The sequence below is a fragment of the Pinus tabuliformis genome, chromosome 3_1, assembly GCF_031772625.1.
Source record: "Pinus tabuliformis cultivar Carrire ecotype Pingquan chromosome 3_1, CPIR1, whole genome shotgun sequence".
Taxonomy (NCBI): Eukaryota; Viridiplantae; Streptophyta; class Pinopsida; order Pinales; family Pinaceae; genus Pinus; species Pinus tabuliformis.
The window spans coordinates 993,369,999-993,442,087 of NC_142301.1; the positions used below are offsets into that span (position 1 = coordinate 993,369,999).

General features: G+C 35.8%; 1 protein-coding gene and 1 long non-coding RNA gene across 3 annotated transcripts; one reads left to right on the plus strand and one right to left on the minus strand.

Moving 5' to 3' along the window:
• Positions 1 to 41,670: 41,670 nt before the first annotated feature.
• Positions 41,671 to 45,000, plus strand: LOC149191209 (uncharacterized). Of its 2 annotated transcripts, none has more exons than XM_089412355.1 (3): positions 41,671 to 43,729; positions 43,873 to 43,964; positions 44,254 to 45,000. In XM_089412355.1, the coding sequence occupies exons 2-3, from the start codon at positions 43,961 to 43,963 to the stop codon at positions 44,859 to 44,861; spliced, it is 612 nt and encodes a 203-aa protein (XP_089268481.1). In that variant the 5' UTR covers positions 41,671 to 43,729; positions 43,873 to 43,960; the 3' UTR covers positions 44,862 to 45,000. The 2 variants fall into 2 exon arrangements, with proteins under 2 accessions (XP_089268481.1, XP_089268480.1); XM_089412354.1 differs by having other exon boundaries at positions 44,234 to 44,999.
• A 1,692-nt stretch (positions 45,001 to 46,692) lies between these two features.
• On the minus strand, positions 46,693 to 47,283 carry LOC149191210 (uncharacterized). Its single transcript, XR_016256589.1, has 2 exons — positions 47,141 to 47,283; positions 46,693 to 47,059 (listed from the first exon to the last, which is right to left on the minus strand). It is a non-coding gene; the product is annotated as an uncharacterized LOC149191210 (long non-coding RNA).
• Positions 47,284 to 72,089: the final 24,806 nt, after the last annotated feature.

Consider the following 72,089-nt stretch of genomic DNA (forward strand, 5'->3'; position numbering starts at 1 on the left):
GAGAATAATTGAGATGGAAGGAGAGTTGGAGAAAGCACTACAAGGCAAGCAGGGAGAGTCGATTTCCCAGCCACCTCAAACAGTTCCAACTGTTGTTACTGTTCCTCCTATGCAAGCAGCAGTGACCCCTCCAATTATTCCAGCTACTACAACAGCTACAGAAGCTACAGTGGCAACAAAAACAGCTCTTGACTCTAGCATGAGCATGGATGAATTGACAAAAGCTGTCAAGGAGCCAGAGCTTCAAGCAATAGAGATAAAGGAGGCCAAAGGAAAGTTTGCCAATCTAGATGGAAGATATGATAAGTCCAAAATGACAGTGGCTGAGCAGACAAGGGAAATCAAAGCCCTGAAGGACAAAATAAAGGCCTTGGAGAAAGAGCTGTCTTTGGACAAAACCCTGGCTGAAATAAAAAAGATTTTGTGGGCCATGATTAATCAGTCAATCACAAGGCAATGGAGGTCAATTCAGGCCACGTATGAACAGGTAGAACTAATTGGCCTAGCTCAGTTTGAAACTCAGAAAGCCAAAGTAGCATTGGGAAACATGCCTGAGTAGGCTAACAAAATGATCAACTTTTCAGACTAAGGAAGAGCTGGCAGCACTGCATATCATGAACAGAACAGACGCCATATTGACAGCAAAGAGGGTGCTTGTATTAAGAGGCTTTGTGCAAACCCTAGAAGCAAGATGTCGGGAAATACAAAGGGATGTAGACAATTTTGAAATAAAGCTTGCAGCACTACAGACTAAAGGATTGCCCAGCCTATTGACCAGTGCTGGAAGGTTATTGACACGTGACCAATATGCAACCAGGCTCAATAATTATGTCACAAATTAGCTTACTGCTTCATCAAGTTCTCTAGCACAAGCAGGACCTCCTTCAGGACAGACTCTCTATGACAAGCTGGAAAACTTATTTTACATAGAGCATGAAGTTAACCATCTGTTTGAAATGCCACCCAACTATTACAAGTACACAGAGGCTGATGAGACACTCGTCAAGATAAAAAAGCATCAATTACCTCCCGAGGATTGGTGGCAGGCAATGCTAGCCATTTTGCCCAGGTAATTTCAGTTTTTGCCCCTTTTTGTTTATTTCAAATCTTGGTCAGCTATGATTCAGTGAAAGGAAGCACGAATGCACCGGACAGAGTGGTTAAGCAACGCGCAGAGCAGGTTGGAGCAGTGACAAAGTAAAGAGCTGGGACGGCAAGCCTAAAAGCGCGGATTTTTGAAAGCATAGCCCAGCCGACTCAATTGGACTCAAAAGTCAATTTTCTCTGACAGAATGAACAACTGTTACATTCATATTTACTGCGACATTTACTCTTTCAGCTACTACTCCTTAAGAGTTGGCAAAGAAGTTATGAGCTATTAATTCATCATCTAGATATTCTTGTATCTTGTTTTTTGTATATATACCACCCTCTGCATTGTTTAGAGGGTTGGTTGGTTGTATAGCTCCAAGAGAGACTCGCACTATATATATGATATGTTTTACTTAATCAAAGACTGCTGAAAGCTTGGAGAATGGACTGTGTGCTATGTATTAATGTTTTGAAGGATTAAATGTGGAATTCTTGTGCCTCAACATGACTCAAGAAGTGCCTCTTACCTCTGTTTTCATTGACTTATGCTCATATCATACATGTATCACCATCTAAATAGCAGAAAGAAAGATTAGCTTAGAACTTGTTTAACCGCACTCTATGCTCAATTTCTGCTGTTTCTTTATGTTTTCTTCTGAACTGAATTGGTAATGAATATGATTTCCCTTTGGCTCATATTTACCCTAATTCACCCATGTCTGACAGTTATCTAGGGATTCTTCACTGCTCCTAGATAGAGCTCATTCACCTTCCCTCTATTAAGTTGAACGAGAGATTCTTAACTACCTCTCATTCCTTAGCCCTCATTCCATCCTTTTAAGCTTGAATCATTGTTTCATGTGCAGCTAGCTTGCTCCATATATCTCTCTTGTGACCAAGAAAACGCACCAGCAGTTCTACTCCTTGACTCCACGCCCAATGGTTCTAAAACTTTCATGCTATCCCTTCCTCTTTACTTGAAAGCATCATCCTTTCCACCAAAACTCAAACAAAACCCCTTGTACTCAATAACTAGCCTAAAATCATCATCAACAAAGCTAAATCCTAAAGAGAGAGCCCTCTCTGACTGCTGGTAGGCTAGGACCTACAGTCCAAAGATTGGTTTGTGGTTACCTCGGTCGTATCCCTTTAAGGAGCTTTAGGGACAACCTGAGTGATAACATAATGGCGACTCCACTGGGAACATCCTCAGTTAGTTTCACAAATCAAGTTGGAAAGCTCCACTAAGAAACTTCTTAGAAAATTCCAAGAAACAACTTGGAAGGTTGCTTCAAAGAGTAAATATTGTTATCTGATCTATGATGGTGGATAGGGATCAGACACACCAAAAGATAAGTCATCCACTTGGCGACTCCACTTCATTTTTAATCAAGACTCCACTGGAGGATCGAACCTGAAAGAGAGATATGATCCAGAGCTTCAAGTTTTTTAACCAAGTCTACAACTAAATAGTTCATATGCCAAAAAATTAATAGTCAAGACACGATGACCAGGTGTGTGCAAGATCTTGCAATAGATCAAGCTTTAGATGAATTCAGGAAGCTGTTATCTGAATATGAGCTTGATGAATTTTTTTTGAGATTGGTGTTGTTAAAGGTCAAAACAATACAACAGCCTCAAATCAAGATGTATTTCCTTGATTTAGTTGTGGAAGAACATGAAAATGAAATTCAACTTCTGCATTCTCAAATTCAGTCATTTGATTTTCGTGATCCTAAAGAATTCCTCCAAAATCTTCCTTCTCCGAGTCATGAGGAAATTGTACTACCTTGTGACTTACAGATTGAGGATAATCTTGCTTTCAAAATAAAGGCTGAAGTATTGGTTGCAAGGTTTGTTACTGAGGATGTAGCTACTCCATCAGACCAAGAAGGTCCAAAAGAAACTATCCCACATAATGCTTTTGTGGATCCTGTAGCAGATTACATGGAGGATCTTCTCAACTCAAAATCTTTAACATGTCTTCTCTATAAGGGCCAAGTATATCAGCAGTGGCCTTTATGTATCACAATTTTGATTATGGGGGCACATGACCGAATAATGTTTCTAATTTCACCAACTGTCAGCCAAACAGTTTGTTTCTTTCTACAATTGCTTAAGTGGTTGCACTGGTTGTTTCATTTTACCTAACCAGCAAACAGAAGGCTGATTAGTGTAAATAGGTAGGATTTTGATTTTTAGTTTAGATAGCAACTTGCTGCAGTTGAAGCCCAAAGTGAAGGCCTTAAGCTCTTCAAGTCTGCTGTCATATGCATAGATAAAGCAGCCAGCAAAGGAAGGTTTTCAGAGTACAGAAACAGTTGAAGACTAAGGCATTCTGACCTGCTGTTCTTGACTTTTCACAAGGAAAAGTCATCCCCAAGTGGAGCCACTGTTAGCCTCCTGTTGCAACAGGTTTCATATTTCATGATTGACAGTGGAAGTGCCAAAAATGTTCATCTTTTCAATACTGCAAAAGTTCCATTTTTGAAAAATTCCTCGATTAAAGGAAGGCCAACAGCTTAATCTTGGCAGATCAGTAGCTAGGTAGAGAAGTGAAGGAGCCCAACTGCTTAATCTGGACCCTTGGAAGAGATAAGGGTACATTTAGATAGGAGGGCAGTTAAAAAGAAAAAAGCAATCAGGGTTTGCAAGTCTAAGTGCACCCTTCCCGAACTAACAAAAAATGCTAGGTGTATTAAGCTGGGTAGGTAGCCTGGGGTTGCAGAAGCAAGATTATCTTCAGTTTTGGCCTTGGAAAACAAAGCTCATCTCATCAGTGGAAAAGGTACCAAAGCAGTGTTTTGATGACAGAATTCTGGAAGCATGTATAACTTCCCTTCACTCCCCCTAAAACGTCTCTTGCTAATATCCCCCTAAAGGACCTTGGGATCTGCCCAACAAGTCCTAATTTCATTTTGTTTTTGTGAAACATTAAGTCAAAGTTTTGGCTTTCTTCATGAAAATAAGCCACATTTCTTGTGCAAAAGCCTTTTTTCCACTTTCTATGAAATTCCTATGTATATTATCACTTCATAGACTTATTATTCTTCCTTTTACATTTACACTCCACCAAGCCATATTAACTTTTAATTGTACTATGTAGCTGCCTAACTATTTCCCCATCCCCATTTACTACTAAAATTATATGAAATCCCCAAAAATATTAAATAACCCCCCCTTGGCACTATAGCATATGTTTTTTTTTAGTCCGAGAAATAGTAGTCCATTTGGGACTCCTATTAACCCTTCTGTCCTAACCTGGAGTTAGTCCGACATTTGGTCACACTAATAACCTTTTCCCTTTAAACCCTAACCCTATAAAACTCATTTTCCACCCTTGTAAATATTTCACCCCGCTTGTATATAACCCAAAACCCACTTTCCTAAAGTTTTCCCCCCACCAGAATAAAACAATTAATAAAAAGCGCCGCGGGCCCCATCCCTAACCATCCGCCATGTTAACTGTGTCGCCGACCGTCCGATCTGGCATGCCCAAGATCTACGGTGGGCGGGTCTTTTTGTGCCCCGACATGCCGAGGGTTAGCATCCAGGAGATGGGCGGTTTTCCGTCATACTCCCGCCACGCATCGCCCTCTCGTTTGTGGCGGAGCCCCTCCCTTCGAAACCACCTGCGCACAAAAGCGGTGCGCCTAAAACCAGATACCGCCCTCCCCTGTGTGACGTCGGTGCCACGTCTCCCCCATGATGTCACCTCCACGCCTCCGCTGCTCTGTCGCGCTTACCACGTCATCCCTTTTGTGCCCGTGCCCTACCACCGTGTCATTGCCATGTCACCGCCCCATCAGTTGCCACGTTACTTATCCATACCTAGGACCCGCCGATGACGTCACGCTAACGTCATCCCGAAAAAGCGTCAAAATTGCCAAAATGTCATTTTTTATATAAAAAGCGTGCAAACGACCGTTTTATTTCACTTCTATTGGTCCATTTGCAAAACTTTGGTTCACTGTTTTTACTGTTTTTTCATTTCCAAAGCTTGAAATCGACCAACCAAGCTGTTGCGGCCTGCAATACGACTCCATAGCTTGCCATTGCACCACCTTGTCCTCCCCCAGCACTGGTTTAGCTAGGTATTTGCCAATTTCTCCCCTTTTTGCTCTTGTTCTTCCATGTTTCTCCATTGTACATGCTGCAAGCCTATAAAATTACTCAATTGGCAACTCTATTATGCCTGAGACTTCACTAAAACCCACTGGTAAGCCCTTATTTCAAAAGCAACCTTGTAAAATCGTGCTCCTTTACAATTTCAATGTCAAAAACTCCATTTAAAGCTTGGCCTCCAGACAAAACCTTGTAAGAGCTCAACATTGCCCAATTTCACCTCATTCCACTGTATAAATCAGTCCATTGAAGTCATAGTAACTCCTTCCCCTTCTGCATTTCTCCTCGCAGTCTTTAACACCAGAGAGTTCACTAAGAGACGAGAAGTTGGCCCGTAAACTTTGCAAAGTTTGTCTCTCTCATAGCATAAGTGCCAAGCAGTCAAGCTATTATTACATTTGATTTCAATCCTAGGTTCCTCTGCTACTCCTTACAAACAAGTCTGTTAGCCAGCTATTGCATTGACCTTCCTTCCAAGCTCAAATAGTGAAAAGTTCCATAATGGCCACTCCATCAGATCTGAGCATCACTCCCATGAATCCAGCAAGCAAAGAGCTTGAGTCAATGGCCTTGGCTGACACAGATTATCTTATTCAAGACCCAGTTGGGAACAGGAATCATTTGCATACCTACTGCTAGCTAAGAAATAGCTTTATAAACAACTCTGACATGTATGGCATATGGGAGTCCAATTTGCCACATTATTTCCTCCCCTCTGTCAATATTTTTCCTGAGATTATTCACCTGTGTGCTGCAAACTATGAGCCAAGTCAGAGGGCTGTTAAGTCTCCATCTGGGAGCATACTTTTTTACATCACTCCTGACTCCATCAACCAGATGTTAAATTTCAAACAGACTGAGCTATTGTTGCCCTTCTCCATGAAGCACTTGCTGGATGAGGCCTCCTGGTTCCCTGGCCCCAAGATTGAAAGAATTGCTAAGACATTTATGAGGGCAGATTTCCAACCTAAGGAACCACCTCCATTCCTTTATGTCCATTTCAATGAGGTGGGCAAGCTACTTGTAGACATGATATCCTATGTGTTAGGATTCAAAACAAGTGAAGATGTGGATGAGGCAGTGCTGGTTCTGTTGTCTTCATTCAGCCAAGGACAACCTCCTGCTATCAAGTATAATTATGCCAAGTTCATAGCAAACAAAATTCATGACCAGCTCATTAAGCTAGATAGGCAGGGAGTTTTCAAATATTCCTCATACATCTATCATTTGTTCATGTATTATCAGTCTAAAAGCTTCCAGTGCCCCATCAAGAAATTGGATTCAAAGGGAGAAAGAAGATCTGTTATCTTCTGGTCATCAGTATTCCATCAAATCCAGCATTCTCCTTACTCTTACTGTGAGTTCATTGACCAGTTTGTTTATCCAGTCTCCTGCCTCTTAATGAAGGCTCCTCCTCCTAGAATAACTTATGAGATGCAGAAGATACTGCAGCTATCTAAGAGCTACAAAGTAGGTGATTGGTACCTATACCAGGATCACACTGTCATCAAAATCTATGGCTGTGACCTTTGTCCTTACAGGCTCCCAAGGTATGTACCAATGAGGCTGTTTGCCTTGGAATACTATAGGTAGCTTATCAATTCAGATCTGACTCATTTTCACAGCACCAAGAAGAAGGCTCGACTGAAATTTAAAGACCACCTAGGCCCCTTTATCATGAACAAGAAGGAAGGTTGGCAAGATGCTGACCTGATACTCAAGGATCAACTTAAGTTGAAAAGAAGTTTCTGGTGGGTCCCTTATGACCCACTTGGCTTTATTAATGCTAGAAGACTCAAATATAGATTGACACCCTATGATCACTGCAAAACCCCACACATTGAAAAATATGCTAATCAAGATGCATGGGCACAAGGCACTTTAGTTGAAGAATTCACTCAAGAGGAAATTTTGGAGCAAACTGATGAAGATCTTGAAAAAACTCTTGACTTGGATTCTTCTGACCAGGTGATTTTCAAACTGCCATACCAAGTTGAAGAGGGCACATCTACTGTTGTAGCTTCACAGGCTGCCCAAGGAGCATCCACATCAGCAACAGGTATAGCTAAAGGAAAAGAGCCAATGGAGATAGAGAAAGGAATGGTCACAGATCAGCCTGCCACTTCAATGGAACAAGCTCAAGGGCAGGCCCCTCCTCAACAAACAGAGGCGCTGCAAGTGCCACCTTTGCAAACTCATGTCAATGAGGAAAGAAGTAATAAGCGAGATAGCGAAGAATTTACACCAACTAGTGGCTCTACACAGCAGCCTGAAGCTAAAAGGCAAAGAGTTGATCCTCCATTTGAGGAGGAAGTCAGTGAAGAAGTCATAGAAAGCCTGAGAAGGGAAGCAAGCCAGCATACGCCTACAAGCTCTTTTTAGCAAGAGCATGACAAACAGCATGCCATGGAGGTGTCTTCCTCCACACAACAAAGCAAGAGACCAACTAGCATCAAAGCCAGCTTTAAAGAAATTAAGGCTCAAAATGAGCTACTAAGAGTGCAATTGTATGACCAATTCCTAAAGGCAACTCCTGCCAAGCAGGAAAGGTTGATGGCGGCATATGACATTAAAGAAGAAAGGATGATTCTCACCCACTTCAAGCCCAAGGTTCAGTAGCCACAGTCAGTTGCAAACTATGTCAGGAGAAGATTAGAGGTACTAGCCAAAGACATCCACCCCATGTATCAAATAGAATTACACAAGCAGACAGGGGAAATGGTCTATGCCACGCTGGTGGAGAAGGCCACGCTAGCTCATGAATTGAAAGAATCTCTAAAGAATACAAATACTCAGCTTGATTTGGAAAGAATGTCCTCCACAGCCAAAGACAACAGAATTAAAACATTGGAGGACATTATTGTGGACTTAGGACATGATCCTAAGGATCCTAAAGGTGTGAGGGCACTTATGAAAAAGAAGGATGATGATATTGCTGCATTAAAAAAGTGATTGAGGTTGCTTCCCACTGAGCACCCTCAAACAGGAGAACTGGTGAAAGAGAAAGAAGCTGAGGATACATTGGACCTGCTAATGCAAATGAACCAGAGAATAATTGAGATGGAAGGAGAGTTGGAGAAAGCACTACAAGGCAAGCAGGGAGAGTTGATTTCCCAGCCACCTCAAACAGTTCCAACTGCTGTTACTATTCCTCCTATGCAAGCAGCAGCGACCCCTCCAATTATTCCAGCTACTACAATAGCTACAGAAGCTACAGTGGCAACAACAACAACTCTTGACTCTAGCATGAGCATGGATGAATTGACAAAAGCTGTCAAGAAGCTAGAGCTTCAAGAAATAGAGATAAAGGAGGCCAAAGAAAAATTGGCCAATCTAGAAGGAAGATATGATAAGTCCAAAATGACAGTGGCTGAGCAGACAAGGGAAATCAAAGCCCTGAAGGACAAAATAAAGGCCTTGGAGAAAGAGCTGTCTTTGGACAAAACCCTGGCTGAAATAAAAAAGATTTTGTGGGCCAAGATTAATCAGTTAATCACAAGCCAATGGAGGTCAATTCAGGCCATGTATGAACAGATAGAACTAATTGGCCTAGCTCAGTTTGAAACTTAGAAAGCCAAAGCAGCATTGGGAAACATGCCTGAGCAGGCTAGCAAAATGATCAACTTTTTAAATCATCGGACTAAGGAAGAGCTGCCAGCACTGCATATCATGAACAGAATAGACGCCATATTGATAGCAAAGAGGGTGCTCGTATTAAGAGGCTTTGTGCAAACCCTAGAAGCAAGATGTCGGGAAATACAAAGGGATGTTGACAATTTTGAAATAAAGCTTGCAGCACTACAGACTAAAGGATTGCCCAGCCTACTGACCAGCGCTAGAAGGTTATTGACACATGACCAATATGCAACCAGGCTCAATAATTATGTCACAAATCAGCTTACTGCTTCATCAAGTTCTCCAGCACAAGCAGGACCTCCTTCAGGACAGACTCTCTATGACAAGCTGGAAAACTTATTTTACATAGAGCATGAAGTTAACCATCTGTTTGAAATGCCACCCAACTATTACAAGTACACAGAGGCTGATGAGACACTCGTCAAGATACAAAAGCATCAGTTACCTCCCGAGGATTGGTGGTAGGCAATGCTGGCCATTTTGCCCAGGTAATTTCAGTTTTTGCCCCTTTTTGTTTATTTCAAATCTCGGTCAGCTATGAGTCAGCGAAAGGAAGCACGAAAGCACCGGACAGAGCGGTTAAGGAACGCGCAGAGTAGGTTGGAGCAGTGACAAAGCAAAGAGCTGGGACAACAAGCCTAAAAGTGTGGATTTTTTAAAGCGCAGCCCAACCGACTCAATTGGACTCAAAAGTCAATTTTCTCTGATAGAATGAACAACTGTTACATTCATATTTACTGCGACATTTACTCTTTCAGCTACTACTCCTTAAGAGTTGGAAAAGAAGTTATGAGCTATTAATTCATCATTTAGATATTCTTGTATCTTGTTTTTTGTATATATACCACCCTCTGCATTGTTTAGGGGGTTGGTTGGTTGTATAGCTCCAAGAGAGACTCGCACTGTATATCTGATATGTTTTACTTAATCAAAGACTGCTGAAAGCTTGGAGAATGGACTGTGTGCTATGTATTAATGTTTTGAAGGATTAAATGTGGAATTCTTGTGCCTCAACATGACTCAATAAGTGCCTCTTACCTCTGTTTTCATTGACTTATGCTCATATCATACATGTATCACCATCTAAATAGCAGAAAGAAAGATTAGCTTAGAACTTGTTTAACCGCACTCTATGCTCAATTTCTGTTGTTTCTTTATGTTTTCTTCTGAACTGAATTGGTAATGAATATGATTTCCCTTTGGCTCATATTTACCCTAATTCACCCTTGTCTGACAGTTATCTAGGGATTCTTCACTGCTCCTAGATAGAGCTCATTCGCCTTCCCTCTATTAAGCTGAACGAGAGATTCTTAACTGCCTCTCATTCCTTAGCCCTCATTCCATCCTTTTAAGCTTGAATCATTGTTTCATGTGCAGCTATCTTGCTCCATATTTCTCTCTTGTGACCAAGAAAACACACCAGCAGTTCTACTCCTTGACTCCACACCCAATGATTCTAAAACTTTCATTCTATCTCTGCCTCTTTTCTTGAAAGCATCATCCTTCCCACCAAAACTCAAACAAAACCCCTTGTACTCAATAACTAGCCTAAAATCATCATCAATAAAGCTAAATCCTAAAGAGAGAGCCCTCTTTGACTGCTGGTAGGCTAGGACCTGCAGTCCAAAGATTGGTTTGTGGTTACCTCGGCCGTATCCCTTTAAGGAGCTTTAGGGACAACCTGAGTGATAACACCTCCATATGATCGACAATTTTCCTCTTGCCCTTGTCACGTACTAGTATGCTTGCCTCTGCTGCTACTGGTGCTGGTGCTGGTGCTGTCTAGGATATTGCTTAACATTGCTTCACTAACCACTCCAAAATGAAGCTGACCTATTCATCGGGTCTAGAGACACTGTAGCAATATCTCCATGGGTCCTCCTTGGCCCAATGAAATGCGCTATGGATCCAGTTGGACTGTACTCTCGTGCAATGATATTTCACAATACAATGTGGGTCATACGGATTGTAGCTTCGGAGGTCGAATGGATACTTCTTCATAAGTTCTTCTTCGACATATGCTTGCTTGATACTCTGGACCTCATATAACCCAATCTGCAATGGAAGAGCAGGCTAAGGTGCCTTCTTCTTCCGGTGCAGTCTAGTTGTTAATCATGTTGAGATGTGATATGCCACTTCCTTCATGATGAGTATGTCCAAGGAAAACTTCGGTAGAACATGCAAAGGCTTCTCCACACTGAACATTCGTACAAGTTGTCAGATGGCGAGGCATACCAATCAGTAATGTCTACCAGTTCCTCCATTGCTTCCTTCAATATACAAGGTGGCTCCTATTCGAATATCATCTTGTAGAATGGGGTGACAAAATGATCGGACAGTCATGTGATTACTCCTCTGAAGCTGCATTCAGACAACAACTTACAATATGTGTTCACAACAGTCTCTATCAATGACCATGCCCACTCCAAGCCTGTAAACTTGTGTTAGGCACAGATTGCATCTAAGATGTAGGCAGACATGTAGATCTCTACTTACATACCTCCGAGTGATTGTCAAGCCTTCATTACCTGTTCCTTCAGCTGATGAGCCAACATGCCAGACCAGTTACATGGTTTACCCTCTCTGGCCATTTGGTCCAACGCGATCACCCAACTTTGTGGGAAGGTTTCCGTGCTTTCTTGGTGACATAGTCGACATGAAAATATGACCAAGTTTTGATGTGCCTTCCATAGTATCTTCATCTTATAGATCTGGTTGGGTGTCATCCTAAATCTATTTCTTCATAATGTCTCTGGAGTTGGCACTGCTGTTGGGTAAGGTGAAAGGAGTCTCCATGATAGTCACGGCTTTGACATCTGATACTTCTCATCATAATCCTATGCCCTGAAGGTGGAAAGCTTCATCCTGCTAACACTGCTTAGAGTCATCGTCTCGAGATCACTGTGCGAGACGATCCAGTGTATCATGTCCGCACATGGGAATGTAGGGTATATGCATGTAATTCGGTACAAGTGAGACTTCTAAATGTTCACATACCCCTAAAAGTCTTCAAGGTCTTCCACAAAAGTTCCTGCAAATGCTTTACTAACCTCTTGCCATTTCAGCTTGATGCCCTTGTCTAGAAACATCTTGGTATCTTCATATATCAGTAGACATGCAAACACCTGCTCAATTGTTGCTCCAGTTTCACTTCCGTAACTGTCCTTTGATCCTACTCTCTTGGAGGTGATTGATCTTGTAGTTCTAATAGGTAGATGAACACCTTAAAGATCCAAAGACAAATAAATATACATGGCAATAAATATGTCAGCGAAAACCAAAGCAAATTTGTGGAATGACTTAACACATACCTTGGGAGTGATAGGCAAAGATTACACAATTTCTACTGTGAGGCTAGGTGACTGGTTGCCAAAACTGAGCAAAAGGAAATTTATGCTGTATGGGAGGCAAGACTGGCTAATGAATTTGTACAGTGCATAATCCAAGCTGACTGCTAACTATTGGGATTGCACAATGTGCAATTCCAACTAGAAATGACTGCAGGCTCAGGGACTGCATTGTGCAATTTTCTGGGCGAGCTGTCACTATCCCTCAGAAATGTGCAAAACAGTCCTAGAGGATAGTGTCTAGGAAGAAATATGTATTTCTGGGGAGGAAGAGGGAGCCTTCCTTCTCCAGATTGTGCAATGCTATTTGGGTGAGGCAGATGTAGGTTTTAACCCCATACAGAAATTACCTACATACGAATTCTAAAACACATAAAATAAAACAATGCGAGTGCATAACACATAAAACACATATACACAGAGATTTTCCCCTTGAACCCCAAAACTGGGACTACCAGCTTGATTTTTCATTATGTTCCTTTCAATGTTACAATACATATTTATACATGCTGAAGCATCCAATACCATGGACCGAAAACCATCGCGTCCAAAACCATGGACTGAAAAACCATAAGTAGGTTCGCCCAACCTAATATAGGGTCAAAATAAATAAATAAATCTCGGGCGCTGCCCCGGACCCCATAGAGGGGAGCTACCCACCCCTGCTGTGCAATCAGCACAACAAAGGGGGGGCTCCACCCCCCCTCTAACCCCCTGGTTCACTACGTAGGTTAGTCATGGAAAGAATATAACACAACCCAACATTCTCCCACTTGTTGTTTTCTTTCCATAAGGGGCCACAGGAGAGCTTAGTCATTTTTCTAGCCCTGAAACTCCCATTGTTTCTCTGCACCAGGAGAACTTCTCAGAGCTCACAGATTTTGTCAATGCATCTGTAGTATTCTTCAAAGTGTCCACCTTTACCAAAAACACCTTTTTGTCTTCTATCATATCCCTCAAAAAGTGATACTGAACATCAATGTGCTTTGTCTTTGAATGATAAGCAGGGTTCTTTGCCAAGAAAATTACACTTTGGCTGTCATAGTCTATCCTTATAGCTTCTTGTACTAACCCCATACTTGAACAGAATCTCTAGAACCAAACTGCTTCCTTGCTTGCATGAGTGGCTGCCATGTATTCTACCTCTGTAGTTGATAATTCCACTACAGATTGTTTCTTACTCATCCAACTAACTGCACCTCCAAATAGGTTAAACACATACCCACTTGTAGATCTTCTATGATCCAAATCTCCAGCCCAATCTGCATCAACAAAGCCACAGATATCCAAAACTCTATCCAATCCTAGTATTCCTTGGTAGCACAAACCATAATCACTAGTGCCACACAAATACCTGAAAACCTGCTTCACTGTTGTCCAATGCTCCTTCCTTGGTTTTGACATAAACCTCCTCAATACTCCCATTGCATGTGCAATGTCTAGTCTAGTATGGACCATTGCATACATCAGGCTACCGACTGCACTTGCATATGGAACACAGGACATATCCTCTTCCTCTTCTTTTGTCTTGGGATAGTATTCAGCAGATAACTTTACACCTATAGGAATAGGAACCTTCACCGGTTTACCATCCTGCATATTAAACCTCTGTAGTATTGTCTCGACATACTTCCTCTAGTTTAACCAAAGCTTCTTATTTGCTTGATCTCTTTTAATTTCCATGCCCAAAAGGTAGTTTGTAGCACCAAGATCTTTCATGTCGAATTTGGAGGACAATTGGGTCTTCAAATCCTAGATAATTTGTTTGTCATTTCCAACCAGCAACATATCATCCACATAGAAGACCAGATAAATAACACGGTCACCAATTAATTTAAAATAAATGTATCGATCTACTTTGCTTCTGGTGAAGCCAAGTCCTCGTATAAATGTATCAAATTTCTGATACCACATCCTTGGTGACTGTTTTAACCCGTATAGAGACTTCTGTAACTTGCATACCAGTTCTTTCCTACCCTTCACCGCGAAGTCTTCAAGTTGCTTCATGTAGATCTCCTCTTCTAGATCCACATGAAGAAATGTTGTCTTCACATCCATCTATTCTACCTCAAAATCAAAAGTAGCATCAATAGATAAAAGTAATCTAATAGAAGTTACCTTGGCAACAGGAGAAAAAATATCACCAAAATCAATTCCGAACACCTGGGAATAACCTTTTGCTACCAGCCGAGCTTTATATTTCTCCACCTTTCCTTCTACATTTGTCTTCTTCTTGAACACCCATTTGCTGCCAATGGGCTTCCTTCCAGCTGGCAACTCCACCAGATCCCAAGCCTCATTTTTGTGCAAAGATGCCATTTCATCAACCATGGCCACTTCCCAGAGTTTTCCATCCTTTGAATCTACTGCTTCCTTCATAGTTCTGGGATCAATAGATAAAGCAAAATTTGAATAGAAAGTAGATGGACTATACCTTTCTGGTTGCATTCTTTCTCGAACTGATCTTCTCACACCCGGAGTTTGTGGCTCTTCATCTTTTGATTCCTCCTCTGCTGTAGAGTTTGATTCCTCCTCCTTTAGCTCAAACTCTATCTTCTTAGGTTCCTTTGATTGGACTTCATGTTTAATAACATCTTTCACCTTTCTGAACACCACATCTCGGCTGTACACAACCTTCCTTGTTACTGGGTTCCAAATCTTATAACCCTTTAAACCATCCTTATACCCAATAAAGATGCACTTTTCAGATTTACTATCCAACTTGGTTCGTTTCTCCTTTGGAACATGTACATATGCATCACATCCAAATACCCTCAGATGTGAAAGAGAGGGTTTCTTACCTGTCCGTACCACTTGTGGAGTCTTATCCTCCAACGTTGATGAAGGTGATCTTTTGACTAGGTAACATGTTGTCTCCACTGCCTCTTCCCATAATTCCTATCCTAACCTAGCACCACTGAGCATGCTTCTTGCCCTTTCCATCAATGTCATGTTCATTCTTTCTGCAACTCCATTTTGCGGAGGTGTATATGGAGTAGTCTTCTGTCGTGCTATACCACACTTCTTATAGAATTCTTCAAATTCCTTACTGCAAAACTCTCCACCGTTATCTTTCCTTAGCGCCTTTATCTTCTTCTCTGTCCGGTTTTCCACTAGAGCCTTAAATTCTTTAAACCTATCAAAGACTTTAGATTTCTTCTTAAGGAAATATATCCATGTATTCCTTGAGAAATCATCTATAAATGATACATAGTACACAGACTTACCCAGTGATGGAACCTTCACAGGTCCAAACACATCACTGTGCACAAGCTCTAACATTTGTTTCGCCCTCTTACCACCAGAGGGGAAACTCACGTGATTCTGCTTCCCATATACACAATTTTCACAAAAATCAAAATCAAGAGAGCTACTACTCATACCTTCTACCATACCTTTACCATGAAGTATTCGAAGGCCCTTCTCTCCAATATGTCCAAGCCTTTGATGCCACAACATGGTCTTCTCTCCAGAGACCACTAGATTTTCTGGTCCACTTTCAAGAAACACAAAACTATTGCACCCATCAACAATAGTGCTACCTTGCAGCTTGTACAAAGTTCCAGTCCGAACTCCCCACATCAATACTAGTGCTCTTCGAACCATCTTGCAAGTATCCTTCTCGAACATTGTTCTTACACCTACATCATCCAACTCGCTTATAGAAATCAAATTTCCGGCTAATGGAATATGCAGAACACCCGGAAGCATTCTAGCCCTTCCACCTTGCAACTACAACTTTAATTTTCCACAACCAATGATTCTAGCCTTCCTATCATCCCCTAAGAAGACATCACCATGATCGTATTTATCATACTCGCAGAACCACTCTCTATGGGGAGTGAAGTGAAAGGATGCACCTGAGTCAATCAACCATGCCTCATGATCTACATGTGTACTTGAAGAAGCCAAGTACACATCCCCACCTTCATCTGAGGTGGTTTTCACCTCTACAGAAGGATCATCATCAGATCCCTTTCCTTTATCAGGAGCTTTAGATTTACAGTCCCTTTTGTAGTGCCATTCCTTTCCACATTTCCAACACACCACCTTTACAGGTTTTCCTGGAGATTTAGATCTCCCTCTAGATTTAGATCTCCCACTCGATGACTTATTTTTGTTTTTGTTGTGGGACTGTCCTCGTACATACAAGGCATCACCATTCTGGCTCTCCATATTTTTCCGTCTCATCTCCTTCGTCAGCAAGGATGAGACTATTTCATCAAAATGCAACGCAGTTGCATTGCTACCTATTGCAATAATCAGACTATCCCACAAATCTGGTAGAGAAAACAACAAACTGATGCACTTATCTTCATCTAAAATTTTAATATTAATAGATGTTAACTGACTTACCACAGTATTAAATTCGTTCATTTTCTCTGTGACTGAGTCTCCATCTTTCATCCTCAGGTTATACAACTTTTTCTATATGAACAGTTTATTCACCAAAGACTTAGATTGGTACAAAGTACCTAACTTGTCCCACAAAGCCTTCGCCGTAGCTCCCCCTGATACATTCAGCAATGCTGAATCTGATACAGACAATCATATTGTGCTCTTTGCCTTCCGATCCAACTTCTTCCATTCTTCATCGGACACTCTCATTGGTTTAGTACCCGAATCTACTGCAATCCACTGATCTTTATCCACCAACAGATCCTCCATCTTGAGTTTCCACAACTCAAAACTCTGACCATTAAATTTCTCGATCTCTATCTTTCCACTGCTCTCCATCTTCTTTCACCACCAGAATTGATCTCGCAGATCTCCCATAGAACAAGGTGTACCACAGGCCCGACCAAAACCCCTCAGCAACAAAAGCATCCCCTTGAAGCCAAAAAAACTTTGATACCAAATGTAGGTCTTAACCCTGTACAGAAATTACCTGCATACGAATTCTAAAACACATAAAATAAAACAATGCAAGAGCATAAGACATAAAACACATATACGTAGAGATTTTCCCTTTGAATCCGAAAACTGGGACTACTAGCTTGATTTTTCATTATGTTCCTTTCAATGTTACAATACATATTTATACATGCCAAAGCATCCAATACCATGGACCAAAAAACATCGCGTCCAAAAACATGGACCGAAAAAACCATAGGTAGGTGCACCCAACCTAATATAGGGTCCAAAAAAAAAATTTCCCGTGGCACTGCCCCGAACCCCGTACAGGGGGGCTACCCGTCCCCCTCAAACACCCCTGTGACCCCCCTACTGCGCAATCAGTGCAATGAAGGGGGGGCTCCGCCCCCCCACTAACCCCCCCATTCACTACGTAGGTTAGTCGTGGAAAGAATATAACACAACCCAACAGCAGAGTCTGGGCCAAGGCTGCCTAGACCCGCCGACAGAAAACTAAAAGAAAATATGAAAGTGAATGCATGGTGACACTAAGTGAAAGAAGAAGTGATTGATTGTGCATGAAAACATCGGATGAAAGGTTCAGTGAACACATCAACATACATGTGGGTGATGCAAGTTGCTGAATCGGTGACTGCTCATGCAAAACAGTTTCATGCATGCGATAGCAGTGAGATAGAAAATAAAATTAAGATGGTGCTAGTAAAAGATATTATGCATGTAAATGACCACAAGCGTTCAAAGAAATCATGCAAACAACACTCACACAAGATAAAACACAAAAAGCGATAGAAATGATGAAAAAGACGAGTTGAGACCACTTACCCATGAATAGCTGAGCCGAATGTGTCGAAGAGTCCTAGATGTGTTGTGGGATGTCAGAGCTCCAAGATCAATGTGAAGGAATGAGCTCTGATGTGTTGAATAAATAAGTTTGAGCTCATGATGCGCATGCCACAAATCTAAGAAAAAGTGACACTTGGAGGAAGGTTTCTAAATCGAAATTTGCATGTAACCTCTGGCTGCTAAAAAGAGCTCCCTAAAGCATGGGATTATTTTTTCATGTTTCCTTTTTCTATTCTAGGAAAAAGAAATCCATGCATGGAAGTCAAGTTTCCTTAGTCCTGGGTTGAACTGGTCAACCCAACTGCTCATGCATGAGGCTGCTCAACTGCTAGGAGGAAATGCGCATGTCTAGTTGGGACCTGGGCTAGCTGTCGAGGGGAGTTTTCACAATTTTTGGGTAGAGCGGCTGACCGCTACCCATGATTGTGTAATTCCTAAGCTAAGAAAGCCTATTAGGAAGAATTGTGCAGTTTTCTAGGTGAAGATTTTCTTGCAGAATTGTGCAATTCTGGAGCCTAGTAGGCTAGCAGCCAGAATTACGCAATTTTTGGAGGGAAGGCTGGTTACCCTCTAGAATTGTGTAATTTCTTGGGGGATTTGTTCATCCTACAGCTATACCAAGTCTGGGTGATCGGCTTGTGAGGGGAATTCATCAAGATTTGATCGACAAGCTGAATTTGTGCAAGAAAAATAGTGAAGCTTGTGTATTTGACGAAGCAAGACAAGATGCTATGAAAAGTTGGTAGGAAGGCTCCGAAATGAAGCTAAGGCAAAATTTTAGAGGGTGGTTGTAGCCGCAACAAAATAACTATTTTACTTGATGTTAGACAAGACTTTCTCATGTGTGTGAGTGTCCATTATGATAGCACTATTAATTCTCTCTTAGAGGATCACTTTATTTCCCCTCCTCAGTGAAAGAAACTTGATACATATGCAATCAAACATTCACAAGGCACACTCTCTTTCTCATTCAAAAGAACGTGTGTGTTTCTCTCTCGTTCTAATTGCTAAATCCAAGCCATATCTTTAAGCAAACAGTAGTCAAGTCATATTCTGGGTGGGAATCCTACGCCAAACAGTGTGAGGTCTAATTAAGACCTCATATTAGGGAGATCCCTATATGTTGGCAGTATCCAGCACTATCAACACATAGGTACACTTTCATGGAATTTATCACCATCCATAATACCTTGTGGTCTCTCATATTGTATTCTCTTTCTCTATCTCCCATAGGAAAACTAACAGGAGGATTTCGTTATTTATTTTAGCCTCACTAGGCACAACAAACTCCAACTATTTTTTCTAACTGTTATGTGTTAATCTCTTGTGTTAATATTTAACTTTTTCCTAATAAGATAAATATACTAGCATAAGTTCTCATTCATTACCGTTTTCTTTTTCATATTTTTTCTAAAAATAAAGAATTTTTTCGTCACGTGTCATTTACCTTATTCTTTTTCTACATTTAAAAGAAAGGTAAAAAAAGGTCATAGTACAGTTACCAAAGGTATTACAATAGAAGTTCCCAAAGACATTCAAAAGAGATGTGTTTTAACAAATTAAAATGTAGACCTCGTGGAAAAGTAGGAGGCATAGCCCCATGTCATTGATTTACTCATTTCAGTGCCATAAAAAAAGTTTACATGATGTAGACTAAAACATTTCACATCCAAATATGAGTTACTATCAACCATTAAGAATACAATGGAGTACCTTTTTTATTGTGACACATTCACGAAACATAAGATCTCAGTTTTCCAAATTATTTTGTATAGAAAGGCCCAAAACATAGTAGCTAATACAAAGAACAGGAAATAAAAAATCCACATTGACATACCGTCTCAGAGGCATATTCCTTAAGAATATTTTTGCTACAAAGTATGTTTACAAATTAAGAAGATGGAATGAATGAGCAAGAAATGAAATTAACTTATGTAATACATATAAATCAAATGAGGGGGGGTTTGGTGTTGAAGTATTTTTCATATTTTTATAAAAATAAAGATTTGAATAAGAAGTTTATGCAATGAATTTTTTTGTTGTTGAATTGAAATATTCCTAACGTAATTTTTTTTTGCAAAAAGTAAAAGAAATGAATCAATAAGGGAAGAAAACAATGCATAATTTGAAACCTCCCCGATAACAGTGCAAAAATGTGATGAGCCTCAATATTCCAACAAGAATGTTGGAACTCCCAGGGCTACCAACTTAAATTATCAACCTAGAGTTCATAAAAACTTAAAAGGTGTCAACATTATATGTGAAGCATGCAATTTGTCCTTCCTTCTTTGATCTAATGTAATGGAGTGAATGTCATGAGATCAAAGCCTAAACTAATTGCAGAAATGGAAATGTTACTCTATTTGCAAGAAATGGAAATGTTTCTTGTTCAAATGTAAATGTTAATCCTAATTTTATAAATGTAAAGGCTATAATATTGTCATAAATGTAAACATAAAGCTACTTGCAAAATGTAAATGTTGCAGTGAAAGGAAACCTAGTCTATGGAATGGAAATAAGAAGGCTTGAAATAGAAACCCTAACTTAAGAATAAAGAAAAAAAACTAATCCAAATTTCATGAGGGAAACAACATATAACCAATCACTGCATTCCAAAGAGATTATATCAATTGAAAGAGTTCATTAGATACTTCATGTGGAAATCATTATTGTGTTATACAATTCATAAAATTGTCCACTAACCTAAATTGTTGAGATGTATTGCAAGGGTAAAAATGCAAGTCCTAGGCAGTATTTAGTCTTCCTCAATTATTTTTCAGAGCCTAAGGGCCATTATCCAAATCTAAGAGGAAAAAATCAAGATTTTAAGGAAAATATGGCTGAATTTAGATAGTGTTACAAGACCGCTACAGGACTACTACTCCTCAAGATAACTTGCGAATGGAAAAGAAAATCAAATGAAAATAAGATGGGAATTTTTTTTTATGATGAAGGACTTCCTAGGACTACATTCCAAGTGGAATCACTCAAAATACCCCTCTTAACATGTGCTAAAGAATAGTACAAAATTACTATCTAAAAACTGGAAATTCAAGAATTAGTGAGTAGTTAACCTACCAAATGCCTAGCCTCATCAAGTGAAAATGCTATGGGGTAAATGTTATTAATAACTTGAATTTTTTTAGGAATTAATCCATGTGGAATCAACTCAAAATAGGCCTACTAACATGTGCTAAAAAATAGCATAAAATTACTATTATTTTTCTACTAGTGGCTTCCAGAAATTCTAGATTTTTGAACTGGTAAACCAATCCAATTAGATCAATCATGAATATGAATTATAAGAGTTGTTATAAGGATGCATCATACTTGTGGATCTGTAAATAAGATACAAAACAACTCTTTTCAATCATTTAACCAATATAAACTATTACAAGAGAATCATGAATAACAAATGCACAAATAAAAGATGCAGTGAAAAAGACATTCAGAAAAAACATAAGCATTATATAAGAGGGTTTTGAGGCTCCTGGGATGGCCAAGCCCAAGGATAATTAGATTTATATGAATTAAAACAAGCTTTAGAACGTAAAAGTGGCACCAAACTTCATTATTTGAATCAATCCATGTACATCTTTGCTAGAAATCAAAGTGGAGTTGCTAAATGACAAGTTTTCTCCACAAGAAGATTAAGAGATACATGCGCCTAGAGGAAAATTTGAATTTCACTTATAGTAATTGATGGGGAAGCATCATATTTGAAAGAAGACAACTTTCCCCTCCAAAATCCCTAAAAAATTGGATTTGGTTCCCAACAAGAGGAATCTTCATTTAATGACAAGAAACACATTTCTAGATTTTCTCAATCAGTGGAGCTCTAGATTTTTTTAATAATTTCATGATATATTTTTCATTTATTATCCAATATTGGTCCATCTTGTAGCAGGGAAAAAGTCCCTATATTATCTCGTTCAGAATTTACTCTATATTCTCTCAATATTTTGCAAAAGTAAATAATATTAGGCACATAATATGAAATCATCTCTAAACCCTCCTAAGAACATATTAAAGCTAAAGAACATGATTAAGTGCAGAAGCTAAGATTTAATATAGCATTTATAAACCTAAGTAAGGTTAGATGGGCCTTGATTTGTGTCTAATTTAGAGGCCCATCAATATTGATATATCCTACACTTCTTTACAAACATTTGCACATCAACTCTCAATTTTGGCTAGAAATAACTTCATTTGAGCCACTCATAAGTTTTAGCATGGAAAAAGTGTCCTCCAAGGCCACCACTAAGTTTATCCTTGATCAAATTTCCCCTCATGGAGTAGTTAGGAGTGTATAGTTGGTTTTTTCAGTAATAGTCCATCCTAAATCATATAGTCTACCAAAGGGATCCGATTTTGGGTAGAAGTATTTTTTCAAGAATCATAAGCATCCTTGAAATCACAATCAGTTTCATACAATTCCTTCATAAAATCAAATCCAAGCACCTGGATCTAACTTTGTTGCAATAATATTTGTCTCATGCTCAATGCATCATCAATTTTCTTAGACTGCCCAATAATATTCTTCAATACAAATGTAAGACTTTTCAAATACTCAATCAAATTAATATGATTTTTTCTCATTTTAGGCTATTGCATAATTTATTGAAAAGCATGATTATTGGTGTAAAGAATGAACTCCCTAGACGAAAAATAATGCCTCCATTTTTTTAGTTCTTGAACCACTACATAAAATTCCTTGTCATATCTTGTATATTTCTTCTTGAATTCATTTAAGTTTTCACTAAAATATGTGATGGCCATGTCTTCTTCATGTCACACTTTACCTAAAATGGTTTTTTGAAATATGGTAGTGCAATAACTCACTATTTGTGATCTTCTTATTCAATAGTTAAAACTTGTTTTCAACTTCATTAGTCCATTGAAATGGTTGTTGATTTTTCTTGATCTTTTTAATCATATGATCACTTATCTTGTTGAAATTTATGATAAACTTATTGTAGAAACTGGTTATCCCATGAATGTTGGGAACTTCAAATACAGTTTTAGGTGAATTCCATTCAAGAATTGCTTTTACTTTTCCTCGATCCATCTTCAAATCCTCTTTATAAATTAAAAATCCTAAATATACAAGCTCTCATTTAAAAAAGGGAACACTTATTCATATTTATAAGTAATTTCTCTTGATACAATGTTTCTAGCATATACCTCAAATGCCGGAAATGTTCCTCTTTTGACTAGATATAAATTAGGATGTCATCAAGGTACATTATCACATATTTCCCTATTAACACTTTCAACACATAATTCATTAACCTCATAAAAGAACTAGGTGCATTAGATAATCTAAATGACATAAACAACCATTCATACAGTCCATCATTAGTTTTAGAATAATTTTTCCACTCATCTCGCTCTCTAATCTTAATTTGATGAAACCAACTTTTCAAATCAATTTTGAAAAACCAACTACCACTACAAAAATAACCTAATAGATCATAAACACGAGGTGAGGAAAATTTGTACCTGATAGTGATTTTATTGAGGGCCCCAAAATTTGTGCACATGCACCATCCACCATCTTTATTTAGACTCATTACTATAGGCATCATGTATGGACTTATCCTTTCATGGATCAACCCTTATCCAACAACTCTTGCACTTGTTTTCTAATCTCCTCATTGTCCTTAGGAGTCGCTCTATAGGAAACTTTGTTAGTAATACTTGCACCTGGTATTAGATCAATATGATGGTTGCTACTTCTGATGAGAGGTAATCCATTTGGTAAATCATCTACTACTATATCATTATACTCATTCAAAAGATCTTTAATTTATAAAGGCAAGTTAGTAATAGTGTTAGATTTGAGGACTGCATTAGGATTACAAACAATAGCATAACTTACCTCTTCATCCTTCAATTGTTGCAAAAATTCCTTATCACTCATCAAAAAGGATTTATAATCACTACTCTTGAATGTTCCTTTTTCCTTCAACGGAAGTAATCTATGGTTGATGTCATCTTTCTGACTCTTTTATTTATCCTTCTTCCCATCATGCACTGCTCCTCTATGAAACTTCCATAGCCTACCAAGAAAAATATGACACACATCCATGGGCATTACATCACACAAAATATTTTCCTTGTAGTTGTCGATTTGTAGATCTATTTCACACTGTTCATTCACCAATAGATGGTGGCCTTTTTGAAGCCATGACACCTTGTATGGTGTTGGATGCTTTATATTTTTCAACTTCAACTTTTCTACCACTTCAATGGACACCAAATTATTTGTGTTTCCACTATCTACCACCACCTTACAGTACCTTCCTTGGACTTTCCAAATATTCTTGAATAAATCCTTCCTTTTAGTAGGCTCAACTACTTCATTTTCATGCTTCAGTAATATATTTTTCATCATTAGATCCGCTCCTATCTCTAGCACATTTTTTGCTTCATGGACTTCAGGTTCACCTTCATCTGTTTGGATACAACAACATTTCTTGTGCTTACTTCTCAATTTTCTAGACACGCATATGCCATGTGACCCACTTTTCCACATCTATAGGAATGGATATCTCCTCCTCTTCATCTTCCTCTTCCTCTAGAACAAGAAGTTCAACCTCTGGAATATCCTTCTTGCAACCATGAAGTGCGTGTGCCACTTGATTCTCCTTTCTTTGTTGAACTTTTTCCCTCTTTTACATGGCTTTCCTCTACCTCTAGCCGAACCATGTCCTCTACCTACTTTCTTTCCTGCCAACTTTTATTCAAATTTCAAGGCCAATTGATAGGCCTATTTTATTTCCTTGGGTGAGAGTACGTTGACCTCATCTTGTGTATCTAATCTAACTCCATTGATGTACCTGGTTTCTTTATTTATGGTCTCATCAATGTAACCATCTCTATTATTAATTTTATAAAATTGTTTCATGTACTCCCCTATAATCATGGTTCTTTCTCTTAAATTTTTCATCTATCTAAATAAACTGAGAAGATAGTCCTTTGGAAGGAACTGTATTTCGCCACCATTTTGTCCCAACTTTTGATTTTGGGCGTGTTTTGTCTTCTTCTCTCAATTTTCACTCCATCGCACCAAAGAGTTGCATGTCCTCTCAGCTTTGTGACTGTGAACATAACTTTCTTCTCCTCGTCCATTTCTTCATACTCAAAAAATTTGTCCATTTCTGTAATCCAATCAATAATTTCTTCTAGATTCATAGTTGTTGTAAAGTTTGAAATTTCTAGTTTGGGCTTTGTGATCAATCCTAGAATCGATTTCAACATCCTTTCCTCTGTTGCTTCAACTGGTACCAATACCACTTCTTCTTCTTTTATCGCATCTCCTACTTGAGGGTCTCTTCTGGCACTAACTTCCATGGATGTGATCCATGCTTCCATCCTTTATATAATCATCATCAATTATGCATTTTCTTGTCTCAATTTAGATTTTTTCATAGGTCCTTGGGATTTTCCATGGCTAACAGGAGTCATCCTCCTTTGGAGCAATTAAAACGTATGCTCTAATACCACTCGATGCAGAGTAGACCTCTCAATCCTTCTTAGAAATTTGAAAATTCTTCTGAGTGTGTTGGATCTGACTACTCTATGCAATGGATCCCACTTTCTAATCCTTTATACTAAATTCCAACCTCCATATTCTTGTTATGCTACAAATTGAATTATTCACAGTCTTTAGTGCATGGCTAACGCTAGTCCCTACACTAGATCTGTAACCACCCCTGCCTCATTTACCCAAATCCATAAGCGCACCAGGGTAAACATGAGATGAGGTTTACTGTGCAAGACTCGATTTCCAAGATGCACTTATGGAAAATGGGTCCAAAATTGATTGCAAATACCTAGTGACACTGATCACGCTATTATCAGACTAATTTGACCCAACACTATTTCATTTCAGTTTTGTTTCCTTAAATTTAATACAACTTTCTATTTTTGGCCGTTTTTGGGTTCTAAACTTCTGAGGTTGTTTTGAGGGCCTAAACAACATTTTCAAGGAAAATAGGGAGACTGAAAGAATATGAGAGAAATTTACTTACATATTTTCAGCATCCTTATGGACACCTTCAAAACGAGGTATTATGATTTTCAGGCAAAGATCGTATGCCAAAGTTACAACCTCGTGAAGTTAGATGTCCCAGTTACTCATTTATACAAACACTTCGTGTGCATAGTACCTGTAGATTATAAATACATATTTGTTTACTAATTCAATAATCTCACTAGGGAATCATCAAGAAGTCTTTATGCCCTCTCCACATAGCTGCAACAACACTTATTAGTCCACATATTCATCAACCAATTAATAACTAAATAATCCACGAAGGTAGTGACAGAGAAGGTAGGAAAAATGGATGGAGATGATGACAATGAGGAAGATCCTCTTAGATTCCCCATTCAAGATACTAATAACAATGTTCACATGAAGAAAATCCCTCCATCTTTTCTTCCCAACTTCCACGGTAGGAGGTCAGAGGATCCGTAAACCTTTCTCTTTGAATTTGAAATACTTTGTAGATATTATGGTTAGTTATTAAACACTAAAAAATTGAGATTGTTTCCAACAACATTAAACGATCGAGCTCTTAAATGGTTCATGAGTTTAAGGACTAATTCAATAATATCATCGAATGAAATGAAAATATATTTCTAGAAAAATATAAGGATCATTATCTTAAAGAAGAAATCTTTAGAATGACTCAAAACAGAGGATGAGAGCCTTGAGAATATAATAGAGGGATTTATGTATAATGTTAAGAGGGAAAAATTACATCATTTAGGATTTGACACACTAAAAACCATCTTACTTAGGACAATTAGGGATCAGTGAATTGATCACCTTGATCTCATGAGTAGAGGTTACGTATACAAATTATCATTTCAAGAAATTTGTGAAACATGAAATCACATATCAAGAGGAAGAGAAAGAATAAGTAAATCAACATCGAGGCCGGTAACTCAAACTGAACATGGAAATTTGTTGGATAACTTTAAATCATAAGTTCTTAGCAATCCAAGTGAACAAGTAGAAATGTTAAGAATGCAAAATGAGAAAAAAGAGGATGTTTATATTTGTGTTATCCATGCAGAATCACATGCTACTAAATATTTCCCATCATTACCAAGGTTGAATGAATTTTAGAAAGAAGACAATGAAGCAAGTCAATCACCAAAGAAGCTTTGTTATGTAGCTCCAAGAAGACCATGGCAGCCTAGTCAACCTGGTGTGATCCAAGAACCTAATTCACAATTTGAAGGTGATGCACATCCATCAAAAAATAATTGGAACACAAGATTTCCTTGGCAAGCTTGGCCATCTCAGCCCCAAAACCAATCTTCAAACAAGTTTGTCAAGTACCTTATGGGAGAAATCCACAATATCCTCCTCAATATCCTCCATACCCAACTCCATGTCATCCCTACCATAACCACAACCTCGACCACATCCATCTCAAATATCCACTCCCACTAAACTAGATGCACAACCATTTCCAAACCCAAACAATACAGTAACTCAACCAACTTACAATGTTGAGGTACAATACTTCCAAACAACTCTCTTGATCTGAATGGTATTCACCTTATATCGGGAAGTGTATTACAGAAATGAGATTCTCTTGATGCCATTGAAGAAAAACATCCAGAAGAAAAAGATCCAGAGGAGGCCAAGGATCGTTTACCACATTTAATGGAGAGCACCCATTGGGGCCTAAGAATGAAGAATTTATGTTATGCTTATCATTAGATTCTTTATGTCTTTAAAATACTAATCAACAAAAAGAATATGATTTGAATGTCATGGTAGAAGAGGACACATAAAGTGATCCAAATGTGAAATTGAACCAAGGGAATCACAACTATATTGAAATCTCGTTCCTGACAATCATTAAGTTGTAGCAACACAATATTATTTAACAATTCTCGATCTTATCTCAGTCAAAGAAATTGGTCTCTGATATTTAGGTACATGTCAAAGCATATATTTCGAGCTTACACACAATTGTATCTGTCATCTTGATATGCATAGGGCTCCATTGGAAGTATTCTTATACTTTAAAGAGATTTTTTTTTTCATGTAGGGTAAGATAGAGGAATAAGAAAAAAAGGTAAATGAGGGAAAAAAAATATCTTAGGTGAAAACCTCCTTTGAGGCATCTGAGATTGCCTCATTCATTGAAAACCTCCACGAGGTAGTCAATGAGTTGGATAAAAGAGAAGAATATTAAGATCTTAGGTGAAAACCTCTTTTGAGGCGCTAGGCTGACTTACTAGTTGAAAAACGCATTGAGGAAGCTAGTAGGCATAAGAAAAAAAAATGAAAAATGAAAAGAAAAAATTTATTTTCTCTAGGTATCTCCCTTTGATGAATGTAGGTGTTCTCCAACCTTTGCAAGCAAAAAGAACAAGTGAGCACCCCAAAAAAAATTAGTTGATCGAAAACCTAGTCAAAAAAAGTCAAACTTGGGCTTTCTCCTACTTTGCTTAGATGCTCCAATAGGACCAAGACCATGTCAATCAATCACCCTCATCCATTTCCAACATCCACCCATCATTCCATAGTCATTCCCGCTCATTTTCCTCGTTGTCTTGAATTGCTACAGAAAAGTTTTGTTTTGCTACAGGACTATCAAAATACACAAGGCAAAAATTGTTTTGACCATATCTCAAAAGCCATGCATCCTTTTGCTAAGGTGTTTCAAGGGGAGATTTATAAGGATGATGGTAACATGCTCAAGAAATTCCAGAAAGCTTCAATTCATACTTTTCGAGAAATTGTCCTTCATCACCTACAACCATGTTTCTTTTTTATCATTATTTGTGCATTTTTTGCACAATTTTTTTTATCGGGAGTTTCATAAGGATGATGGAAACATGCTAAAAACATTTCAAGTCAATCCAATCTACCATTTGAGAGATATGGATAAAACAAGTATGCTATAAGATTATCCTGAAATGCTGCAGGATTGACCAAAATTGCTACAAGAATGTGATCGACATAGAAAAAGGGTTCAGATCTTATGTTTTTCTACACCCTCATCATCCACACCATTTGGCCTCTATTCCATCCAAATAACCACCTTTGTCCATCAAAAATACCCATTTTCACCCCTTCTTCCACCCATTCCACCAAAAAAAGGGCCTTTGATCCTTGCCAATAGATTACTCATGAACTATAATTATTTTTAGAAGTATCACCTAAAGGAAATAATTCTCCCATGAGGGTTTATGTGACTTCTGTAGGAAGAAACGTTGTACTATAGCAGTTTTCACATCCCCTGTCAGACCACAACAAGAGCATCATATTTAGAATCAGTTACAATGAGCACTTGAGGATCGCAATTTTGATCCTTTAGTAGCCACAGGAAATCATATTAACTGTTACATGAATATTGATCACCCAATAATCAACAATACCTGATTCCAAAAGAATCTCCACAAAAGACAAAGGACCTACATCATCGAGTTTCAACCAGTAGAGAACATAAAACATTTATATTCTTCTCAATAAATTAAAGAATACAAAGGATAAAAAGAAATGAATTCATAGAAGACATTCAAAAACAACCTCACCCATGTCCAGATCGTCCATGCAACCATCAAAGGATCATCACTAGAAACTTTAAAACAACCAAAGGTGGCTTCAACAGTGATATCAGCAGCCTCAATATCACCTACAAAAAGAAATCAAGGTTAAGGATCAGATAGAAATCCTCTAAACCTTTCCTAAAAACTTATTTTAGCTTGAGAAACATTGCAAGTATATAAATGAAAAGTTTTTTTATATCCAAAATTAGTAGCGCAACAACCTTGGCCTTGTCTAGCAGTTAACTTCACTTTTCCACCAAGACACCAACATGTGTGGGAGAAGCACATGAAAAAAGTGAAAAAGACTTGATAAATTGGGTTGTTATCATTTAGTCATGATAGAGGACATAAGTGCGAAGGGAAAGGTGGGGCCAACTTAGTTAAACTCAAAGCACTCTGAGTCTATTTTGCATGTAATGAAAAAACTTAATAAATAAATAAATAAGAATAAAAGAAAAAAGGTGGACCCACCACCTCCTGCAATGAAAAGAATAACTACTACAGGATTCAGGTTAGTTGCTACAGGAGTACCATTAGTGCTACAAGAGTATCAACAATGCTACAAGAGTACCAACAGTGATACAAGATTGCAAAGGAGGTGCTACAAGATCAGGCCGAGAGGTAGAGAAGGGTCCAGACCCTTTAGAAATTTCCTCCAAACCCCTACAAGCATAAGAAATTCATCCCTAGAGGGGTAAATGGAATCTTGTCCTTCCAATTTTCATACAGTTGTTTAGTAAATTCCGCTTGTTACAGGAATCCTATACTGAACCCCTTAGGATTGAATTTCTTTAAAAAAGAGTTATTTTCTTTCACAAGGAAGGCAAAGTGGGAGAAGAGATAATTTTCTACAGGTTTGAAATATAATTCTCTCTTTGACAGAAAGGAAGCATCAATGTCATACGTCCATAACCTAGGATACTCAAGATAAATCCTTTCGAAAAATCTTCTCTATGAAATACACATGAAATAAACAAAGTGCTATAGGAAGGCAAACTTCTCTTAGAACAACCATTAGAGTCTTGGGAAGTAGGGAAATATTCAAAGGAAATGTAAGTAAAAATTGATTCTCTCCAACATTTGGCATAAGGATTCTAAAAATGCCTCGATTATCAAGAAAAAGTAGTCTTCAAATTTACAGTTTGGATTCTAGTAAGATAAAAAGGTTGGATTGCCTAAGCATTTTCTTAAGAATATGGTGTGTTGAATATGGAAAGGGTGCATGTTGTAATTTTTCTTTCCTTAAACTTGAAACAAGACTATCAAAAACTTCTTCTTCTACAATAACCTCCACTACATGGGAACCTATAGGGTTTGCAAAAAGTGTTACTGGAGAGTCATCGGTTGCTACAAAAAGCTTGGTAGTGGAATGAATTACCCTAAAACCCTGAGAAGGAGTAAATAATCATGAGGGAAAGGGTAACTAAAATTTTTTGCCACTAAACTTGCCATCAAAACCCTTAAAACTCTCTTAATTCTCAAAAGCATACTCTGTAGCTGCCACATATTTAAATCTTAATAAGATCAGTGATTTTTTATCATTAAGAATAAATTTTCTTGGGTTTCACATTGAATTATCCCTTCTCCTCAACATCATAAAGATGACATTTATTCTACCATTGTTTCCATAAACACTCTCACTCTTGTAGTAGAAAAGAGAAACTCCTTGTTCCTCATTGATAAAAATTTATTCAATTCATGAGAGAAGGAGAATTAACATATACTTCTGGAATAATAAAACCAAGAGGGAGAATCAAAGGAATGATTGGAAATTGAGAAAAACACAAATGTTATCCAGTAGGGGAAGATACATCCACATCAGTATGGGATGCCATAAAAGTCATCTGAGGCATAAAAGAAGAACAATAGGGCAAGAAGATGGATAGGTTGCTCAACAGATGAGCAATAGTATCAATAGGGGGAATGATGGGCCTTTGAATTAGACACAAATTAAGCCCCATCTAACCTTTCTTAGGTTATATCAAATCTCTTCTTCTGCACTTAATAATGCTTCTAGCTTTAATATGTTCTTAGGAAGGTTTTTAGCTTTAATATGTTCTAAGCAAGCAACATTTCCATTTTTTGCAGATAGAGAAACATTTCCATTTCTGCAATTAGTTTAGACTTCAATATCATGGCATTCACTCCATTACAATAGATCAATGAAGGGAGGACACATTGCATGATACACTTATAGTGCCAACATTTCTTAAGTTTGTACAATCCTCGGGTTGATAATTTATGTTTGTAGCGTTGGGAGTTGCAACAATCCTATTGTAATATGAAGGATCATCAAATATGCCAAAGGGAGAAGTCAAAACGCCAAACTTTACACTGTTATCAATCCTAGAGAGACCTTGGAATTTAGTGAGTATGAATTTTCTCAAGGGAGTGCTAAGAACACAAAAGGTAATGATTCTATTTTTATGGTTTTTCATAGATTCTAAAAAATGGCTCATTTTATTCCTTGTGCAAAAATTAGTGATGCCACACATGTTGCTAATTTATTCTTTAGAGAAGTGGTAAGGTTACATGGAGTTCCCAAAAGCATTGTCTTTGATAGAGACAATAGATTTTTGGGACATTTATGGATGACATTATGGAGGAAACTTGGCACCAAATTGAACTTTAGTTCATCATATCACCCATATATGGATGGTCAAACTAAAGTAGTGAATAGAAGTTTGGGAAATATCTTGCACACTTTAGCTGGTGATCATCCTAAGCAGGGGGGTCATATTTTAGCTGAAGTTGAGTTCACCTAAAATGAAACTACAAACAAAAGCACAGGGAAAATTTATTTCTATATTTTTTATGGTATGAAACAAAGAGGAGTGCATGAACTCAGAAATTTAGGCAGAATAGAGTAGGGAAGTGGAGTAGGAGAATATTTTGCTACAGCCATACAATAAATCCATGAACAGGTGAAGTAAAAACTTTATGACAAGTCTTGAATACAAGAGCAGGGAATATCTACAGAGGAAAGAATTGAATTTTGACATGGGATATTTTTTGTTATCATGTCTGCGTAAAGAGTGGTTTTAAAGAGGCAAATATAACAAGTTGTAATTCCAAAATATTGGACCTTGCTAAATTGCAAAGAAATTTTCAGCAAATTCATATGAGCTTGAACTTCCTACTGGAATTGGAATTTCCCCGATCTTCAATGAGGAAGATTTGTATAAATATGAACCTGAAACAAAGCAACCAAAATTCAATGATCACTAACTAGTTCAGTGGGACAAACAATTTCCAGCAAGTAAATATTTGCAACCTGAAAGAATCCTAGACAAAAGATTGATAAACAGGAGAAGAGGTAAAGAGTAATTATAATATTTGGTGAAATGATAAAATCATTTTATTACATATGAAATCTGGATGAATAGCACACTTTTACAAAAAGACTGGCATATCTATTGATGAATTCATGGCCAGACATCCATTAACTCTTTACTCTATGGGAACCTGATGTAGGAGCGTGTAAATTATTCTTAAAAATGAGTGCGACGTTAAACTTATTTATGAGGAGTTGGTTCCTCATTTTATGCAATTTGTTAAGATTCGGTTTTAAACAAAATTGATATGTAATTTTCTGGTATGTAGGATTTGTTATCCAATTAATGTATTCATGAGTTTGTTGATGATCCTGTTTTGGAGGTTCAAATTAGATCTCTTTGTAATATTTTTATAGAGTAATAAAATCTTGGATCCATGGAGAGAGGATCCACGATTCCTGTGTGTTTGTGGATATGAACATTTTCATTCTCTTTGTTTTCCAATCCTTTGTAATTATTCTGTAATAAATTTGTGTATTAAGGTGACTGCAGTAGTATAGAACCAGATTATTCAGGGTTGTTAAAAGGTATTTTGTCACCATATCTGTCTTACATTACATAGGAGAAGGATTGGGCTCGAATTCATAATGGGAAGAAAAAATCTTGTGTGGATCAAACATTTCATTGAGAAGCAATCATGGTTAGTCTCAACAAAATATATTAAGATATGATGGTATTCCCATATATGAATTTGTAAATTTCATTAGGTTTCTTGATATTAGAGAATGGAATCATACCAAAAGTCGGAATGGTCAGCACAATCTCTAGCAAAAAGTTTGTGATTATTAGTTATATAAACTTCATGAATTAAGCATTGAATCAGCGCAGACAATGTCAAATTTGAGGAAATCGTGCAAAGGTAAACCCAAAAGAATTTTTCTTCCACCACTATAAGAGCCATATCTTAAATCAAAACGAAAATTATTGCATCTAGTGCAGAGACTAGTGGTAACCCTGCACTAAAGACTATGAATAATTTGGTTTCCAACATAACAAGAATATGGAGGTTGAAATTTAGTACAAAATATTAGAAAGTGGGATCCAATGCATAGAGTAGTTAGATCTAGTGTGCCCCGAAGAGTTTTCAAAATTCTAAGAAGGATCTAGAGGTCTGCTCTGCATCACTAATCATTTGTTGTGCCACCCCTCACCAGACCTAGTCACCATGCATAGTCATACTTCCATGTGGCTTTCCCCATGCCTTGTTGATGCTAGCATGGCATCATCCCAAATTTCCCGCCAAACTAGTCCTCACAAATGTCACACCTTGACTAGTATAAAAGGGGTAATGGTGTCCATTTTTTTACTTTTTTTGTTGTTGCCTTCTAGCTTGACCCCTATGCACATTAGGAATAATTTTCCAAATTCAGTAAAGTTTGACTTTGAATTGTGCAATTGAAGCTAGCGAAGTATTTCTTGCCAAAAATTATGCTTCCTAAAGCCTCATTCTCCAAGAATTTATATGAATTTGACTCAATTTTAGACCCTAGTCATACCATATAAAGAATTAATCCTCCATTTGGACATGAAAAGTACTTTAAACGATAAAATTAACTCTGTTAATACATTCTTAGGCTTAAATAACCCTTGTTTCTATGAAATCATCTTATTTTGGCTTCAAACCCCTAAGATGAACACATAAATGTGCACTATATTTTCTACAACATGAAGTTTAAAATGTCTCCCTGCTAACCCGTTACCCTCATGTAGTGACATGTCGTGCCTACGCACTCATCAATGTGATTCATAGAATATTCCTAGTGTCCTTTCCTCCCTTGAGTCAATTAACATTCCAACAATTTGCCCCATCAGACAAATTGAATCTTGGATATTTTTGGGATTCAACTGCGTTAAGTAAGTCATTCATGTATGACCATTTCCATGAGAGGTAGTCATAACTGACTAATTTCTCATGATTTTCGAATAGTTCACTTAGCACTCATTGCATTGGGTGATGCTCACAAGGGTGAAGAAGTGGGATTGAAACTAGTGAAATGAATCACATAGCGTCAATCATCACTTCTGGGGCTTGCACCCGGTAACCAGGACTTCCCGGGAGGTCACCCATTCCAGATCGCCTTTGGCTCAAGCGTGCTTAACTGTGGAGTTTTTCCCCATAATCAAGCCCACTTAGCTTGCTACCCCATTTGCAAAACCTTAGCAAGTATTCTGCCTCATGAACCATTCAAGAAGAGATCCCTTCACTTTTTTTGAATCTAAGTATTAAGGGGTTTACGTAGTGCATTATATTAGATATTTTTGGGATTCAACTGCGTTAAGTAAGTCATTCATGTATGACCATTTCCATGAGAGGTAGTCATAACTGACTAATTTCTCATGATTTTCAAATAGTTCACTTAGCACTCATTGCATTGGGTGATGCTCACAGGGGTGAAGAAGTAGGATTGAAACTAGTGAAATGAATCACATAGCATCAATCATCACTTCCGGGACTTGCACCTGGTAAGTGATGATTGACGCTATCTGATTCATTTCACTAGTTTCAATCCCACTTCTTCACCCCTGTGAGCATCACCCGATGCAATGAGTGCTAAGTGAACTATTCAAAAATCATGAGAAATTAGTCAGTTACGACTACCTCTCATGGAAATGGTCATACATGAATGACTTACTTAACGCAGTTGAATCCCGAAAATATCTAATATAATGCACTGCGTAAACCCCCTAATACTTAAATTGAATATTCATCTCAAATGGCATATCCATCCACCAAAGAGCTTTTTGTATTCCATACAAAGGGAAAAGAAAGAGAATCAAGTTTGTTTGATGCTAGCTTCAACACCCAAAACCCACTCACAACAACATTTGACCTAAGAAAAAACCATCTATAATTTGATTAAGCAAGGAAACTTAGTAAAGATATTGAAGATCATTGAGGAACATCATTTTTCACTTCTAAATCAAAGACGATAGTTAGAAATCACCAAAATAGAATTCCTTTAATCAAGGCAATACATTAAAATAACATAATTTGAACTGGAACTTTTAAGCAAAGGCAAGTCTAACAAATCTTCTCTTAAGGCTATCACAACGAGAATCTAGGGATGGATAATGAAGATAGTAGACAAACATTGGGATCGTCTATAATTCATTCAAAAAATTACTGACACTGTCAGAAGAGCACACAGAAATATAAGCCATTAAGAGCACTATTCGTGATCCTCCCTCTAAATCTAAAGTGATTATATATTTCCTTAACAAGGTGCCTAAAGAAGCACTAGCAAAGGTGAATCTCGGTAGGCCTAAATGGGTGACAAGGGCCAACCAAGTAATAAGAAAAAAAAGCTTAGTGATGATGGCCAGGGAAGAGGTGAAAGAACTAACAGAAGAAATAAAAGGTTTTAAAAGGAAATGTGAGACGCTCTACTAAAATAAATCTCCAACGTTCTTTAACAACAATGGGAATCTTTACCCCAAAGAGTCTTTCATGAAATTCTTGGCCACAATCAGAGGAGATCCCAAAGTTTTCAAAGAAGAGGACCACACTCTTCATCAGAGGGATATTGTGAAATTATACGATGATAATTATGAGGTTATGTTCATGGTCAAGAATATTTTCAAAGAGTGAAGAAGAATTGATTATAATGACATTACTAGCTTGGAAAGGACTATCATACAAGCCTGGTCCTGTGACATCTCATACAGCAGGGAATGGAAGACCCTTATGGACTTGTATGAATGGGATATTCAATGAGTATTTGCACCAATATCACAACAATCCTTAGCCTCTCAAGGACTTCACCATATGAAACGTGAATTTAGGAGTTGGAATTGGCGTCGCTACTTAGCTCAACACTAATTTCCACACCATCTATAGCTTAACCAAAGTAGCTCCTAGCTTGGGTAGCCCATAGGCATTAGAGAGACAAAATTTCCACTACAACCAAATCTAAAGGGACCTACTTTATAGTTAGAGGATTTTTCAAGATGCTTTGAGAAGAAGTTAGTTATATTACAGCTGGAAATTTTGTAAATAATCTTGGTGGTTTCTCAAATAGCACTAATGGTTTAGGGTAGGGTGATAGTCTTTTTGTGCATATATACAGGCCTCATTTTGTATTTTGAAAGGGAGAGAAATATGTTGGTTTACAGGAAACTCTATCCAATTTTCTCGAAGATCTACTGGGAGTCTTGAAGCTACTTTAAAAGGAATTTTGCAATGAGTCTTGGTTTGTAATTCTTCCTTTTACATGTAACTCCATAAACCCACCTGATATTTTGAATTTTGTACAATATAAATATAATTTCAAGGAATTTCATGCCAAGTATTGTTGTAAACATGGTTTGTTCTAAAAATGGTATGGGATTGTTAAAATGAAGTGAATTATGCATGAGTATGATTTTTCACTTTGATTTTTTCAAAATCTATGAAAGTTTCTTGAAGATTGTCTTGGTTTCTTTTATGGGTTTTACAATGGTTTTAAACGTAATGACAAAAATTCAAAATATCATGTTTTCTAGTGGTCAAATTCTTAATTCCTCAGTTATTCATCTAATTCTGATAATTTTAAAGGAATTCTCAATTGTTCCTTTAAATTTGCTAGGGTTTGTTCTCCATTTTCATCTTCTAAACATTTCAAGTTCCTTATGTCAAACCTAAGGCTCACGAATGATCAAACCAATAATTAGTGGAAATGTGTCCAATATAATGGTTTTAGAAAAGTAATAGGTTTTCCCTTACCCAGATTCTCTAAAAACTTCGAATTTGAAGTGGAAATAAAAGCTTAATTCTAATGAGATTTATTCATTTCTATTTGTACTTTCATGAAGAAAAATCATGTCATATATATATATATATATATATATATATATATATATGATGAAAATTTTCCTGTACCATTGAGTTTTAGTTAATTTTGATATATTTTACTATGAATCCAAAACTATGTATGTTTGCAAAGAGATTTGAATACTAGTAAAATGGTTGGAACAATCCTTCATGTTTCTCTACTTTCTTGTGACAATTTATAAGAGAAAATAAAGTCAATCATACTTGAAACTAAACCCAAATCAATATAAATATAAGTAGGATTTAAGGAAAAACTACACAACCATTTCATAACAACGCATTCACAAAAAATCAAATTAATATACAATGTTATTTTTTAGAACTCGTAAACACGTTTGTATTCATATCGAATTTTAAACCAAATTTCATAAGTTAGAACATTAAACGAGAGACACACAAACAACTTCAGTCATATTTAGAATAACAATGAGATGTCTCCACACATGGAATTTCAGAAGAAGAAGAAAAAAAATATTATAAAATTAATAGCACCATGTGTCTACCCTATTTTGTGTCTTCAATTGTTTTTATAGATTGGCTAATGGAGTTACCTATTCCTTCCAATATCTCTTTATCCTAGCATTCTTGTGGTAGGGAGTATATGCGAACCCAAATTGGGGCACGTTTAAAGTTCTCTTTCCATTGGTAAATTATTTCCATCCAAAATCTAAGGTGAAGAACCGCAAATTTGAAGAAGTATGGCCTATTTTCAAAGATGGCATCTCAGTCACATTAATGATGAGAAAAAATTGTAAATAAACCCTTGGAGCCAAAGTTTAAGAATGATTCCTTTGGTTTCCAATTCACAATCATCTAGCTAATAAGATCTTTTTCCATAGGCCAATGTCCAAGGAAAAAACCTATTAGAACATGATCATTCATGTATTTCACATAACAACTAATCTGATCAATTTTGATTTCATACCTTGGTACTAACTCTGCTTATGACATACACTACCGTGGAAGCCAAGACATTAAGTTGTTGTGAAGATATGTGTTCCTGATTACAATGTCATTGCTTATGAAGTAATAAAAACCATTTCAAAATATTGGATTTGATGCTAGCTAAGGGCCGATTTGTGTCTATTATTCGTCATTGTGTCCAATCAGTCAACTAAGATATCAGGTCTCTAAAGGAAGGGGGACCTTTTGTTTGAGGGTGTGGACACACTATATGGTATAGTAGAAGATCGAAGGAACTCTGAGATCGATCGCGATAAAACCATTAATCCAAACTTTAAAATAATATATAAAATTAATGTTTCATATGTAGTGTATAAATTTCCAACTTTTTCATCTTCTCATGTGGTTAATTAAACTTAAAACATCATTACCGGAATATTAGCAACCATAAACCTAGTGAAAAACACATAAAATATTCTTCCATAAATTGTTTTATTAAAATGAAAGTTACAATGTTTTTAGGTTATGATCTTAGGTTTCCCTACCATTTCTTCCATTATAAAATAATTTTTACTAATTTAATTAAGCTTTAATCCATTACATAATCATTATGTAAAACAATTTCGATGTTCTTATCATACACTCTTTTATTAAAATGGAAGTTACAATGTTTTCAGGTTATGATCTTGGGTTTCCCTACAATTTCTTCCATTATAAATTAATTTGTACTAATTTAATTAAGCTTTAATCCATTACATAATCATTATGCAAAACAATTTCTAGATGTTCTTATCCTACACATGATTTATTTGAATGTAAAGGTAACAACATTATCATTATGTGAAACTTCTTCTCGATGTTCATATAATACAAAACATTTATTCGAATGCAAAGTTACTTGTTAGGGTCCTAATTTTTTTCCATACTATGATGTGTACGAAGAAGGGAAGGGGCCTTATCCTCGATCAAAGGACTTGAAAATACCCTATGTAGTGGAAATTGCATATACATGAGAAATCGAAAAACTAGCGTACAAGTTGGGAATGTTTTTAGGAGTGTAGTTCACTACAATTTCTTTTATATATGATTAATATTCATAGAAATGTATCATAGTTTATTTTAAATATATAAAATATTAATTTCTTTAAAGATGTTTCACGTCAAATATGTTGGTATGTTTACTTATTTAATGACATATATAATTTTTAAGAGTGATAAAAAGTCATATTTTTAAATAAATATATCGATTTTTTAAATTGAAGTAAAATGTTGAGTTAAATTTCGTTGGACTATAAAATCGTTTCGACAATGTAATTAATAGGTTCACAGTTATGGTTTCTATGCTTGAAAATTAAGGTTTTTCCTACGGTATTTAATGTAATATATCATAATTAATAGTTTGATTGCTCCATTGTAAAATGTTTCTTCAGATAAGATTAATAGATCTATTAGGAACTAGCTTTCTTAGGGTTTTGAGGATAAATCATAACATCTTGTTGCCATGTGTTTTATTATGGTTGGTTATTAATTAATTTTTTTCATAATTTTTTTTTAATAAATTGTATTAAAGCATATTGATTCGCTGATGCTAAGGATTTAGGTTTCTGAGTAACAATATCTCAAGATTTGAGTGGAGATTTATGAGCAAGTTGAATTCCCATAGTTTGTTATAAGTTTTATTATCTACGAATACATGTTATAGAGCGATATTGCATGAAGAAATCTTTCTCGTGCATATAGATGATGCAGTATAAGTTGTGGATTGAAGCACTTAGGGTAATATTAGATTGGTAGGTATAATAAAGAATGGTTTTCAAAAGAAATATATGGTTTTTCAAATTATTATAGTAACATAATGCAAGAGAAAGGTATGTAGGGTCATAATACCAGAGAAATAGTAGGAGCAAGGTGAGATAATAGAATCATTTTTAATTGTGGGTAAAAAAATTAATGGATATGTTTAATGTATTCTAATGAGTTTTAGCAATATTAAGTAAATATATTATATTGGAGTTGAAAATTATAAATGCATGTAAATGGGCATACAAATCGTTGAGTTACACTATGTTTATTTTGTAATAGCGTTTACAGAAATTTAATTTAAATATTAATTATTTGGTGGATAGTGGGTCTTTAACTTCCATGGAATACTCTAAAAAATTTATAATAGTCCTATGAAATGAGTTATAGTTTTGTAAGCATGTAGTATTAATAAGTCACAATTTTGTCACAAAGACTATTTGGAAATTAAAAATCTTATTCTAATAATTTAAATAAAATTATAATTTCACTAATTTTATGTTTTCTTTAATTATATCGTTTAAAATAAAATTATAATTTAATTAATTTTAATGTTTTCTTTAATTATACTGAAACTGTTACTATAATAGATTTGGCTGGGCAAATTCGGGCCAATAAAATCTGTGTATTTTTTATACTTCTCCTTCCAAATAAAAATTCACACGTGGCAGTGCAATGATGTCGTCAAATTTGTTGTGATGTGCGCCGCTGTTTCTCTTTTTTTGTAGATATTAACTCACAAAGATACAAATAATCACGAGGATCCATAAAACTTTATTTTCTTTACACGCCCCAGAACACGGAGGAAATATTTATTGAGTATTTATACAAAGCCCGTTGATTATGGTGTACATTCATGTGGAAAGTAAAACATTGTCTATCATCACAGCGATCTTCTAGCAAAACAAAATTCAATAATTATTGGAAAACTTTGTATTTTAGCGTCCGTAATAAGTCTGACTGCCTATGTGAAACTTGTATTGCATGCCTTGAAGCAGAGTCCTCCGTTGTTAATGGCAACGCAGTTGGCAGACTCGAGCAATCCCCTGATTGGAGGACAATAATAGCGTTAACACAGAAGCCGTGGAGATCATCGAAGTAATTCCTCTTTCTCATGTTCAGCTTGGCCACTTACCCACTTTGGAGATCGCTATCACTCAGGTATGTCAACATTTTTTTTATCAACCAATAAACCATGCCCATTACTATGTTGGATCCAAATTAAATTTGGTTTGAAGACTAATAGACTGACTACGGGGCCGGTATCTCTTAAGCTTTCACTGATCTGGGCCATGTCAAAGGTTAATTATTTAGTTTATTTAATTTATTTTCATTCCAAGCACCTTGCACCAAGTGGGTATTCTTCCATGTTCTTTATAATAAAAGTAACGAATCCTTGATTGGTTTTTTTGTCGTAATTAGTTTGTTTTAGAATTGCAAACATGTCCCCGGGGTTTAACTCATAACATGGACTTCCTTCGGCCAATGAGCTAGCTATGGGGATATCTATTCTGCCAAAATTATCCTGAGTGGTTTCTATTTCTCCAAAATCCAAAGTTTTCCGGACCCCATCTCTTTTTTACATGTTTGGGAGTGGGGCAGAGCACAGTGAGAATGGAACCCTCGTGTACAGCATAACACTGCCTCACCAATGAATGAAAATTAGGGGTGGGGCAGAGCACAGTGAAAATGGACCCTTGGTGGACAGCGTAACACTTCCTCAACAATGAATCAAAATTCGGGTGGTTTAGAGCACGGTGAGAATGGAACTGGTGGACAGCATAACACTCCCTCACCAATGAACCAAAACCCTTCTGCCTAAGTAATGATGGTTCGATTTTTGTTCCATATAAGACCCTGTTTTTGATAGGATCATGTTCATTGCTCCTTTCTTGGGTTCGATCCAAATAAGACCTTCACCAATGCCATGAACGTTGTGAATTTTAGGTCCTTCTTGCCATGAGCATTTGACTATATGGGCTGTTTATTGATTGATTTATTGTTTACACAGTGGCCTTTCTTCCCCGGAAGAATATATTTTTTAGTCCCTATTGGAAGCTTCACATATACAATATTTTTCCACACTGTGTAACAACTATTGAGAAAATTATGACATGAGCGAAAATGGAGTATTCTCCAAATGCAAGGATCCAGTTCAATGGGCATGCTCTCTAGCAATAGCAACATGTTTGCACCAATGGTTAACTGGTCTGATTAAATTTTAGATCTTGCCCTTGGAGGGTGGTAGTTATTATCAAAGCTAAGCTTATTACTGAAAAACTGTTGTAATTGCATCTACCGGATATTGTTATAATTTCACCTAATGAGCCATACGTAATAAATTAAAAATAAGTCCACTTAATTACGGAAAATCAGGTCATGTCAATTTCTAATTTTAACCATATTCAGAATCTCAGCAAAATTTGAAAATAGATTCACTTATCAATTTTGAATATTACCAAACTTTGAAAATAAATTCATTGATTAATCTTGATAACGAAGGAAATGGAGCAATTTTTTATATATATATATATATTAAACTATTAAGAGGATCAAAATTTAAAAATGTTCATACTAGGATCTATATTTAAAAAAAAAAAGAAAAAGAAGGTGATCTGCAAAGGCAGCCTCCACAAGTTAAGTATTCTTGACTCCAGAGTACAAAAAGTTAAATATCCTAGTGTCCAGAGTACAAAATTTTCCTATCTCGTTGTACAAAATTGCCAGACAGGTTTAAAAGCCAAGAAAATACTTTTCAGTGATTAAAAGAAGTGCTAGAACAGGGCCAACTAGATGAATCCAGAAAATAAGAAAAATTATATATTATGTTGATTCATTACTGCATTGGGCAGTGGGTTGTCATGGTCCTTGGGGTGTGGCCTTGGAAATGTCGCAAATCAATTTCAGGGGATAGAAAAAGCCCGAAAAGCAGCACAAGTAAATTGAGAAATTTAGTGCGCTGGTCTAAAAATATGATCATTTAGCGTATCATTTTCTATTCTACATGTAAAAAGAATAATTTCAAACAATCACAGAAAATGCGCTTGAAACAGAATATTCTTTCATATCGTTAGTGAGAAATATAAGTATTGTTTTGAATCTGGCTTAGAAAATGAATTGCGTTGATAATATTTTATGGAATTAAATATTAAGGTAATAAATTTAGTAACTCTTGAACTTCAATTTTTTTTTATTCCGTCTTATTGACAGAGCTGACTTGTTACTAAAACAAGGGGAAGATTACTTCGAAAGGAGACAGATTAAGTGTGGTGGGTTACTACCATGCAAATGAGCGATATGAAGACCTTGATCTTAGTTCCTTACCAAACAAAATTGGTGATGACATTACTTGTTATTGTCCTCAAGCAACAATACGTTGGGTAGGTATCAGTTACCCTTAGCAACTTGAATCCTCCTGCTTTGGACCTTTGGCTCCATGACATGTCTTCTCCTTGTTCAAAGAAAAATAGATGTTTCTAGGACTGATGTTTCCATATGTCTCGATGTATGATTCTTTTTGCAGTTGGATAACAAGTTACTAGAAGAATTACCCAAAGGTGGAAGCAAGAGGCTCGTTGTACAAGTTGGTCTCTTGAACCAAAAACGAAGTGATGAGTGAGTAAATGAATGCCCATTAAAACCAAATTTCCAATGCTATGCAAAATTTCATTGGAGCGTAGCTAGATAACTAAAAAGGTTTTTTCAGGTCCATTCAAATATCAAAATCCTTCATACTTATTTAAAAATTATAGCAAACACTTTTATAATTAATTTCGAAATGGTTAAATGTAGTGAATCTTTATGTTTTAGAAAATATGAGCCCACATTTTAGTTCTTCTTTTTTGTTTTTGAGTTTATTGTTATGCAATATTTTGGGAATTTAGGATCATCGGACTGATGGCAGCACAAGAAAGAGACCGAGAGCCGACATTGCTGTGGATCAGGAAACGAAGGTCACAAGCTCTATTACGAAGAAAGAAAAGAAACCCAAAGTCACCCAGAAGAAATTATGGTCTGTCGTCCCTAACGGCTAATGGTTGTCTTCAAAGCGGTTCGTCCTTCTACCAGACGAACAACACCTCCCGGATTTCGGATCCCAAGACATGTGATCTCATCGTTGCCTACAAATCCAGGTGCCATGATGCAAGAAGCCATAATGATCAGCTTGGATATCTGTTGGAGGCCTCTGATGAGGAGCTTGGAATACCCACTGAGATTTATGATGTAGGTGCTTGTGAAATTAATGGATTCTTTAGTGATGTGCAAAGATTGGAGGTTGCTCATGCATGGAATGGCGGTCGTGATAATTCTGTCTGTATTGAAGAAGTTGGGGATTTGGAAGCTTGGGAAATAGGAGCTGGAGGAAAGTGTGATGTTTATGGCACTGGAGAAACGAGGGAGCAAGGCAACTACTATGTTGAGTTTGTGTATTTGAAAAACGCTTCTGGGAAACCCTTTTTCCGTTTTGAGCACTCGATTCTGCGTTATGTGCAAAATTTACCAGTTTCCTAACTATCTTAGCAATATTTTCCTAAGTATTTACTGAGAAACTTTCTCCATTATTTGCAGAAACCTGTCAGTACTGGTGAAATTTACCTCTTTAAAGAAATATAGGCCATCTATAGTCAAACGATATTAATTGCAAAATTTATCATTATTTTTTGAGATGCAAGCCATATATATTGAAACGAAATAAATGGATATGAAAACAAAAATCTGTTACATACCATATATATTGAAAGAATATATCTCAAATGAATATGCAATCTATGATGTATACAATATTTGGTTTAAATTTTATCCATGATTGGTTTAAATTTTATGGGAAGGTGTCGAGGGTGACATTACTTGCAAAATTTATATATATTGAAACCAAATTTACCTATGATGTATATAATATTTGGTTTTAATTTTATCAATGATTGGTTTTAATTTTATGGGAAGGTGTCGAGGGTGACACTATTTGCAAAATATATATATATTGAAACGAAATCGATGGATATTAAAACTAAAAATTGTTACATACCATATACATTGAAAGAACATTTTAGTTCAGATTTCGTTTATTTTGGAATTGATTATAATTATTTAAATATGTATATGCATGTTAGAAAAAATCCTTTCTAGTTAATTGTATCTCTAAGTTTAAGAGTGGTTCTATTTTTTGGTCAACTTTTTGTTTACTTTTTTGAAGTTGTCTTCTAGATTGTATCAGCATGATTCTTACTCTTGCAAAGTATCCATAAAAATGACACGAGACCCTCCAAATGTCATCGAAACTCTAAAATTCTAAGCAAATCCAAGAGTCATGATATTGTCAAAGCGAAAAAATGTGTCCATGACAACCTTAACACCATTGGCATGTGCATTTCTGATCAAACAAAAGTAATCCTAGACCTCCCATTCATTTCCACCAGAAAATCAAATTAGTGTCAACTACACTAGTGGAATATCATGGGAAAACTCATTGTGCAACCTAGGGAACAACTCAGTCTCTAGGACCTCGATGAAGATTGCTCTCGCACCCTTGCAGAAATATGGGAGTGACAATACCATGTGGCAGAGAAAGATAACTCATTGGGCGTGACACACCTAGGATAGGGTTTGTCAACACTTTGCGCTCATGCATAGGTTCCTAGTGGTGTTTTCATTGGAGAGTTTGACAGACCTTATCCACATGTATCCAATATTGAGTTATTTTCTTGGTGAGAAGATCTTGCCAAATCTCCTAATCCTTAGGTGTTTGTGCTGATGCATAGGTTCCTAGTGGTGTTTTCATTGGAGAGTTTGACAGACCTTATCACATGTATTCAATATTGAGTTATTTTCTTGGTGAGAAGATCTTGCCAAATCTTCTATTCCTTAGGTCTACCCTTGCACCAACAGGGAATGTTTAGTTTTAGCCATGTGAAATGTATAATGAAGTAAGTATTTTGATGCTTATTATGAATTTATGTGTATTTATTGACCATTTAGTTTACTCCAAGTTTAGTTTAAAGAAATGTTTGATAAGGTAATTAATGGGTTTACTATTGACAATTTATAAACCCAAAATTGAACACTAACCCACATTTTTACCATGGTATTTGATGTAAATGTGGTTATGATTACACTATAAAATTCTCATTTTTACCATGGTATTTGATCTAAATGCGGTTATGATTACACTGTAAAATTCTTTTTAACGGAGACTAAGAAATTTATTAAAATTTTATTTTCATACTTTGATTTTTTTAAATTACAATATCATATGGTTATTTATTTTGTTATTACTAATTATTAATAATTTTTCCTTTTCCAGAAAATTGAGAGCTGATGCACTGCAGTTTGATTGCAGGAAATAACAAAATATTTTAGAAAAGTGTCACTGAAGGATGTAGATTCAAGAATATCATAAGTGGATACCTTTTTGATGCAATCAATGGACTAAATGTTATAGAGACGGAGCATCCTTTGGATCCAAGTGGCGCAAAAGAGATACTCCAAAATCACAAAGGTTAAGGATCTAAAATTTCTTCAAATCCAGGCTTAAAGATTTGTAATTGGTACGCAAAGGCCACTGAAAGATGCTACCAGAAATTCGAATACAGAAAAAACTTGAATTCAAGGTTAAAATTAAGTTAGAACCTGACAAGTGGAGATGAAAGAATCTCCAGACAAGGGCGTTCTGGTTTGGACAAATAGTGCCATACCCAACAGCCGCAATAACCCTGCATAAAAAGTATAAATTTTAAGTTACGGTTTGCACGATAGAGAAAGCCCTCAATATTGGTTAAAGACTCTAAAAATACCAGCATGCTCGCTCTGCCATTGAGGATTAAGTTCCCTTGGTCCACGAGAAGCCCTCCTTGAGAATATCCTTGAAGCATTCAATGGTGTCGTAAAGAAGCTTGTAAGCCAGCAGAATCTGGGTTCGACCACAGCACGCTGGTTTCGAGTTCCTTGAAGCATTCAGTGGTGTCGTAAAGAAGCTTGTAAGCCAGCAGAATCTGGGTTCGACCACAGCAAGCTAGTTCCGAGTTCTACTGAGGGCGAGCATAGCTGGTTCAGAGTTCTACCGAGGGTGGGCATGGCTTTCACATCGTAGAGCAGGTCAGACATCAAGATGAAGTCCACTGTCGGTGAAAGAGGCAAGAAATCATCCCCACTTCAAGGCCTTAATTGTGGCTCGTTTTTGTATCTAGCTTCATCGGTATTTCTTGCAGCACCTATTTGCCATGAGGCTGCAGGGGTCCAGTGGCTGTTAATCCGGTTAATATCAAAATAAGTAATCTCAAAATAAGTGGCATGTCGGTCCCGAGAACAAGGTCCCAAATCAAAGCCGACCATTGCAAGCCATGCATAAAATTCAAGTCTATCACATGGATGCTACAGTGCCCTTCCAAGGCTTCAACAATGGCCTGCTTTGCGGTAAAATGAGGGCGATAAGGGAAAATCTGGTTAGGAATCATAATGGACTAATTATTTTCATTTCGATGGAAGATGCTCTTTCAATCTTTTAACACTAAAATCAATGGCTCATGACCGTACAGGTGGCTTGTGAGGGTGTTCTTCCTACGGGGAAACGAAACAAAACGCTTTATAGTGTAATTAAAAAAATATAAAAATTAATTAAATTAAAATTTTATTTTAAATTATTATTATTATTATTAAAAAGGATTAATATACAAGTTAAACATATATACATTAAAAATAACATATAAGAAAACTTTTATTCATGAAAATTCACCTAAATTTTATTATAAATATTCAATTTATAAATAATGGTTTTTACAATATCGTAGTTGATCAACAATACATGCCCATAAAACATAACTCATTTCACATCACATTTGTTCACATGGTATTTTTTTGAATTAATCAATTTAATTAAAAAATAAAAAAAGACATAATTAGTTTGGAAATATATCTTAACATTTAATTTATACAAATTACTATGAATATTATACGGAAATTAAATTTCTACTTAAAATATTATTATTATTATTATTATTATGAAGAAGAATAATATATAAGTTAAACATATATACATTAAAAAAACATATAACAAAATTCTTCTTCATGAAGATTCACCTAAATTTTATTATAAATATTCAATTTATAAATAGTGGTTCTTACAATATCATAGTTGATCAACAATACATGCCCATAAAACATAACTCATTTCACATCACATTTGTTCACATGGTATTTTTTTGAATTAATCAATTTAATTAAAAAATAAAAAAAGACATAATTATTTTGGAAATATATCTTAACATTTAATTTATACAAACTATTATGAATATTATATAGAAATTAAATTTCTACCATCGTCTTAATAATTATTAATAATTAAATTAAAATTCTAAAAATCTTAGTCCACACTGAACATACCTATCAACATAATAAACTAAATAAATAAAAATAACATTCTTACTCTACATACCTTTAAAACTTAAAAAAAAAAAATATTACTTTTACATTAGATATCCTAATACCTAAAATTTTACATGAAAGGAAATAAATAATCTATGAATTCGCCCATCTACTATTGTCGTTAATTTGATTCAACACTCAAATTAAACTTCTAAGTCTATTTCAAGTTTGAATACTGATATATCTTTTAATTTAATCAGGATATACAAGTTCCTTTACATTGTGATCATTTAGACGGCTTATGACATCATTATAGGGCGTTGTATTTATGTAACATTTGAATAGGATTTGCAACACATGTAATTGTCGGATTTTGAATAGGATTTTCAACTCATCTAATTATCAATTCTTAATTATTATATTTTTTTAAAATTATATATATATATATATATATATATATATTATATTATATATTATAGAGATTTAAAGTGTGTTTTCACAACTTCGAGTTATAATGAATTGTTTCTTATTTTTTTATTAAATTTTCCAACTTTATGATTTTATAGAGATGGATTAAATTATTTTTAAAACCAAAAAATATATGAAATAATATATATATATATATATAATATTAAAATATAAAATATAAAATACACTATATATTATAATATTAATTCTAATACGAAATTTTTAAATATACATATATTAAGTATGTATTATAATATTTGATAATATATTATATTAGTAAATACTTGTAATACACGCGTATATATAATTCGTTAAGTTTGTACTTATTTGACATAAGGTTGAATTTCACTATTATCACTATAAAGCCTTATTCTTTCACACAATCCTTATAAAGCCTCATTCTTTCACACAATCCTTAAGCCATCGGTAAGTAGTATGTACATTTTAACATGAAACCTTGTATTTATGTTTATTTTACTTTTTTATCTTAAGTGAGTTCTCTACTTAAACTAATAGTAATATTATATATTGTTTATATATATATATATTTTCTTCCGACTAGGGAATAGACAATTCGATTTGTTTTGTACAATTTCAATTGCTATCATATAACCCATATAACCAGTAGGTTTCTACGTATCCATTTTCACACATGGGTTAGTTTAGGGGATTTGAACTCAAATCACTTTGATCATAACACTTTTTGTCAATCGAGTTCTCCTTAAGTGAAATATATCAATTATTATTATAATATATAGTAATTATTAATTATTATTATTGTACATTATAAAAAAAACTAGTATTAAAGATATAAAATCATAGAGCAATAATAAATAATCTTATAATTTATTAATTAGAAATCTTCTTGAATTGCTTTCCCATTAAAGTTAATAATCATGAAATTATGATCAATACATTGCTCTCTATTTAAGCCTTTGCCATAGTCTCCAAGAAAATTTATCTTATGTGATTTGTACGGAAATAATTTTCTTAGTTAATAACGTTGTAAATAATTTTTGACAACATTAAATACAATAATATGTGTATGTATATGTGTCAAAAGACAATATGTATAGTTGTAGTTAGCACGTTTAATTCCTCCTCCACCTAGGTTATGTGGCAAAATTTTTAGCAAGTTGAAAATTGTGATGAGTAACTACTAAGAAAATTGAATATCTTGATATTAAGTTTAACAATGATAGCCATCGTGAATGTTGTCCAAAATAGCGCTATGAAGTTAGTAATTCACTAGTAAAAGAATGTGTGTGGGCCTTTCTTTTTAATTACACAATATTAATAGTTAATATATAGGGGACTATGAACTTAGTAATTCACTAGTAAAAATATGTGTGGGCCTTTCTTTTTAATTAAACAATATTAATAGTTAATATATAGGGGATAATATGAATAGATATACCTATTATAATATTCACCATATTTTTTGAATGATTGACAACTATTCACATGAACGTATTTTTAATAGATTTAAATTTTTTTGGCATTTAATTTTGGCAATTCAAACAAATTCCATCTAACTTTTAAGTTATTCCATCTAATTTTTAGCACTTAAATTTGGCTTTCCAAAAAATGCTTCAACCCATAGTCATCAGTTTATAATTGAAGCCTCTTTCCCATGAGGTAATGCATCCACATTTTCAACGTATTTATAAAGGCAATTAGCTCCAAATCATTTGTGGGATAACTCCTTTCATGCTCTTTTAGCTTTATGGGTTTACAGCATATCACATGCCCGTTTTGTATGAGAAATACTCTAAGTCCTTCATTTTGATCAATTATCTTCAACATAGGTGCACTTGTTAACAATTTTTTTAAATTTTGAATGACCTCTTAACATTTTTCAGAGCATTCAAACTTCACATTTTGTAAGGAAGTAATAGAATGGGATATTTTTTTAGAGTCTCTCAATAAATCTTTTATTGTAGTCTACCAAACCCATGAAATATCTCATATCTATCATGCTTTTGAGTGTTGGCCACTCTTTTATTGGTTTAAACTACCACTACCTTTACCTAGCATAAATAATGATTTTAGATCTAAGACTTTTGTGATCCATAATTTAGATAATAGTCTTTCAAATTAATCACATTATAAGGATTGGGTCATGTTTCGAACCAACTAATGTGGTTCATCATCAAGACAAGGTGAGAAATCAGATGATCTCAGAAAATAAATAGAATGGATACATCATTGTTCATTGTTAGCTGTGGTGAAGTAAAATTAGAAGTTAGTCTTTACTTAATAATTAATTATTTGTTATGTAATAATTAATTATTTATTATTGAAATTGTCAAAATATATTAATTTAAATAATAATATAATCTAAGAAAAATAATATTATAAGCTAGGGTTGACCTAGTCAATGTGAAATGGGAAGAAAACTAGCCCTTACCATGATAAAGTAAATAATAATATTAATAATATTAGTAAATTTAGATAACAATATTTGTAAGGGTTGACCTATTGGGAGGAAACTAGCCGTTATAATGAATAATTAATTTATATAATAATATTTAGCAAAAAAAACCAAATATTTAGTTAAAAGTTTTAGTTATTATGTAATGAATTAGTTGGTAATAAAAATAATTAATATATTAATCAATTCAAATAATACTAGTAACCAAAAATAATTTATAATTTATAATTTATAATTTATAATTCTAGGAATTCTATTTATTTATTTATTTATTTTTTAATGGAATTCTATAATAAAAGAGACCATGAGCTAAAGGATAGTCCACCTCATTGAAAGGAGGAAAACTAAGAGAGGAATAACGATCGGTAGGGTGGAGCAATTAAAATCAAGAAGGAAAACATCTAAAGCCAAAAGAGATAGGGGGGAGGAGAGGGCAGAGGAGTTAAGAAACGAGAGCTAGAATCCAACTTTTACTTAATTGCCCGCCATCATCCCTATTAAGGTTTTTGGCATGCCTCTCGATCTCAATTGCTTTCCTAAGTTTCCTGTGGTGGAAATGACCAATTTTAGCAAGGACCTTAGATTCTTCAATGCAGACATGGTGTTTTGATTTCTCAGCATGTTCTGCAAGGGCTGAAGTGTGGGAGAAATTCTGTCTGATGTCAGCAGCATGTTCGCTGATCCTCTGCTTAATAGACCTTCCTATTTCTCCAATGTAGGGGATACCACAGGAGCAGGGAATGAGGTAGACACTTTTGGAGTCCTTTGGGTCAATAGGGTCCTTAATCGATCTAAGAGAATTTTTAATGGTATTGAGAGGCTTGAAGGAAGAAAAGACATAAATTTTATTAAGAATATAAGCAATCCTATCTGTGGTTCCTTGGATATATGGGAGATGAACCAAAGAGATAAGATCAGTAAGGGTGGGTTTAACGTTGGGCTCTTTGCAAGCTCCAGGAAAGGACTTGATGCTATGAGACCTGCTATACCCATTGTTTTCAAAAACTTCAAGAAGATAAGATTTCTCCTAATTAAGGTGGTCATCACGAGAGATTTTTAAAGAATGGGTAGCGAGAGTGCTGAGAACCCCGAATTTCTGAGCTAGGAAATGATGAGAATTGGCATGGAGGTACTGTTTTGTGTGAGTCTTCTTTTGAAAAACTTGGTGACAAACGGAACCATCCTCCCTCCCGGAGAGGAGGATGTGAAGAAAGGGAAGGCGACCATTCTCCTCAACCTCCGTGGTTAAGTTGATGGAGTCAGGTTGAGAATCCAAGTGCTTGAGAAACAAATCCAATTTCTCACGTCCATGAGGCTAGATGACACAAGTGTTTTCGATAAACCTCTTCCATTTTTTAGGACGAAATTTTGCGGAAGCAAGGGCCTTAGTCTCAAAATATTCCATAAACAAGTTTGCAACAATGGGGGAGAGAAGGGATCCCATCGCAACACCACAAGTTTGTTCATAGAACTCACCTTGGAAACTGAAGAATGTAGAGGTGAGGCAAAGGCCAACCAACTTGGTAGTGTCTTTATCAATGATACGATTAATGATATCAATGGCTTCTTGGATGGTGATTTTGGTGTATAAGGAGTCGTTATCAAAGCTCACAAGTAAATCTCTAGGATCTAACTTGATATCTTTCCACTCTTGAATAAAGGAGGTAGAGTCTTTCACAAAAGAATCAATGCAACTAGCAAGAGGCTTAAGCTTTTGAGCTAGGAATTTAGCAAGAGGATAGGTCAGTCCGCTTATGGTGTTAACGATGGGTCTCAAGGGCGCACCAAGTTTATGAATCTTCGGAAGGCCATAGATTCTAGGGGTAAGGGGGTTGCTCTCAATGAGTTTCCGGGACAAGGGATTAAGAGAAGGATCTGCTTTAATCGTAGAAGCAACCTCTTTGGAAATGGATTTAAGGGGATTCTTCTTGAGCTTGATGTAACTCAAACTATTAGATAGATGGTCCACCATCTTGTGGACATAATCAGATCAAACAAGGATGAAAACAACTCCACCTTTATCAGCCCTCAAGGAACCACAGATAGGATTGCCCATATTCTTAATAAAACTAATGTCTTTTCTTCCTTCAAGCCTCTCAATACAATTAAAAATTCTCTTAGATCAGTTAAGGACCCTATTGACCCAAAGGACTCAAAATGTGTCTACCTCGTATCCCCTACATTGGAGAAACATGAAGCTCTATTTAGCAGAGGATTAATGAACATGCTGCTGACATCAGACATAATCGCTCCCACACTTCAGCCCTTGCAGAACATGTTGAGAAATCAAAACACCATGTCTGCATTGAAGAATCTAAGTTCCTTGCTAAAATTAGTCATTTCCACCACAGGAAACTTAGGAAAGCAATTGAGATCGAGAGGCATGCCAAAAACCTTAGTAGGGATGATGGCTGGAAATTAAGTAAAAGCTAGATTCCAGCTCTCATTTCTTAACTTCTCCACCCTCCTCCCCTATCTTTTTTGGCTTCAAATGTTTTCCTTCTTGATTTTATTTGCTCTCCCCGTGTTGATGGTTATTCCTCTCTTCATTTTCCTCCTTTCAATAAGGTGGACTATCATTTAGCTCATGGTCTCTTTTATTACAGAATTTCATTAATATAAAATTTAAAAAAAAGAAGTTTTATTATACATGAGTATAAAAAATTAAAAAAAAAAAAAATTACAAAAAGATTCTATAACACATGACTATAAAATATATCCTATTTAAATAGGGTTTCAACCAAACATTCTCTAATTAGGTTTACCCCCATTTTTTTTTAATCACATTTCATCATTTTTAACCTAATATTATTATATTAGTTCACTATTTTTACAATAGTAGGTCCTTTACCTAGTATTATAAATTATTTTTGGTTACTAGTATTATTTGAATTGATTAATATAAATATTATTTTTATTACCAACTAATTCATGACATAATAACTAAAATTTTTAACTAAAATTTTTTTAACTATTTTTTCTACTATATATTATTATATAAATTAATTATTCATTATAATGGCTAGTTTCCTCCCAATAGGTCAAACCTTACCAATATTATTATATATAAATTTACTGATATTATTAATATTATTAAATTTTTTTTTTATCATGGTCACGTTTAGTTTTCTTCGCATTTCACATTGACTAGGTCAACCGTAGCTTATAATATTATTTTTCTTAGATTATATGATTATTTAAATTAATATATTTTAGCAATTTCGATAATAAATAATTAATTATTACATAATGGCTAATTCCTAATTTTATTTCACCACGACTAACACTGAACAATGGTGCATCCACGCTATTTATTCTCTCAGTGATTTCGCACCTTGTCCTAAGGATGAACGACATTAGTTTGTTCAAAATGTCCACCCAATCCTTACAGTGTTATTAATCCAAAACACTGTTCTCTAAATAAATAATGATTAATTTTTTTTTGATAAAATGAGCACTTACTCAACTTGGCTTAATAAGCTCACTAAGTACGTGTAAAATCATCATCATACTCACTAAGTAAAATGGTCATCAAGTTTTGTTCATATACTTCTTTAGATTTAAAATGCAGTAAAATATCATCCATGTATACAATAACAAACTTGTCTAGATAATTCAAAAAATACCATTAGTGAAGCACATAATAACACTACCCAATCAATACTACGACAAACTCATAGTGCCCATATCAAATTTAAGATATCGCCTCACTCATGTGTTCTCCTTAATCTTTACCTAATAATACCGTAATCTCAAGTTGATTTTGGAAAACACCCTATCTTCCCTTCAATTACTCAAACACGTTATTTATTTTTGTCAAGGAGTGAAGGTTGTTTATTCTTTAGTGTGGCTTTGTTCAACTACCTAAAATCAATACATAGTTTTAGTCAAATACCACGTATAACCTAATAATTTTAAATAGTTTAAATATAACGAAATATTTATTTGTTTGTTTTAATATTTATTAACACAAAAAAGATTTCTGAATTAAAATTCAATTATAATATTCAAAAACCTGTTACTACGAGTTTAAAAATATATTAGTTTAACACTCATATCATATAATTATAATTTAAAATGACTAAACCTAACTTCGAACATTTAAAAAACCAAACTTCAACCATTAAATAATACCAAAGTTGACTTGATTGACACTTTCAACCTCTTCATACCGTTGATGCCCGTTATTTTTATTTATTAAAAAAAAATAGAATCACTGGTCTAACATTATTAAAAAATGTTTTATATATAAATAATTTATTTTAAATAACTAAAATTAAAAATAAAGTGAAATATAAATTTATATTTATTAATTTTTTTCTCTAAAGAGGAGTATCACGGTGTAAATACACCGTAATTGAATGCTTGATGTGTTCGAAGTTAACTTAAAATACAATGTAAATAATAGAGAATAACAGCCCTCATCAACATAAGAAGGAAGAACCGAATCCCCTGACCAAATCGAATGCAAACATTTTTTTTATAACATTTTCTTTTTTATAATATATTAGAATGCAATGCCACGACTGTGATTTAATTCTTTTACCCTAAATATATTTTCCTCTAAATTTGGAGAAATAACGCCATAAGCCCATAACATTGATAAAACCATAGAACTGAAGCTTTAAACCATAGATACAATCTTCCCACCCGAAGCATGTAATTTGGAAATGTAATGGAACAAATATATGATAATACTTGTTGATTAGATTATCATAACGACGCAACCAATAGTATGGTCTTATAAATCATGAACCTCTGGATAATTGACATTACATAACATAACAATTTATGAGGTATGCATCTCTGAGATTGACTTATTTGTGGTCGTCCAATAATTTGGAGGTGGAGGGGAGAGCTGTTACGAGAAATTCACGTGCTTCTAATCTGCACAATTAAATCTATATTACTCTGTTTTTAATGCCTTTCACGTCATAACTACTGAACCTTGAATTGTTTCATATCCCCTCGATTATCACATAACTTATAAAGGAATAACATAGAGAAGATCTGAAACAATTTTAGAACTCTAAACATTTAAAAGACTTAAAACTATGCTATGGATAAAGTGAATCCAATTAAAAATTTATAGACACAAACTATGATATATTTATTATCTATTCACTTGCATTTTCCATGAACAACAAACACAAAAATATGAATAGAGAAGGGCACAAAAATCAACATTCACAACCAAAATTATGAACAGTCATATAGAGGTGAATTATTGCATTTATTTTAATAACCCAATTCTTATTTATATAGTCCATGCTTCGAGTACTAATTAATCGAGAATAAAGTCATGTCTCTTTTTGTGAGTGCCTTTAGAGAATACGTAATTTGTCATTTTCTCAAATCTCTGCATTTTCACAATTCGCATAACTGTGGGAAGTGCGGAGTACCGAGGGATAGTACATGTTTTAATTGTGCGCAAAGCAGTGAACATTTTCTTTGTGTGGAGTGCAGAAGTGGAGTTGATACTTTTATTGTATGTAATGCTTCTCTGCCTTTGCTTGTCTCGACAGATAGCTCGTTTCAAACGATGGCAAGAAGTTGTAAAGCACATGCGCATGTGGAAAAAGATCAAAGCAACAATCATTAGCGAAGAGCAATTACACGAAATGCTTAGCTACGTCTAAGGATTGAACGTCTTCATCTAAGCATCTGAATGAATCTGAATACATGGCTCATTTGCATTTAAACCTTGCCGAAAGAAGACTCTTGTAAGAGGGAGCTCATTATGCAAGAGTGCGGGGAACTATGAAAGCTCTACACTTTTTCACACTACTGCACAATGAGCTTCCCACTTCTCCGCACTCTCACACTGAGCTTCCTTCGTAATATATGACAAATTATAGTCATGAAAGTCGTAGGTAGGAAATGCATCGCTTGGAGTAGCATATTATTGTTATATCTACATGGATAGGGATTGTAACTGGACATTTTTATTTGACTTTCCGTTGGCACAATTATGCGTTTCATTGACCAGGACTGAAATGACCCAGTAAGTAACAAAGAAGAAGTGAACCATATCATTATACGATATCCTAGAAAGTGTCTTCGTTATGCTGAATACCTAAATTTCCATAATTTGTCATTTCCTCATTATCTAGAATATCTTAATTTTCACAATTTGTCCTTATTTATGCATTTTCATAAGTATGAGAACTGTGAAGTGTTAAGTGACAACACACGTTTTAATTGTGTGGAAGGGAAGTGAATGTTTTCATTGTGCAAAGTGAGGAAGTGGAGTCAGAACTTTTATAATATGTAATGATTATTTGCTTTTCATTTGTCTTTATGCATATCTCTTGTTGGCACCTCTCCACTTCACACATGTGACTACCTAACAATGTGTCTTAGAATTATAACGGAATACATTGTATGAAATGCCGAGGAACAAATTAATACATTGTGGGGATTCATACATTATATTGAATTACATTGTATGGAATGCGGAGGAGCAAATTCATACATTGTAGGGATTCATACAATACATTGAATATCAAGATTTTTTGATATGTTGTGTATTGAACATAGTTAATAGTTACACATTAAAGGGAGAGTTCATTTCATATTAGAGCGTGGCTCCCATTTTTTGGTGCATAATGTAGATGGGAAATGAACATTTTCTTTGTACAAAGTGTGGAAGTGGAGTCAAAACTTTTATTGTATGAAGGGCTTCTCCACCTTTGCTTATCTTCGCACATAGCTCTTGTTGGTGCCTCCGCACTTTGCACATGTAGCTGCCCAACAATGTGTCTTAAAATTATAACAAAATATCAAGTTTTTGTTGATTGTTTTAGCAATTAGGGAGAAATTTCCCTAGAAATCACTTTTTGTGGTTAACAACTTTCACACTTGAAGGGAATTATTTCTCAAGAGAAAATTATTTTTCATAAGAGAAAATGTTATTTCAATAAAGTTTATAAATAAATTAGACATGTGCAAAATAAAATCATTGAAGTTATCTAATTCGAATGGATCACTGTAGGAGCTTCCAAAACAGTGAATTTGAGGAAGGGATTTTGCCTCAAAATCTTGTATATATTGAATAGAAGCATTCATTTGTAGGAGCTTCCAAAACAGTGAATTCGAGGAGGGATTTTGCCTCAAAATCTTGTATATATTGAATAGAAGCATTCATTTGAACGCATAAAGTTCTCTCTCTTGCTTTGGTGATCTAGATCTCACATTGGTGATCAAGCCCTCACATCAGTAATTTATCTATCTTATTATTAGTAGCATATCTATTTCATATTTGCAGATCTGTTATCATCATTCACAGATCTCTTATTGGCAGTAACAGATCTATTATAGATTTAGAGATGTCTTATCACCATTGGAAGATCTCTTATTATCGGTGAAGATCTCTTATTATTAGCAGTAGATCTATTGCAGATTTGCATATATCTTATCATCATTGGCAAATATCTTATTATCAGTAGTAGATCTATTACATATTTATAGATCTGTTATCATTAATGGCAGATGTATTCTTTGGAAGATCTATTTTTTGGCAGATCTATTATCTCGTAGATCTATTGTTTTGCAGATCTATCATTTGGCAGATCTATTTACTGATCTCAAAAATCTCATTTAGCTCTTGTACTAGTGGTTTATGTTCTTGTATTTGTTATTGTTAACACTTTTTCTCTCGAGAAATATTATTGTAGTTGGTATTTCTCTCGCGCTAGAATTATTTAGCTCTTGTATTGATCTCACTCGAGAGATATTCTATTCTTGATATTTCTTTCGCACCAAAGTTTGATTGTTGATATATTTCCCTCACTTCAGTAACATTCTAATCTTGAATTGGAGAATATTTCTTTTAGTATTTAGCTCTCATACTTGTGCACTTTTTTCACACACTTGTGTCTACTCCTCTTGTTTTGGAAGCCTTTCGAGGCTTGTGGTGGTATTTCGAAGCTGTCATATTAAAAAGGGTTGTTACTACTATTATTTGTAAAAGGGGTTTTGTACTCTGATTGTGTATCTCTTTGATGAACATTTGAAGATGGTCTAATAGAAGAGCATTTTAAAAAGGGTTTTCCCCCATAATGGGGCATTTCCTTGGTCTTTGGAGAAAATCCTATGTCTTTGTATTCATTGTTTGTCTTCTATGGATTATTATCTCAATTAAATTTTAAATCTACAAAATTTAACATGGTATCAAAGTTGTGGTGAAGATAAGATCAAGAACAGTGATGTATTTTAAGGTAAGGTATGAAATACAATAATGTTGTTATAAATAAGTCCTCTCTAATTTGGTTGAGAGGGAGACTAGTTTAAGCATTATCCTTGGAGATAAAACTACATACCCTATAAAAGGGTTTGGTTGAGATTATTTTCATTTGGATCATGGACAAACTATTCATCTTAAAGATGTTTTATATGTACCTGGTTTAAAGAAAATTATTATATCTATATCTACTCCTGAAGATAAAGGAATGAATTTGTCTTTTATAAAAGGAAACAAGTTAACCTCGCCAGACAAAAAAACATGAAAAATCCTTTTACTCTTGGATCGAGAGTCGAAGATCTTTACAAGGTCATTGGAAGACCTATTAAAGATATGGCTCAAGAATGTAATTTCAATAAGATCGAGTTATGGCACTGCAAATTTTCTCATATTCATTATAAGGCACTACCCAAAGTAAAGAAGATTGTTTATGGAATTCCATAAATCCAATCAAAACATGATGGTGGTTTCCCTGGTTGTGAAAGCGTAAATAAAACAAGATGGAGTTTTCCCTCTAGCAATACTAAATATCATGTAATTCTATAGCGAATTCATTCAAGTTTGTGTGGACCTATGTGAGTGACATCCATAGGTGGATATTTGTATTATATTACCTGTTTGGATGATTTCTCTCTAAAAACATGGATATACTTTCTAAAGAACAAAAATGTAGCCTTTGATATGTTTAAATATTTTAAGGTGTTGATTGAAAACCAAATTAGAAAGAAAACCAAAGTGTTCAGATCATATATTGGAGGAGAATTCATTTCAAATGAATTCATAGACTTTTGCAAAGAAGTTGATATCAAGAAAGAGACCATTGTACCATATAATCTTGAACATAATGGTGCGACAGAAAGAAAGAATGAAACTATCATTGAGGTTTCTTGTGCCATGCTACATGATTAGAATGTGCCATAGTTCCTATGGGGAGAAGCTGCCTACAATGTCATATATGTACAGAACATGACTCCTCAAAGAGAATTATCATGACAAGAATCCTGAAGAAGTATTCACAGGAAAGAAACTTGTTAGTCATTTAAGGATCTTTGATAGTCCTGTTTATTTTCATGTACCAAAATAAAAGAAGAACAAGCTTGAGGCTTTAGGTAAGAAAGCTATGTTTGTGGGATATTGTGAAGATTATAAAGAATTCAAAATTTATATACCTGGTCAAAGAACAATAGACTTTACCATAGATGAAACATTTGATTGCAATGCAGCTCTTAAAAAAGTAATAATTAGTCCTCCTTCTATCTCTTCTAAAGAAACAAATGATGATGCAAATCCCTCCACCCATGAACCTAATCATGAGGACCTAGATGAACATGTTGAGACTATGTATCCATTAGATCCTCCTCCATATAGGAAAATTCCTCTATGGATTATACTCTATAGGATGTTGAAAAACATACTTCTCCCAGGGGCACTTTTAGAGAAAGAAAGAAACCCAATCGATATCACAATTATGTTGTTTCTATGAGTTCTATCATATAGAGTGAACCTCACTCATTTGAAGAAGCAGAAAAGCACCAAGTATGGAAGAATGCCATGACAGAAGAATATGAATCCATTATGCAAAATGATGTATGAGAAGTTGTTCCTAGACCTTAGGGTAAATTAATTGTGACTTCAAAGGGGTGGTCCAAAATAAACCATGGCATGAATGGAAATATTGAAAAATATAAATCAAGGTTTTTAGGGCAAGTAATCTCTTAGAAAAAGCAAATTGATTATTAAGACATATTTTCTCTTGTTTCTCATTATACCACCATTTTCTCTATTATTGCTTTAGCTACTAGTCAAGGGTAGAATCTCCATCAGATGGATGACAATACAACTTTTCTCATGGTGTTCTTCAGGAGGAAGTATATGTTGAAAAAAATCAAGGATTTGAGGTACATGACAGAAGAACCCGTCTATTCAGATTGAAGAAAGAACTCTATGGCTTAAAGCAATCCCCCAGGGTTTGCTATTATCACATTGACAACTACTTAGTAAAGTTTTGATTCACAAGGAGCAATGTTGATCCAAACTTATACAAGGCATGCCTTTGATTTTGGTATTATTTGTTGATGATATGTTTTTGACAGGTAATGAACTTTTGATGATTCCGTGTAAGAGAGAGCTCACCTCTAAATTTGAAATGAAATACCTTGGGATGATGAAATTCCTTTTGGATATGGTGGTCTATGAGAGACCTGGTGAAAATATTCACTCCCAAGGGAAGTATGTTTTAAAGCTATTGGGAGGGTTTGGAATGGTAGAGTGAAAATCCATGAGCACTCCCATGGATATGAACTTCAAGAAACTAGGTGGTGATGAATATCGACTTGATTTATCTGATCCATCTAAGTATCAACAATTGATTGGAGCATTGAAGTTCCTAGTGAACACTCATCCTAATATTTTCTATGTTGTAAAGACCTTGAGTCAATTCATGATAAAGCCTTTACATAATCACTGAGTTGTTTCTAAGCATGTGATTATATATTTACATGGGCCAATTAATTTCAGTCTTTGATATATTGTTGGAAATATAAAGTTTCATGGTTATACTAATTTTGATTGGGCAAGAAACATTGTGGACAAAAAAATCACTTCAGGATGTTGTTTTAGTTTTGGATCTATCATGATCTCTTGGATGAGAAGGAAACAAAAATTCGTTGCTCTTTGTTTCCTAGAAGTTGAGTGTATTGCTTCTAACATAGCTAGTTGTGAAGTTGTTTGGTTAGGAAAACACTTTGGAGAGTTATTTGAGCAAGTCTTGGATACTACAATGATATTCTATGATAATATGAGTAGGATCCGATTATCTAAGAATCTTGTATTTCATGACAGATCCAAGCACATTGAAGTCATATATCATTTCATTCAAGACATGGTACAAAGAGGAGCAGTTAGAATCCACCATATTTAGACTAATGAGCAGATTACTGATGCACTTACCAAAGCACTGTCGAAGAAGAAATTTCTAGTGTTTAGAGATATGCTTGGATTAAAGGACGTAAATCTTTGGGGTTCGATACCTAGCTGATCAAGAACATTGAGATGTGTGCTCTCCCCCCTAGTTGAGCTCCCAAGGATGAGGAATTGAGCTAGTGAGCTCATGAGGATTAGGGAATTCCAATGAGGAGAATGCCCTAATCGTGCATCTTCTTTCGCACCCATCTAGCCAATAGGTGTTGGCTACTTGAGATCGGATGATGATCCTTACCAGTTATGGTAAGTTGTATCTCACTCAAGTTTGAAGATGTTCGTTTTCTTGAATAACATATATGTTGGTGTTCTTGAACAACATGGATTCATATCCTTTGAGATGAGCTATTACATATTCTTAGCCTTTGAATTGAGCTATTATTGATTCTTAGGCTTTGAGCCAAGCTATTGTGGATTCTTAGTGTTTGAGTTGAGATATTATGGATTCTTAGCCTATGTGTTGAGCTATTATGGTTTCTTAGTCTTATTTACTGAGTGATATTCATTCTACATGGTAGCATGTGTCTCCCCTCTGGCATTTGTTCCAAGTTGTCGCACATTACTCCCTGATTCAGATTTGTAGATCTCTTATCATCATTGGCATATTTCTTATTGTTAGTAGTAGATCACTTATTATTAGTAGAAAAACTATTGCATATTTGTAGTTCTTTTATCATCACTGGAATATCTATTGTTTGGAAGATCTAATGTTTGGTAGATCCATTTTCTAGTAGTTTTATTGTTTGGCAGATCTATCGACATATCTCAAAACTCTCATTCAACTCTCACACTAGATGTTTTTGCTCTTGTTATTTGTTGTTGTTGATTCAATTTCTCCAAAGAAGTATTACTGTAGTTGTTATTTCTCTCACGTTAGAAGTATTTATCTCTTGTATTGACCTTGCTCGAAACATATTCTATTCTTAATATTACTTTCGCACCAGAGTTTGATTGTTGGTATACTTCCCTCGCTGTAGTAGCATTTTGCTCTTGCATTTGGACAATATTTCTCTCAGTTTTAACTCTCATACTTATTTACTTTGTTCATGCACTTGTGTCTAGACTTTTTTTGGAAGCCTTTGGAGGCTCACGGTGGTATTTTGAAGCTGTCATATTAAAAAGGGCTGTTACTATTGTTATTTATAAAATGTGTTTTGTACTCTAATTATGTATCTATCTTGAACATTTGAAGACAATATAATAGAATATAATTTTTAAAAGGGTTTTCCCCCATAGTGGTGATTTTCCTTGGTCTTGGACCAAATCTTCTATCTTTCTATTCATTAACTATCTTCTATGGTTTATGATATTAGAAATTAAATTTTAACTCTACAAAATTTAACAGATTTTTTGATACATTGTACGAAATGCGGAGGTGAAAATTCATACATTGTACTAAACATAGTTAATAGTTACACATTAAAAGGAGACTTCATTTGATATTAGATATTAAGGTTGTAGTGCAAAAGAACAATGAATCTTTTCTTTTGGTCAAGTGTGGAAGTGGAGTTGATAAGAGAATACCTACGTTTCCATAATTTGTTGTTATTTACGCATTTTCATAATTGCGTGAACTGCGGAGTAGTGAGTGATGGTAAACATTTAAATTGTGCATAAGGAGAAGGGAACTGGACATTTTCTTTTTGTTGAGTGTGAAAGTGGAGTTTAAACATTGATCATAAAGTTTACTACCTCTTCTTATCTCCACACATAACTCTTGTCGACCCCTCTACACTTTACACATGTGGGTGCCCAATAATATGTCTTAGAATTATAACAAAATACCAATATTTTTTGATTCACTATACAAAATATGGTGGTGTAGATTCATACATTGTACTAAAAAAAGTTAATAGTTAAAATGAAATTTCATTTGATATTATATACTAAGGCTGCAAATTAGAAGGAAAGTGAATGTTTTCTTTATGTAGAGTGCAGAGAGTCAAGGTCGCTTATATCCACTCATAGATCCTACGACACCCCCGTACTTCACACATGTGGCCCTTCAAAAACATGACTTAGATTAAGGTTATCTTTCTTATCATTGGGTCTCCATTTTCTCGTTATTTGAAAATGACAATTTTGCAATTTGTTGTTATTTATGTGTCTAGATAAGTGTGGGAAGTGTGTATGGTGTGGGGGAAATAAATGTTTTAATTGTGAGTAGGTAGAAGGACAATGAATGATTTCATTGTGTAGAGTGCAGAATTGGAGTTGAAACTTTTATTTTACATAATATCATCATTTTTTGATACATTGTATGAAATTCGAAGGTGAAAATTCCTGCATTGTATTGAACATTAATAGTTATGCATTAAAAGGAAACTTCATTTAATACTATAGAGGGGCTTACATTTTCTCATGTGAAATGTACAAGGGTAGTGAACATTTTCTTTTTGCAGAGTCCAGAAGCTAAGTTGAAATTTTTATTATATGAAGCTCTTGTTCGCTTTTGCTTATTTTTTCACATAGCTCTTGTCGTAGCATCTGCACTTCCCACATGTGGGCGCCCAACAATGTGCCTTAGAAATATAACAAAATAACAAGATTTTTTGAGACATTGTACAAAATGCAGGTGTGCAGAAGCTTTTATTACGTTGAATACAGAGATAAGGGAGAGGAGAAATGCAAAAGTGGTAAAAAGGGTGAGGAAAAGTGTGGGTTGCATATGGAAAGTGGATCTTTTCATTGTGTTGAATGCAAAGGGGTAGTGAACTTTTTCATTGTGCAAAGTGTAGAGGAGCAATGAACGTTATGTGCAATACATATGAAAAAATAATGATTCAAATTAACAAACTTTCCCGCACTTAATTTCTTCACACACTCCTTTTCTCACACTTCCTCTACAACCTTTCTCCTTCCTCCACAAATCACAAAATTAGATTCCTTTGTGAATCACAAAAAGAGTCATTTTTGTCCATGCCTTGACCATGCATATTAAATTAGTCTTACACAGATTGCATAGAAAGAAAGTTTGTTCATATGCATTAAAAAGACACTTAATTAAATATTGCATAAATAATAATATAAAACCAACGGCTTCATGTGATTTTCACAAGTTCATTATGTTGATTTCCGAGGGGTAGTAAACATTTTTATTGTTTAAAGTTCTTGATCTTTGCACATACTCCTTTTGAAATTGAATTTTGTTCAAGAAATGAAATCTGATTAAATATGTGGTTCTACAGTAATTACACCAATGATACATTAAAAATATGTATGCCCAAGAGATCCCTGTTGAACAGATATATGGATTCTTTAAAGAAGATAGACAAAAATACTCAGAAGGCATCAAGGGGTGTCTTAACATATATGTGGAGGAAGGAAAGAGGGTTTGTGAAGAATGTATAGTGAAAAGGGTCAGGGAACAATGAAAGGCTTTTTTTCACTTCCACATTCTGCACAAATTAAAAAGATTAAAAATTCCTACATTTTCTGGAATGCATGAATGAATGCATAAATAGTTTATTTCATTGTCTTAAATAATTTTAAATAATATAAATCATAAAAACACTAAGATTTTTTCTAATAATAACACATTTTCTGAGAAGTTCATATCCTTCTGTTGTGCTCTACAACAACCCCCAATTTCATATCATTTTTATTTATAAAGGTTAACATATGGAATGGGTCCCTTTGAAAGTTTAATTGGTATCAATATTTTTGTTGTTCAAAAAAGGTCCGATGATCAAATGAGCTCATTTATTTAAACCTTGAGAACAACCATTTCTCAACAAATAAAACAATCTTTTATTATTGCGATAAAGCGATCGCAAGATCGCATATCGCAATGACATGGAAAACACATTTAAGTGGCACAATGGTCTCTGCCGATGCGATTTCGCTATCGGCGATCGACAATACTCCATACACATCTTAAAAAACACACATAACATAAGCTCCGACGCGATGCGCAATCGGCGATCGGCTATCGGCGATACTTCGTATGCAGTCAAACCATCTTAAGACATTTACTCCGATCCGATGCAATTTCGCAATCGGCAGTCGGCAACATCCCATGCACATTAATAAGGCGCCCAGGTCTAACCACTGATGCGATGCGATATCGGCGATCGGAGAATCGACACTTCACTCTAAATGCACCTTGTTATATTTCTCCACACTATTCGATGCGATGTCGCATATCGGCGTTCGGGAGGATCCTATGCTTATGGTTATATAATACCTATTCTCCTAAAGCGATGCGATATCGCTATCGGAAATCGGCGTTTCAAAAGCCATAACTTGAAGATCTAAAGTATTATTGATATCCGATTGATAAAGCACGGATTTCGAAAAAGCCGTTAAATGGAGGGATAAGGTGATGCATTCGTATTTAAAGTTTTTCCCATTCGATTAACGATTACCTGCGCTCAACCGCCAAAATATCCATTGCACGCTTAAGGGGGTCATTCAGCCGGATAACGGTGTAATAAGCATTTAAAGAGTAGCAAGACTTAAACTGCCATTTAATGTATCATTTAAGATCTTCCCGGTGATTGGATCCGCAACCATTTTTTGAGAGCTAATCTCTCGGCACGCTTCGATTGATATATCTCTCCCACTATAGATTTTCGTTGTTATGTTTCTATGTTACGGTTTTTCTTGCCTTTGTGTAGAATTCATCCTTCGAGAGAAGCCTGAGCAAGATGGGAAAGAAATCTAAGAAGACCGCGGGTTCCTCTGCTACATCAGTTGCAGGACAAGCTGCCGCAGATAAAAAGAAGGGCTTAATATCGGATACCACATGCACGGGTCTCACCAGAGCTACATGGCAAGGCACTTATAATCTGCTAGAGGCCGAACAACCAGTGGTAACAGTGACGGAAGCTAGTGTGGACTTACTCAAGAAGTCTGATTCTACTCTCAAAGATTTGGCCGACTCTTTCCTTCACAGGATAGCGGCCAGAGAACAGATTCTTCCCTACACAGACGTCACGAAATGGGCAATTGAGGAAATTCCAATCCTCGACAGGACTTTTAGCACCAGAGATGGGAGGATTTTCGGATCGTTCAAGCCAGAGCATCTAAGGCAAATGTATCATTTGCCCGAGCCAGAGAAGGTGTATAACAAGACGTTCCTGGAGAAATTTGCAGCTGATAATGAAGTGGAATCCGAACCCATCCGGGATTGGAGGCAGAATCCGGCCAAACACAAGCATGAGTCTTCCGGTAAGTACTCAGTCGATTCTTTGGCTTCTCCCTATTGCTATGCGGGGATAATGATGTGTAGGCTATGGGGATTACATGGCTCTGCTAACTTCACCATAGAGATGGTTCCTCTAATGGAGGCAGCAGTAAACAACATAATCATGGATTGGGCCACTATTCTCTCTGATAAGCTAGCCGTAGCTGTTCGTGATTTTAGAGCTAATTCTGTTGTCACTGAAAGGAAAATTCCCCCGTTTTATTACAGTGCATATATTTTAGATACATTATGTTTCAATTCTGAGTTTCCCGTCCTCGGTTGGAGGTGGACCGCCCAAGACCCCTCACCCATTCATATATACCACCAGAAATTGTGGAAGTCTTCTTACAAGCACCATTTGTACCAAATCTGCAATGGCTTTATGGTTCCCATTCATTATTCTGTTTTTGATAAGCCCATTCCCAAAATCTCCTATCTAGCTTCCTTTGATTTACCAGCGGTAGCAAGTTGGTTTGGAGAAGAGAGATTTACCTACGTTAGGGTTTTCGGGAGCCAAGCCAATCCGCATGTTCTCCCTTTGTATATTCCAGATAAACTGCTAGCTAGAGAAATCGCCTATCAGATTATGGCCGAGAGTACTACACAGACTCTCAAGAAAGAAAAGAAGAGGGGCTGGCCCTCTTTTCCCTTGAGAATTGGTGTTTATACTCTGCATGATCTCAAGCATGCAGAAAAGGAAGCCATAAAGATTCAGTCCTTAACTCTGGCCACTATCCCAAATAGGCTATATGATCCAAAGAAAACTGCTTACACTGCATTAGAACAGGCCAAATTGACTAAAATTGATCATCAAGAAGATATGTTTGATGACCTGTTCGTTGCCTCCGAATCAATAGTCCATGCTAAAGAACTCGCTAGGATGAAATATAATGATGAAGGGTTAACTGAGTTCAATAAACTTAGAGAGCAGAGGTTGCAAACTCTGCCTCTAGATTTACTGGCAACAACCCCAGCGACATCTTCAAGCGAGCCTGGTCGGCAATAGTCAAGCCAGCCTCCTGTTACAACAAAAGATCAGAAGAAGCAATAGGAGGAAAGGCAGAAGAAGCAACAGGATGAAAGGCAAAAGAAGCAACAGGCAGAAAGGCAGAGAAAAGAACAGGCGGAAAGGCAAAAGAAAGAACAAGCAGAAAAACAGCAGAGAGCACAAATGGAACAAGAAGAGAGAAAGAAGAAAGAGGTAGAGGAACAGCAGAAGAGGGAACGAGAGGAGAAACAGAAAAAAGAACTGGCAGATAGGTAGAAAAAGGAACAAGAAGAAAAACAGAGGAAAGAACAAGAGGAGCAACAGAGGAAAGAGCAGGAAAAAGAGCGGAGCGAGTCCCAAGTCGAGAAGCAGAAACAAACCACCATTGATCCTGAATTGCTCCAGCAGTGGAAGCAATTTGACTCTATTATCAGTGGAAAGGAAGGTTCCAAAGATACGGACACCTCCAAAACAAATGACACACCGGACATCACTTCTCCTCAGGTTCTAAGTGGAACCAGTGGCCCACCCATTTCTAAGGATGTTGAGGTAATTCCTAAAGACCCTTCCGATCAAATTGTTCTCCAGGTGGAAGATATTCCTCCCCTGGATGTTTTCTACAGCCCAAGGCATAGAGCAGTTGTAAAGCGATCAAGGAAAAGACGAAGGACTGATCAACCTTCTATCTTTCCAGAGCAAACAGTCACGGGTAATGTAGTATGGAAGGAGGAATTGGACCCCTCCGATGACCTAACAAAGTTGTCACAGTATGCAGGAGCTTATTCTGCAGCGACTATTGATAAGGCATCGGAGGTAAGTCTTCTATTGAAGACTAAGGACCAAGAAATTTTTGCACTACAGGCAGAAGTGACCGAGGCAAAGCAGAAGGCAGCGCAAGCAGAAGAGCAGTTGCTAGCACAACAGCAAATGAACAATTCATTAACCCAACAATTGCAGACAGAGAGGCAGAGGATCGACCAAAGCGCGATCCAGAAACAAAAGGAATTATCGGAGGCATTGGCGCAGTTGAGGACAGCAAATGAGCTGATGATGAAAACGAAAGATGAGCAAATAGCTCAATTGTCGGCACAGCTCGAAGTCATAAAGGGCACCCAAAAAGTGGAGGATTTCAGAGTCGAGGCATCTCAAATAAAGAGTGCATTAATATTGCAGATTAGGCTCCTATGTCATCAACTCACTGAGGCAGAACCATTGTGCGAGCTAACTACCTCCGTATGTCAGCAGGTGGAAAAGGCCAGGAATGATTTAGACCAAGCTGAGGAAATCATAACCACATATCTTGATTGGCAAGATTCTGATGTGGGAAAAGCAGTGAATTTGCCCAGAATCCAAGAAACATACAAGGACATACTCTTCACAGAATGGCACACTCAAGTGATGAAAGCAGAAAGGGCGGCTTCAAGATGTAAATTAACTGCCAGCAATATGGTTGATCTGGTCAACAACACCCTCTACTTGGCGAACATGATCTCCCAGTGTACACCTGGAAGCATAACAACAGCAAATATGATTGAGCAATCAAGTTATCCTGACTTGGAGGAGAAGGGAAGGTTAATCGCTGGAGTTAATACTTTGACTTCCGATGCATATTGGCTCTTTCTGATCAAGCCACACACACAAAGGTTGGCCCTCAAGTGTTTAACTGATGCACTCGGTTGTATAATTCCCGATATTCAAGATGCCACATACGCTGCTCAGCTCAGTTCGCACCTCAACAAACCTCCCGAAGTTGAGCCAATGCTTGCAATAAGTCAGCTTAGATTCAAGGGAAAGCAACCGACTTGATGAATCATGCTCCCGCTTGCCAGCTCGCTTGCCAAAAATAGGATCAAAAGTTATTGATGCCAATTATGTAGGATTTCTGTTTATTAGATGTTTTAGATTAATTTAGTATTTATAGACCCTTTCATGTTTTTAGAAAGGGTCGTAAAGTTTTGTAACAGACTTAAAAGACTGAAGTTTGCACTACTGTGCTTCAGTCAATATTCTTTTATGAAACTGGACCAATCGTTCTAAATTTGATAAGGAAGCTTTTTATGCAATTGTGCACTATTGTCTTTGTATGGAAATGTCTCTGTGTTGAAGGAGGAACTACAAGTAGCGATTGATATCGGGAGTGTCTAAACAACTCATATGGTATTTCTATCTATGTCTGAATCCATTCTTGTTATGTAAATTGTTATTTGGTTATCTTTGCTATTATTGATCGCATGCATATGTTTTAACAGCGGTTCCATATTCATTCCACTATTGGATGTTTTATAGTTTGCTTTCCTTTCAATCATGCATGTATCAATGATATAATAATGAGTGTAGTAATATCGCTCAATCGCTTTGCTTAACTATTTAGGCATAGCAATCATAAAATGTATTAATATCTGCGTCTGATAGATAGAGTCATCTATATGCCTGTCTTTAGGCTTGGACCATCAAACGCTACACTTCAAAGCTAAATAGATTCCTGGGATAGATTATATTTCTTTTATTTTTGCCAATAGATTTAGTCATTCGCCCATCGCTAGCTCAGTTTTATCATTCATTCATCCCGTTTATCTACCTTTTTGGGAAACTGGTCCCATTATCCCCAGTCAGAGCCACTATTCCAAACGGAAAAGGAGCTGTATTAAGGTCCGGACTGGGTGGTTATCCCCGATGTTGTTGCAGCGATTTTCGAGGCATCAACATTTTTGGCGCTAGAAGGAGGGCCTCAACTGTGAATGGCACATAAGTCAAAACCTATAAGCCATCCTAAGAGTAATTCTCCCTCCGAATCCCCTCGATCTTCCTATTTGCATACTGGTTCGCCGGTATCCAAACAAGAAGAAGAGGAATCAACTACCACTGCTCAAACTCATCATACTCCAGAACAATTAAGTCTTGAATCCCCTGAAGTCCAGTCTCTTATCCACAAACTTCAGAGCTTCTCGATTTCGCCACAGAAATCTGAGGTATCACAAAGCAGTGCGACTTCGCAGTTCAATTTACCTCACCCTCTCACCAGACTTCAGAGCGAGAAGCTCGGTATTGAACCCACTGAGTTCCCTTTACCCAAAAGGAAAAAG

What these genes read in the sequence shown, in the direction of transcription:
- LOC149191209 (XM_089412354.1), top strand. Translation starts at nt 44,247, where the DNA reads ATGGCAGCACAAGAAAGAGACCGAGAGCCGACATTGCTGTGGATCAGG.